Source organism: Oncorhynchus keta, chromosome 18, assembly GCF_023373465.1.
Source record: "Oncorhynchus keta strain PuntledgeMale-10-30-2019 chromosome 18, Oket_V2, whole genome shotgun sequence".
Taxonomy (NCBI): Eukaryota; Metazoa; Chordata; class Actinopteri; order Salmoniformes; family Salmonidae; genus Oncorhynchus; species Oncorhynchus keta.
Genome location: NC_068438.1, coordinates 33,388,392 through 33,460,480, shown reverse-complemented (window position 1 = coordinate 33,460,480; position 72,089 = coordinate 33,388,392). Strand labels below are relative to the sequence as shown.

Below are 72,089 nucleotides of genomic sequence, written 5' to 3'. Positions count from 1 at the left end.
CCACACACACCTCAGTAGCTATAAAACAGTCAGTCCCACACACACACACGCGCCTCAGTAGCTATGAAACAGCCAGTCCCACACACACATCAGTAGCTATGAAACAGCCAGTCCCACAGACACCTCAGTAGCTATGAAACAGCCAGTCCCACACACACACACACCTCAGTAGCTATGAAACAGCCAGTCCCACACACACACACACACACACACACACACACACCTCAGTAGCTATGAAACAGCCAGTCCCACACACACCTCAGTAGCTATGAAACAGCCAGTCACACACACACACACACACACCTCAGTAGCTATGAAACAGCCAGTCCCACACACACCTCAGTAGCTATGAAACAGCCAGTGCCACACACACACACCTCAGTAGCTATGAAACAGCCAGTCCCACACACACACACCTCAGTAGCTATGAAACAGCCAGTCCCACACACACCTCAGTAGCTATGAAACAGTCAGTCCCACACACACACACACACCTCAGTAGCTATGAAACAGCCAGTCCCACACACACACACCTCAGTAGCTATGAAACAGCCAGTCCCACACACACCTCAGTAGCTATGAAAAAGCCAGTCCCACACACACACACCTCAGTAGCTATGAAAAAGCCAGTCCCACACACACACACCTCAGTAGCTATGAAAAAGCCAGTCCCCCACACACACACCTCAGTAGCTATGAAAAAGCCAGTCCCCCACACACACACACACACCTCAGTAGCTATGAAAAAGCCAGTCCCACACACATACCTCAGTAGCTATGAAACAGTCAGTCCCACACACACACACACACACACACCTCAGTAGCTATGAAACAGTCAGTCCCACACACACACCTCAGTAGCTATGAAACAGTCAGTCCCACACACACACACACACACACACACACACACACACACACACACACACCTCAGTAGCTATGAAACAGTCAGTCCCACACACACACCTCAGTAGCTATAAAACAGTCAGTCCCACACACACACACACACACCTCAGTAGCTATAAAACAGTCAGTCCCACACACACACCTCAGTAGCTATGAAACAGCCAGTCCCACAGACACACACACCTCAGTAGCTATGAACCAGCCAGTCCCACAGACACCTCAGTAGCTATGAAACAGCCAGTCCCACAGACACCTCAGTAGCTATGAAACAGCCAGTCCCACAGACACCTCAGTAGCTATGAAACAGCCAGTCCCACAGACACCTCAGTAGCTATGAAACAGCCAGTCCCACACACACACACACAACTCAGTAGCCATGAAACAGCCAGTCCCCCACACACACCTCAGTAGCTATGAAACAGCCAGTCCCACACACACACCTCAGTAGCTATAAAACAGTCAGTCCCACACACACACACACACACGCCTCAGTAGCTATGAAACAGCCAGTCCCACACACACCTCAGTAGCTATGAAACAGCCAGTCCCACAGACACCTCAGTAGCTATGAAACAGTCAGTCCCACACACACCTCAGTAGCTATGAAACAGCCAGTCCCACAGACACCTCAGTAGCTATGAAACAGTCAGTCCCACACACACACACACACACACACACACACACACACCTCAGTAGCTATGAAACAGTCAGTCCCACACACACACACACACACACACACACACACACACACACACACACACACACACACACACACACCTCAGTAGCTATGAAACAGTCAGTCCCACACACACACACACCTCAGTAGCTATGAAACAGTCAGTCCCACACACACACACCTCAGTAGCTATGAAACAGCCAGTCCCACACACACCTCAGTAGCTATGAAACAGCCAGTCCCACAGACACCTCAGTAGCTATGAAACAGTCAGTCCCACACACACACACCTCAGTAGCTATGAAACAGTCAGTCCCACACACACACCTCAGTAGCTATGAAACAGTCAGTCCCACACACCTCAGTAGCTATGAAACAGTCAGTCCCACACACACACACCTCAGTAGCTATGAAACAGTCAGTCCCACACACACACACCTCAGTAGCTATGAAACAGTCAGTCCCCACACACACACACACACACACACACACACCTCAGTAGCTATGAAACAGCCAGTCCCACAGACACCTCAGTAGCTATGAAACAGTCAGTACCACACACACACACACACCTCAGTAGCTATGAAACAGTCAGTCCCACACACACACACACACACACACACACACACACCTCAGTAGCTATGAAACAGTCAGTCCCACACACACACACACCTCAGTAGCTATGAAACAGTCAGTCCCACACACACACACCTCAGTAGCTATGAAACAGTCAGTCCCACACACACACACCTCAGTAGCTATGAAACAGCCAGTCCCACACACACCTCAGTAGCTATGAAACAGCCAGTCCCACAGACACCTCAGTAGCTATGAAACAGTCAGTCCCACACACACACCTCAGTAGCTATGAAACAGTCAGTCCCACACACACACCTCAGTAGCTATGAAACAGTCAGTCCCACACACCTCAGTAGCTATGAAACAGTCAGTCCCACACACACACACCTCAGTAGCTATGAAACAGTCAGTCCCACACACACACACCTCAGTAGCTATGAAACAGTCAGTCCCCACACACACACACACACACACACACACCTCAGTAGCTATGAAACAGCCAGTCCCACAGACACCTCAGTAGCTATGAAACAGTCAGTACCACACACACACACCTCAGTAGCTATGAAACAGTCAGTCCCACACACACACATACACACACACACCTCAGTAGCTATGAAACCGTCAGTCCCACACACACACACACACACACCTCAGTAGCTATGAAACCGTCAGTCCCACACACACACCAGAGAAAACATTGGTTTCTCCTTTTGGATTGGGACGGAATGAGTCCCATGTGGTCCCATCTGGTCCGTCAAGTCTACACCAATACAAAGCACTTGTGTAAAAGTCAGGATGGAAATAAACTTTTCATAAACCCTTAAAACATTGGAAAGAACTATAAAAACAACTATTATTTTGCGTGGGTTGTATTAGCAACATCAATTATTACATACACATAATAATATCACAATGAGTTCTGGTTCCTCCAGAAATGTCCTGTTCCTCGGGCCTAAAGAGTCCAGCCCGGTAAAGGAGTTCAGGGAACTCAAGTGACCTTTGTCACGCAATGTTTGTCCGTTCATTCAAGTGTAGCGTACACCCAGTATTAAATCATACAAACATTTATTTTACCACAGAACTTTAAAGCGTATCAACTCTTACTAAGTCCTCAACTACAACTACATAAATCATCACAGTATACATCACATCAAAACAAATTAAATACCCTATACAAAAAGGTTGTAGTCAGTCAGTCAGTCAGTCAGACAATCCAATCCGCCAAAAGATCTCCAGCGGAGAAAGGCCACGAAGAAGTGTAGTCCACGGACGCAAAGAGTGGATCAGATCCTGGGTAAACTCTATTGGGCAACAAAACACACGTATAACGGCAACAAAACAAACGGAATAGAGACGCTTCGGAACTGAGCGTTGAACACATCCTCATTCACATCTCCATCACAACCTCCTTTTTGCGCAGCTGATGCTGGCTATTTAATTGGGAATTAAAGGGAAAGCGCCCTATTGGAAGGAGAAGCACTATTTAATTGGGAATTGAAGAGGAAGCGCAATATTGGAAGGAGAAGAACTGAGACGGTTCAGAAAAATTCAGGGCCGTCACAACACACACACCTCAGTAGCTAGGAAACAGCCGTCCAGTCCCACACACACGCACCTAAGTATCTAGGAAACAGCCAGTCCAGTCCCACACACAGGCATTAGTAGCTAGGAAACAGCCAGTCCAGTCCCACACACACACACAGGCATTAGTAGCTAGGAAACAGCCAGTCCAGTCCCACACACACACCTACCTTAGTAGCTAGGAAACAGCCAGTCCAGTCACACACACACACACACACCTCAATAACTAGGAAGCAGCCAGTCCAGTCACACACACACACACACACACACACACACACACACACACAGGAAACAGCCAGTCCAGTCCCACACACACCTCAGTAGCTAGGAAACAGACAGTCCAGTCCCACACACACACAACCTCAGTAGCTAGGAAACAGACAGTCCAGTCCCACACACATACCTCAGTAGCTATGAAACAGACAGTCCAGTCCCCCACACACCTCAGTAGCTAAAAAACAGCCAGTCCAGTCCCCCCCCACACACACACATATACGACAGTAGCTAGGAAACAGCCAGTCCAGTCCCACACACCTCAGTAGCTAGGAAACAGACAGTCCAGTCCCACACACACACCTCAGTAGCTATGACACAGACAGTCCAGTCCCCCACACACCTCAGTAGCTAGGAAACAGCCAGTCCAGTCCCACACACACCACAGTAGCTAGGAAACAGACATTCCAGTCCCACACACACCTCAGTAGCTAGGAAACAGACAGTCCAGTCCCACACACACCTCAGTAGCTAAAAAACAGCCAGTCCAGTCCCCCACACACATACGTCAGTAGCTAGGAAACAGCCAGTCCAGTCCCACACACACCACAGTAGCTAGGAAACAGACAGTCCAGTCCCACACACACACACCTCAGTAGCTATGAAACAGCCAGTCCAGTCCCCCACACCTCAGTAGCTAGGAAACAGCCAGTCCAGTCCTACACACACACAGACTTCAGTAGCTACTGTTGGGTTCTGAGAATATGAAATATACTTATTCATGTCACTGAGGGAGAGAGGGTAATGTATAACACAGTTACATTATGTCAGGATATGTTGTTATTAGCCATCAGGGATCCTATGGGAGGCATCATCTGGGAGGAGAAGAGACACTGGTACCAGTCACCATGAAAGCCTTGAGTTGGGGAGGAGTGAGCACTTTGGGGCAGAGGTCAGGTCAGATGAAGTGAGGAAGAACAGATATCACTGAGGTTCTGTCTAGCAACAGATATGCATTGGCTGTTCAGATGTGTAGGAGGAGACTCCGCAGAGGAGAAAAGGTTCAATATCAGTGCTTGTGTGAATATGTCGTTTTCTGTCCTGCTGTTCGATCCTTTGGGAAGAATAAAGTTGGTTTGAGCTTTCATCATGTCCATTGAGTTCTTACTCTGATAATTAGAACCTATCACAAAACAGCCAGTCCAGTCCCACACACACCTCAGTAGCTACGAAACAGACAGTCAAGTCCCACACATCTCAGTGGCTAGGAAACACAGCCATTCCAGTCCCTTACACCTCAGTAGCCATGGAACAGCCAGTCCAGTCCCACACAAGGGCACCCACAGCACTTGTTCAAAGCAATATGCAGAAAAAAACATCCACAATCCGGCACTAAAAGTGCAGCTGTCCCAGTACTGTTCAGAACATCCACAACAAACTCCTTACTAACCAACATGTAGGTCGCTTACACAAACATCAACCTAGCTTTCTAAACTCATCCAGCCATTACTGTACATCATTCCTGTAGATTCAAGATTGTTTTGAGAGCGTATGGGGAATGAAAAAGTTCAACAACAATTGTTATACAACTCCCATAATAAGTAAGAGCACTTGGACAGAGATAAGATAAGGTTTTCCCCAAAGGGAAAATCGTAACCAGCTTTGACTAGAGGTTGAGTAATGGTTTGACTTCATCTCAAAGGACTCAAATCCTTCAAGAATTAAAGATCAACGGTTACAGTTTTTGATGCTTACGTCATCTAAGAGTAGCACCTCTTCTCATCCTATTTTAGAATGGTCCCATATGTTTTATGAACAGTTTTACAACGTACTCTAGTTTAACTAGGGCACCTGACTCTCCTGACCTAACTGGTCATAAATAAAGCAATTTCCCTCACACCCTAAAAGCCTATCCCACAGGCTGGGCAAAGTCTACCAGGGACCAGGAAAGAGTCCTACAGAAATTAAGCGGTCTGTGTCTATTCCTGGAAACCTGCACCATGTACAGGTGTCACCTTTATTTGGGGTAATAAACAAAAATAGGGGGATGGTTGAAATAAAAAACAGCATACAATACTGCCGTAGAATGCACTAGTGTAGTCACACTGTTCATACAATACTGCCGTAGAATGCCCTAGTGTAGTCACACAGTTCATACAATACTGGCATAGAATGCCCTAGTGTAGTCACACAGTTCATGCAATACTGCCATAGAATGCCCTAGTGTAGTCACACAGTTCATGCAATACTGCCATAGAATGCCCTAGTGTAGTCACACTGTTCATACAATACTGCCATAGAATGCACTAGTGTAGTCACACTGTTCATACAATACTGCCATAGAATGCACTAGTGTAGTCACACTGTTCATACAATACTGCCATAGAATGCACTAGTGTAGTCACACTGTTCATACAATACTGCCATAGAATGCACTAGTGTAGTCACACTGTTCATACAATACTGCCATAGAATGCACTAGTGTAGTCACACTGTTCATACAATACTGCCATAGAATGCACTAGTGTAGTCACACTGTTCATACAATACTGCCATAGAATGCACTAGTGTAGTCACACTGTTCATACAATACTGCCATAGAATGCACTAGTGTAGTCACACTGTTCATACAATACTGCCATAGAATGCACTAGTGTAGTCACACTGTTCATACAATACTGCCATAGAATGCACTAGTGTAGTCACACTGTTCATACAATACTGCCATAGAATGCACTAGTGTAGTCACACTGTTCATACAATACTGCCATAGAATGCACTAGTGTAGTCACACTGTTCATACAATACTGCCATGGAATGCACTAGTGTAGTCACACTGTTCATACAATACTGCCATAGAATGCACTAGTGTAGTCACACTGTTCATACAATACTGCCATAGAATGCACTAGTGTAGTCACACTGTTCATACAATACTGCCATAGAATGCACTAGTGTAGTCACACTGTTCATACAATACTGCCATAGAATGCACTAGTGTAGTCACACTGTTCATACAATACTGCCATAGAATGCACTAGTGTAGTCACACTGTTCATACAATACTGCCATAGAATGCACTAGTGTAGTCACACTGTTCATACAATACTGCCATAGAATGCACTAGTGTAGTCACACTGTTCATACAATACTGCCATTGAATGCCCTAGTGTAGTCACACAGTTCATTGTCCATTGGCCTACACATCATGTATCTGAATACTTTGTTGTCAATAGCAATATATTATGGTATGTACTAAATGTTAACAACCCACTGGGCACAGACGTCAGTTCCACGTCTCGTTTTGATTTTCACTTGGCTGAGTTGTCAACTAATGTGAATTTAACTTGAATTTAATGTGAAATCAACAAAAAAAGGTCACCCTGTTATTGAATTTAACTTAATAGAAAATGAAATTCCCTTGTTGATGACTTTTTGCGAATACAAGCAGTTTTCCAAGTTGATTCAATGTCATCACATTGTAATTACGTGAAAACAACGTTGATTCAACCATTTTTTGCCCAGTGGGAAAGGTGTATTTCAGTGGTGGTAGCTCTCCTCTCCAGCCTCAGGCTATATGAAGCTTACAGGCTGGAGGTTAAAGGTGGGTGGCTAGAAGAACAGGCATCACACATATTTTAAAACATTGGAACCGATTCCTCTGGTTTCATTAGCTCTCAGGACCGGCCTACCATCAAGCCTGTGTTCTCTGTAGAACAACACAACCGCTCCTGTTATGTGGTCTATGGAACACCAAAGAATAACAACTATTTACATTTTTGACAACTTTAACTTCACCACATTCCTAAAGAAAATCATGCCATCTGGTTTGCTTAAAGTGATACTTCAGGATTTTGGAAATGCCCTTTATCTACTTCCCCAGAGTCAGATGAATTCGTGGATACAATTTTTGTATCTGTGTGCAGTTTGAGGGAAGTTGCTAACAAACGTCCCTTTTTCAGGGCCCTGTCTTTCAAAGATAATTCATAAAAATCCAAATAACTTCACAAATCTTCATTGTAAAGGGTTTAAACACTGTTTCCCATGCTTGTCCAATGAACCATGAACAATTAATGAACCTGCACCTGTGGAACAGTCATTAAGACACTAACAGCTTACAGACGGTAGGCAATTAAGGTCACAGTTATGAAAACCTAGGACACTAAAGAGGCCTTTGTACAGACTCCAAAAGAAATATGCCCAGGGTCCCTGCTCATCTGTGTGTACGTGCCTTAGGCAAGCTGCAAGGAGGCATGAGGACTGCGGATGTGGCCAGGGCAATACATTGCAATGCCCATACTGTGAGACATCTAAGACAGCACTAGAGGGAGACAGGACAGACAGCTGATTGGTCTGCCACTGCGAGGACACATGTAACATCTCCTGCACAGGATTGGTACATCCGAACATCACACCTGCGGGACAGGTAAAGGTTGGCAACAACAACTGCCCTAGTTACACCAGGAACGCACAATCCCTCCATCAGTGCTCAGACTGTCCGCAATAGGCTGAGAGAGGCTGGACTGAGGGCTTGTAGGCCTGTTGTAAGGCAGGTGTGACACCAGACATCACCGACAACAATGTCGCCTATGGGCACAAACCCATCGTCGCTGGACCAGACAGGACTGGCAAAAAGTGCTCTTCACTGACGAGTCGTGGTTTTGTCTCACCATGGGTGATGGTCGGACTCGCGTTTACACTGAGACCTGTACTCTGGAGTCGGATCGATTTGGAGGTGGAGGGTCCGTCATGGTCTGGGGGCGGTGGGTCACAGCGTCATCAGACTGAGCTCGTTGTCATTGCAGGCAATCTCAACACTGTGCATTACAAGAAAGACATCCTCCTCCCTCATGTAGTACCCTTCCTGCAGGCTCATCCTTACATGACCCTCCAGCATGACAATGCCACCAGCCATACTGCTTGTTCTGTGTGTGATTTCCTGCAAGATAGGATTGCCAGTGTTCTGCCATTGCCAGCGAAGAGCCCGGATCTCAATCCCATTGACCTGTTGGATCAGAGGGTGATGACATGCAAATGTCCGGGAACTTGCAGGTGCTTTGGTGGAAGAGTGGGGTAACATCTGACAGCAAGAACTGGCAAATCTGGTGCAGTCCATGAGAAGGAGATGCCCTGCAGTACTTAATGCAGCTGGTGGCCACACCAGATACCGACTGTTACCTTTGATTTTGACCAACACCTTTGTTCAGGGACACATTATTCCATTTCTGTTAGTCACATGTCTGTGGAACCTGTTCACTATTATGTCTCAGTTGTTGAATCTTGTTAGGTTCTTACAAATATTTACACATGTTAAGTTTGCTGAAAATGAACACAGTTGACAGTGAGAGAACATTCCTTTTTTTGCTGAGTTTAGCATTAGCATATTGACTGGAAGTCTAGGGTATCTATATATCGCAATGACTGGAAGTCTAGGGTATCTATATATCGCAATGACTGGAAGTCTAGGGTATCTATATATCGCAATGACTGGAAGTCTAGGGTATCTATATATCGCAATGACTGGAAGTCTAGGGTATCTATATATCGCAATGACTGGAAGTCTAGGGTATCTATATATCGCAATGACTGGAAGTCTAGGGTATCTATATATCGCAATGACTGGAAGTCTAGGGTATCTATATATCGCAATGACTGGAAGTCTAGGGTATCTATATATCGCAATGACTGGAAGTCTAGGGTATCTATATATCGCAATGACTGGAAGTCTAGGGTATCTATATATCGCAATGACTGGAAGTCTAGGGTATCTATATATCGCAATGACTGGAAGTCTAGGGTATCTATATATCGCAATGACTGGAAGTCTAGGGTATCTATATATCGCAATGACTGGAAGTCTAGGGTATCTATATATCGCAATGACTGGAAGTCTAGGGTATCTATATATCGCAATGACTGGAAGTCTATGGTATCTATATATCGCAATGACTGGAAGTCTATGGTATCTATATATCGCAATGACTGGAAGTCTATGGTATCTATATATCGCAATGACTGGTAGTCTATGGTATCTATATATCGCAATGACTGGTAGTCTATGGTATCTATATATCGCAATGACTGGTAGTCTATGGTATCTATATATCGCAATGACTGGAAGTCTATGGTATCTATATATCGCAATGACTGGTAGTCTATGGTATCTATATATCGCAATGACTGGTAGTCTATGGTATCTATATATCGCAATGACTGGAAGTCTATGGTATCTATATATCGCAATGACTGGAAGTCTAGGGTATCTATATATCGCAATGACTGGTAGTCTATGGTATCTATATATCGCAATGACTGGTAGTCTATGGTATCTATATATCGCAATGACTGGTAGTCTATGGTATCTATATATCGCAATGACTGGTAGTCTATGGTATCTATATATCGCAATGACTGGTAGTCTATGGTATCTATATATCGCAATGACTGGTAGTCTATGGTATCTATATATCGCAATGACTGGTAGTCTATGGTATCTATATATCGCAATGACTGGAAGTCTATGGTATCTATATATCGCAATGACTGGAAGTCTATGGTATCTATATATCGCAATGACTGGAAGTCTAGGGTATCTATATATCGCAATGACTGGTAGTCTATGGTATCTATATATCGCAATGACTGGTAGTCTATGGTATCTATATATCGCAATGACTGGTAGTCTATGGTAGCAATGACTGGTAGTCTATGGTATCTATATATCGCAATGACTGGTAGTCTATGGTATCTATATATCGCAATGACTGGTAGTCTATGGTATCTATATATCGCAATGACTGGTAGTCTATGGTATCTATATATCGCAATGACTGGAAGTCTATGGTATCTATATATCGCAATGACGGGAAGTGTATGTTATCTATATATCGCAATGACTGGAAGTGTATGGTAACTGCTAGCATGCTACTGTAGAAAATATCATAGACTTCCAGACATTGCTCTAACACCAGTTTGTATTGGCTCGCGAATACCTCTAACTTCCTTCATACTGGATGAAGAGACATACAAATGGTATCCAGGAGTTCATTTGACTCTGGGGAAGTAGAAACCGGTAGAAACCTTCATTGCCAGAATCTAAGTATTCCTTTAATATAAGGAATTTGAAATGATTGAACCTATTACTGTTGATGTTTCAGTATACACTACATGTACACAAAAGTATGTGGATACCCCTTCAAATTAGTGTATTCGGCTATTTAAGCCACACCGTTGCTGACTGGTGTATAAAATCGAGCAAACAGCCATGCAATCTCCATAGACAAACATGTGCAGTTGAATGGCCTTACTGAAGAGCTCAGTTACTTTCAACGTGGCACCGTCATATGATGCCACCTTTCCAACAAGTCAGTTCATCAAATGTATGCCCTGCTGGAGCTGCCCCAGTCCTGTTATTGTGAAGTGGAAACGTGTAGGAGCAACAACGGCTCTCCCGCGAAGTGGTAGGCCACACAAGCTCACAGAATGGTACTGCCGAGTGCTGAACCGCATAGTGCATAAAAATCATCTGTCCCCGGTTGCAACACTCACTACTGTTCCAAACTGACTCTGGAAGCAACGTAAGCACAAGAACTGTTCGTCGGGAGCTTCATGAAGTGGGTTTCCATAGCCGAGCAGCTGCACCCAAGCCTAAGATAACCATGCGCAATGTCAATCGGTGTTGAGGAAGTTGACTGGCCTGCACAGAGCCCTGACCTCAACCCCATCAAACACCTTTGTGATGAATTGGAATGCAGACTAAGAGTCAGGCTCAACATCAGTTGTGGCTGAATGGAGACAAGTCCCCACAGAAATGTTTCAACATCTAGGGGAAAGCCTTCACAGGTGAGTGGAGGCTGTTATAGCAGCAGAGGGGGGACCAACTCCATATTAATGCCCATGATTTTGGAATGAGATGTTCCATGAGCAGGTGTCCACATATTTTTGGTAATGTAGTGTATTTTAGCAATTCATTTCATTTTTGATACTTAAGTATATTTAAAACCAAACACTTTCAGACTCACTCAAGTAGTATTTTACTGGGTGGCTTTCACTTTATTTGAGTCATTTTCCATTAAGGCATCTTTCCTCAATGTATGAAAAGTTGATCATTTTTCCACCACTGCTAAAGAGATCCAGTTAACCAACCAGCTCAGCTTTAAACTCTAGAATTAGGGCCTTCCATGAAATTAGATGGAGACAAACTTCAGAACTTTCCTAAAACTGCAGTAGACAAAGATTATCAGCATTCCATGCTACCTAAATCCCAGGTATTTTCAAACTGAATTAGTTATTGTATTCTCAAACTTAATGACTCTCCACTGTAGCATACAAAAGATACAGACAGTTGGTGAAATTCTGAGCGGAAGGGAAGAGGGGTGTATTCTATTCTTACTTTCATGTTGTTCTGATGCGGCCAGCCTCTTCTTCCTCATGGAACGGTAGAAACGGGAGTTCCTGCGGATGGGGGCGATGACCCTGTCATCCTCCTCATCCTCCTCGTGATTTCTGGAGTGCCCCGGCGCTGCGGGCCGCTTCTCAGGGGGCTCCTGTGACTTTTGACCCCACTTGCCCCTGAACAGGGCCGTCATCGCCATGACAACGGGCTCCAAGCTCCGTTTGGAGTGTGTGTCCCACTCCTGTTCTCAGATCCGGGACTGTGGGGTTGTTCCTGTAGGGTTTGGCTTCAGGGCAGAGGAGAGCGTAGAATCCATCAAACGTTAGCCTGAATTAAGGAGCAAATCCATCCCTGTCAATCTCAAGTCCCGGTGAGGCAACACAACAACACAGCACACACTTCAGGGCTCATTCTCACATAGGTTAGCGACTGCATGGCACACTGAGGCCTGTAGCTCTCTCTCTCTCTCTCTCCCCTTCCCCTGCCTTTGGGGCAGGAGTGTTAGTTACCCATGGAGCCAATCAGAGTCAGCCCCCTCTCTCCTTAAGCTGAAATGATTCTGTGTATAACCCGCCCTATCTACTATTCTCACTCAGAGGTATTCAAAGTTTTACAACGGGGATCCCATTTCTTCTGGGGACTCCATTTTATTTTCTCGCAATAATTTCTTATAACCCCACCCCAAATACAATGACACAACTTTAAAATCAGGACATTTCGATTTTTAAAATCAACAAATAACTTTCAATTCATTACATTTTCATCTCTTATCAAAATGAAAAGAAACCAATCTAAATCTCTTTCTCAAAGATGTTATTATATTGTCCCATACAATGACCTGTACTCTTAATTTGTATTTTATTTTGGCAACACCACTGCAGACTTTGAATACCACTGCTGTGCTGTCTTTATTTGGCCTGCTGAAAGACATTCCAGAGGCTAGCCTGCATGTCTGACTGTCTGCCTGGCCTCACCTGCATGTCTGACTGTCTCTGCTCTGCTCTTCTGTGCTCTGGAGAACCAGAAAAGCCACTTACCTGTACCAGGGAACACTGATCCCTCCTTTAGGACTTTTTTTATATCCCTCCTCTAAAGATCTTTGATGTGTTCCCAAGTGGTGTATACCATGTATTCTCCTGTATAGGGGTTATTGGCGCACATCAGAGAACACACTAAAAGCCAGTACACCTGCCAGTTCTCCTGTCGGTCCTCCAGTGTGGTACAGAACTGTGTCTCCAGCTGACGTGTCGCTTGTTGTCCTGCTTGTCATGTGGCGGCCTCTCTAAACCCGCTCCCCACTACCTTCCTTATCTCCAGGCAGCTGACCAATAGAGTTCAAAGTTCGCTCTGTATTTCTCCACGCAGCAGCAGAAGATACTATTCCAGGGCTCCATTATGACATAATGCAGAGAAAGAGACTCAGCGAGGCCTCGTATGAGCAGAGTGCTCGCCTCGAACCATCAAACTCCCTCCCTCTAATCAGACCAGGCGGAAAGGGGCTGGGGGTCAAACACATTTACACAACATCCAAAAGATAGGGGAAGGAAGGCTGACAGAGTAACAACACAAGCTCTCTGAAGCTGCATGTCTTATACAGAACGCCACAGGAATCACTATCTGTTTCTGTCTTGATCCTCCAACCACAATAGTTGTGTCACTGAGAAAGATTCTAATTTCTAATAATAGATTAGAGGCACAATAAGGCACAGAGATCTTCTTGACGTCTCAATAATAACAGAAACAATCTCACGTCACATCAACAAAACAACAAAGGGGATGGATTTAAGAAGGCACAGTCACCACACCTTTCCAGACTCACCCTACTGACTCCTCTCCTCAGACGGGCGTGGGGTGTGTTTGTGTGAATCACACAGCTTTGTTGACTGGATCTACCCAACCAATCATATTGAGCTGTTCTGTGAGGTCAAAGGTTAGTGTTGGGTTGGACAGGGTTCGGGGTGTTTGGAAGGGATTTGGGGTTGAGGGAGGATCTACTTGAAGGCTCTTTTTTATTTTCCCAGAAGTACTGAGTTATGTAGTAGGATTTAGAAATGTGGAGCTAATGTTGTAAACCATGATTGACCACACACTTCTGAACAGTAGGTGGCGACATCCACCTTTAACATTGGTTTGCACACCGCCATTATATCAAACAAGAAGACTAAGATGAAGAAGAAGATTATAGTTGTCATGAGACCAACACACATACAGTATCTACATGAGTAATATTTGAATAGAGAGAAAGTGTGTAGGTACAGTAGAAAGAAGGAAAAGAGAGAGAGGCAAAGTGTAAAGGATGTTTACTTATAGTGACTATCAGTACTCTCATCCTCCTTTTGTCAACAGTATATCAAAAAGGTTGGTTTCTGAACTAACAGACAGTGAGAGGGAGAGCGAGATAGTGAGAGAGAGATGTGTAACCACATGGCTACAAACCACACGGCTAACAACATTGGACACATTATGGAACACAAAGCCTTCACTATTTCATCATAGAACATCCGAGGCCTGAGGTCATCTACCTTTGGCCTAAAGAGCAGGAATCTGGACTTCACCAAAGAAATCAGAAATACAGACATTGTCATCCTACAAAAAACATGGTATAGAGAAGAGGGATCCACTGGTTGCCCTCTAAGTTACAGAGAACTGGTAGTCCCATCGACCAAACTACCAGGTGTAAAACAGGGAAGGGACTCAAGAGGTATGCTAATTTGGTATAGAGCAGACCAAACTCACTCTGTTAAATTCATCAAAATAGGAACATTTGGCTAGAAATTCAAAAGGAAATGATCTCAACAGAGAAAAATGTCCTCCTGTGTACTCTCTATATCCCCCCACAAGAATCCCAATACTTTAATGAAGACAGCTTCTCCATCCTGGAGGGGGAAGACAATCATTTCCAGGCCCAGGGACATTTCCAGGCCCAGGTACATGTACTAGTCTGTGGTGACCTAAATGCCAAAACTGGACAAGAACCTGACACCCTCAGCACACAAGGGAACAAACACCTACCTGGAGGAAACAGAATTCCCTCCCCCATATGCTCCCCTAGGCACAACTACGACAACATAACCAACAAAAACTCCTGTAGGTCTGTCCCAAGCTGGGTATGTAAATACTCAGTGGTGGAAAAAGTACTAAATTGTCATACTTGTTGTCATACTTGTTGTAAACCATGATTGACCAGTGAAAGTCACCCAGTAAAATACTACTTGAGTAAAAGTCTTTGGTTTCAATATACTTAAGTATCAAAAGCAAATGGAATTGCTCAAATGTACTTAAGTTTCAAGAGTAAAAATAATTTCAAATTCCTTATATTAAGCGAAACATATGGCTGTAACGGTTGTCTTCCTCTAACGAGGAGGAGTAGTAGGAAGGATCGGAGGACCAAAATGCAGCGTGGTATGTATCCATAATATAATTTAATGAGACTGAATACAAAATAACAAGAGAATCAAAATGAAAACCGAAACAGTCCCAAATGGACTGGAGATTCCGGCAGCACCGGACACGCGGGAGACTCCGGCAGCTCCAGAGTGAAGGGCGATTCCGGCAGCTCCGGAGTGACGGGCGATTCCGGCAGCTCCAGAGTGACGGACTGCACTGGCAGCTCCTGACTGACCGGCGGCTCTGGCAGCTCCTGACCGAAACAGTCCCGAATGAACGGGAGATTCCGGCAGCACCGGTCAGTCAGGAGCTGCAGAGCCGCCGGTCAGTCAGGAGCTGCCGGAGTCTCCCGCCTGTCCGGTGCTGCCGGAATCTCCCGTCCATTCGGGACCTGTGGCTAGGGTCCCAAGTCCGAGGTCGGCGGCGAGGCCACGGAGGCAGGTTAAGAGGCGGACAAAGACTATGGTGGAGTGGGGTCCACGTCCCGCGCCTCCACCGCGGACAGACGCCCACCCAGACCCTCCCCTATAGGTTTTGCGGCCGAAGTTGTGGGTGAATTTTTTTCCGTTTCAGTGTTTGCACCATTCGGGACTGTTTCGGTTTTCATTTTGATTCTCTTGTTCTTTTGTATTTTGTATTCATTTTCCATGAAATCACATTATGGATACGTACCGCGCTGCATTTTGGTCCTCCGATCCTTCCTACTACTCCTCCTCAGAGGAGGAAGAAGAAACCCGTTACAATTGCACCATTTATTTTTTCGTCATTTTATTTACAGATAGCCAGGGGCACATTCCATCACTCAGACATAATTTACAAACAAAGTATTTGTGTTTAGTGAGTGTAAGGAATTTTATAATATCTGTAAATTATAGGAACACATGTAATTACAAAAGTACAATGCTTGATGTTTTGCTTTAAATTGAGATTAAGGATCAGTGGTAGACACATTGCATGTGCATGAAGAGGCAACTGTACAAAGTCATACAAAGCCCTTAACAGATGGATAAAGGGAACTAAGAGTTCCTGTTGATGCTATGTTCCAGTCTTACTTCTGCTAACACATGATAGCAATAAGAGGAAGAAGGATTGGGAAACTAACTGCCAATAACGCAATAAGCTGAACAGCCCAGCAGAGACATCAATCAAATGTATTTAGAAAACCCTTTTTACATCAGCCGTTTAAAACCGCAAACAGCAAGCAATGCAGATGTCGAAGCACGGTGGCTAGGAAAAACTCCCTAGCAAAGCATAAACCTGGAAGAAAATTAGAGAGGAACTAGGCTCTGAGGGGTGGCCAGTCCTCTTCTGGCTGTGCTGGATGGAGATTATAACAGTACATGGCCAAGATGTTCAAACGTTCATAGATGACCAGCAGGGTCAAATAATAATAATCACAGTGCTTGTAGAGGGTGCAACAAGTCAGCACCTCAGGAGTAAATGTCAGTTGGTTTTTCATAGCCAATCATTCAGAGTTAGAGACAGCAGGTGCGGTAGAGAGAGAATACAAAACAGCAGGTGGGGAACAAGGTAACACAACCGGTGAACAGGTCAGGGTTCCATAGCTGCAGGCAGAACAGTTGAAACTGGAGAAGCAGCAGGTGGACTGGGGACATCAGGTGGACTGGGGACAGCAAGGAGTCATCAGGCCAGGTAGTCCTGAGGCATAGTCCTAGGGCTCAGATCCTCAGAGAGAAGAGAGAAAAGAGAGAAAGAAAGAAAGAAAGAAAGAAAGAAAGAAAGAAAGAAAGAAAGAAAGAAAGAAAGAGAGTTAGAGGGAGCATACTTAAATTCACACAGGACAACGAATAAGACAGGAGAAATACTCCAGATATAACAGACTGACCCTAGCCCCCTGAGACATAAACTATTGCAGCATAAATACTGGAGGCTGAGACAGGAGGGGTCGGGAGACACTGTGGCCCCGTCCGACAATACCCCCGGACAGGGCCAAACAGGCAGGATATATCCCCACCCACTTTGCCAAAGCACAGCCCCCACACCACAAGAGGGATATCTTTAAACCACCAACTTACTACCCTGAGACAAGGCCAAGTATAGCCCACAAAGATCTTCTCCACGACACAAACTCGAGGGAGGCGCCGACCCAGACAGGAAGATCACGTCAGTGACTCAACCCATCCAAGTGACGCTCCCCTCCTAGAGACAGTATGGAAGAGCACCAGTAAGCCAGTGACTCAGCCCCCGTAATAGGGTTAGAGGCAGAAAATCTCAGTGGAGAGAGTGGAACCGGCCAGGCAGAGACAGCAAGGGCTGGTTCGTCGCACAAGTGTCATCTTCACACCCCTGGGCCAGACTCCACTCAATCATAGGACCTACTGAAGAGATTTGTATTTGTATTTGTATTTACTATGGATCCCCATTAGCTGTTGCCTTGGGAACAGCTACTCTTCCTGGGGTCCAGCAAAATTAAGGCCATTTATACAATTTCAGAAACATTACAATACATTCACAGATTTCACAACACACTGTGTGCCCTCAGGCCCCTACTCCACCACTACCACATATCTACAGTACAAATCCAAGACGTGAGTCTTCAATAAAGACTTAAAGGTCGAGACCGTGTCTGCGTCTCTCACATGGATAGGCAGACCATTCCATAAAAATGGAGCTCTATAGGAGAAAGCCCTGCCTCCAGCTGTTTGCTTCGAAATTCTAGGGACAATTAGGAGGCCTGCGTCTTGTAACCGTAGCGTACGTGTAGGTATGTACAGCAGGACCAAATCCGAAAGATAGGTAGGAGCAAGCCCATGTAATGCTTTGTAGGTTAGCAGTAAAACTTTGAAATCAGCTCTAGCCTTGACAGGAAGCCAGTGTAGAGAGGCTAGCACTGGAGTAATATGATCACATTTTTTGGTTCTAGTCAAGATTCTAGCAGCCGTGTTTAGCACTAACTGAAGTTTATTTAGTGCTTTATCTAGGTAGCCGGAAAGTAGAGCATTGCAGTCGTCTAACCTAGAAGTAACAAAAACATGGATTAATTTTTCTGCGTAATTTTTGGAGAGAAAGTTTCTGATACAAACACATCTTTGTATTAGCAACTGATAATTATGAACTTATATGGTGTTAAAGTTAAGGCACATCACCCTGGGCAGGTTGAACCACAGTAGGGGATAAAAAGGGAAAACACCATCTTTAGAACTGAGTGTCCTGCTTGCAAATTACTGTAAGTGTAAACACTTATCCTTATTAAACAAACTAACCTCTGATCAAATACGTTTCCTGTGGTCTCTTGTATGAACATATGGCATTAATGAATTACTGTACATGAGTCCACCAGATCAGATGCAGTAGGGATGACAAAAGATGTTCTCTTGATAAGTGTATGAATTGGACCATTTTCCTGTCCAAATGTAACGAGTACTTTTGGGTGTCAGGGAAAATGTATGGAGTAATAAGTACATTGTTTTCTTTAGGAATCTAGTGAAGTAAAAGTTAAATAGTAAAGTAAAGTACAGATACTAAAAACACGACTTAAGTAGTATTTTTACTTAAGTACTTTACACCACTGTAGTCAATGGCAGGCTTCGAAGGGACTCCTTAAGTACTTTACACCACTGTAAATAGTCAATGGTAGGCTTCGAAGGGACTCCTTAAGTACTTTACACCACTGTAAATAGTCAATGGTAGGCTTCGAAGGGACTCCTTAAGTACTTTACACCACTGTAGTCAATGGCAGGCTTCGAAGGGACTCCTTAAGTACTTTACACCACTGTAAATAGTCAATGGTAGGCTTCGAAGGGACTCCTTAAGTACTTTACACCACTGTAAATAGTCAATGGTAGGCTTCGAAGGGACTCCTTAAGTACTTTACACCACTGTAAATAGTCAATGGTAGGCTTCGAAGGGACTCCTTAAGTACTTTACACCACTGTAAATAGTCAATGGTAGGCTTCGAAGGGACTCCTTAAGTACTTTACACCACTGTAAATAGTCAATGGTAGGCTTCGAAGGGACTCCTTAAGTACTTTACACCACTGTAGTCAATGGCAGGCTTCGAAGGGACTCCTTAAGTACTTTACACCACTGTAAATAGTCAATGGTAGGCTTCGAAGGGACTCCTTAAGTACTTTACACCACTGTAAATAGTCAATGGTAGGCTTCTAAGGGACTCCTTAAGTACTTTACACCACTGTAAATAGTCAATGGTAGGCTTCGAAGGGACTCCTTAAGTACTTTACACCACTGTAAATAGTCAATGGTAGGCTTCGAGGGGAATCCTACTGTAGGTACACCTATAGCTCATCTCTTGGCATTAGTACTGTACACTACTTTATCACTAACCTCTACCCAGAGTCTCTCAGAGCATTCACAATCAGCCCACTGACACCCCTATCAGATCACAGCAAAGTCACAGTCTACTTGAACAGAGCAATACTCAATCATGAGGCATCAAAACCAAAGGAACTGAGTAATATTAAGAAATGCTATAGATAGAAGGAAAGTAGTGTGGAAACCTACCAAAAAACAATTAGGTAACAATAAATTCAATCCCTTTCAGACAACTTCCTGGACAAAACGTTTCACTGTAATAGTGAAGGTGTAAACTTAGCAGTAGAAAACCTAAACACTATATTTGTCCTCTCAAATCTAAAAATTTCAACCAGAAAACTTAAGAAAATCAACCACATTGACAAATGGTTTGATGAAGAATGTAAAAACCTAAGAAAGAAATTCAGAAAACCTATCCAACCAAAAACATAGAGACCCAGAAAACCTGAGCCTGTGTCTTCATTATGGTGAATCACTAAACCAATACAGAAATAAATACACAATGGGAAAAAACATCAGAAATCATCTCAATATAATTGAAGAATCTATAGACTCTAGTCACTTTTGGGAAAATTGGAAAACACTAAACAAACAACAACACGAAGAGTTATCTATCCAACACAGAGATTTATCCAATCTTTTTGGTCCTATAACAAACAGCTACAGTTCATACACTACACCATACACTACTGTTCAAAAGTTTGGGGTCACTTAGAAATGTCCTTGTTTTTGAAAGAAAAGCACATTTCGTGTCCATTAAAATAACATCAAATTGATCAGAAATACAGTGTAGACATTGTTAATGTTGTAAACGACTATTTTAGCTGGAAACGGCAGATTTTGAATGTAATATCTACATAGGCGTACAGAGGCCCATTATCAGCAACCATCACTCATGTGTTCCAATGGCACGTTGTGTTAGCGAATCCAAGTTTATAATTTTAAAAGACTAATTGATCCCTTTTGCAATTATGTTAGCACAGCTGAAAATTGATGTCCTGATTAAAGAAGCAATAAAACTTTCCTTCTTTAGACTTGTTGAGTATCTGGAGCATCAGCATTTGTGGGTTCGATTACAGACTCAAAATAGCAAGAAACAAAGCCTTTCTTCTGAAACTCATCATTCTATTCTTGATCTGAATGAAGGCTATTCCATGCGAGAAATTGCCAAGAAACTGAAGATCTCATACAACACTGTGTACTGCTTCCTTCACAGAACAGCGCAAACTGTCTCTAACCAGAATAGAAAGGGGATTGGGAGGCCCCGGTGCACAACTGAGCAAGAGGACAAGTACATTAGAGTGTCTAGTTTGAGAAACAGACGCCTCACAAGTCCTCAACTGGCAGCTTCATTAAATAGTACCCGCAAAACACCCGTCTCAACAACAACAGTGAAGATGTGACTCCGGGATGCTGGCCTTCTAGGCAGAGTTCCTCTGTCCAGTGTCTGTGTTCTTTTGCCCATTTTAATATTTTATTTCTTTGGCCAGTCTGAGATATGGCTTTTTCTTTGCAACTCTGCCTAGAAAGCCAGCATCTCGGGGTCGCCTCTTCACTGTTGACGTTGAGACGGGTGTTTTGCAGGTACTATTTAATGAAGCTGCCAGTTGAGGACATGTTCACCCGATATGGATGAAAATAACCTAAAATTAAAGCTGACATTTTAAAGCCAAAGTGCTGGAGTACAGACGCAAAACCACAAAATTGTCACTGTCCCAATACTTTTGGAACTCACAGTAGTTTATTAGGATCTCCATTAGCTATTGCACATGCAGCATCTACTCTTCTGGGGTTCACAAACAACTTAAAAATACATGACTGAGTACAGAACAGTTATAGATAAGAACAACATAAGATAATATTACATTAAAAAAAAATTAAACACCAAAAAAACCTATTAGGAGTAATACAGTGCATACGGAAAGTATTCAGACCCATTTACTTTTTCAACATTTTGTTACGTTACAGCCTTGTTCTTAAATCGATTAAATTGTTTTCCCCCCTCATCAATCTACACACAATACCCTATAACGACAAAGCAAAGACAGGTTTTTAGAAATGTTTGAAAATGTATTAAAAATTCAATATCAAATTTAAGTATTCAGACCCTTTACTCAATACTTTGTTGAAGCATCTTTGGCGGTGATTACAGCCTCAAGTCTTCTTGGGTATGACTCTGTATTTGGGGGGTTTCTCCCATTCTTCTCTGCAGATCCTCTCAAGCTCTGTCAGGTTGGATGGGGAGCGTTGCTGTACAGCTTCTTTCAGGTCTCTCCAGAGATGTTCGATCGGGTTCAAGTCTGAGCTCTGGCTGGACCACTCAAGGACATTCTGCGTTGTCTTGGCTGTGTGCTTAGGGTCGCTGTCCTGTTGGAAGGTGAACCTTTGCCCCAGTCTGAGGTCCTGAGCGCTCTGGATCAGGTTTTCATCAATGATCTCTCTATACTTTGCTCCGTTCATCTTTCCCTCGATACTGGCTAGTCTCCCAGTCCCTGCCCATGAAAAACATCCCCACAGCATGATGCTGCCACCACCATGCTTCCCCATAGGGATGGTGCCTGGTTTCCTACAGAAGTGATGCTTGGTACACAGGCCAAATAATTCAATCTTGTTATCATCAGACCAGAGGATCTTGTTTCTCATGGTCAGAGAGTCCTTTACGTACCTTTTGGCAAACTCCAAGTGGGCTGGAAGGTTCCCCCATCTCCACAGAGGAACTCTGGAGCTCTGTCAGAGTGACCATTGGGTTCCTTGTCACTTCCCTGACAAAGGCTCGTCTCCCCCGATTGCTCAGTTTGGCCGGGCGGCCAGCACTAGGAAGAGTCTTTGTGGTTCCCAACTTCTTCCATTTAGGAATGGTGGAAGCCACTGTGTTCTTGTTGACCTTCAATGCTGCAGATGTTTTTTGGTACCCTTCCCCAGATCTGTGCCTCGACACAATCCTGTGGAGGACCAAGACGGCCAAAATCAAACATAAATGAATACATATATAAAGAAATACATCTATAAATATATATGCACGTAAATGTAAAAATAAATTAATGTACACGTAAATCAATCAATAAATAACACAATTTGATAAAAATTATTACTTTTACATTTTGCCAAAATATGTATTTTCCTAATTATTATTTTCTCTATTTATTTATTTCCCTGTTCATTTATTTCCTTGTCCATGTATTCCTGTTTTTATTTATTTCCCTAATTTATTTATTATTGTCAACTATTATTTATTTACTTCTGTATTTCTTCGTCTCTATGCAAATGCTGAGGCGGGACTTTAACATTCGGGCATAGCAATCAAGCACAGAGAGTGCTGATAGGCTGTAGATCCTCCCTAGATAGGGAGAAAGAGGCTGGCTCTGTTTATGTCTACTAAGTGTCAGTGTCTGAGCTTCTTCGAGAGGCGGCGGATCTGCATGGAGGAATAGAGTACTGTAAGTATAATGAGACATACTCTGAAAGTATACATTCGATTTTTGCTGGGCGTCAGTTGAACATTATTTCACGTGTACGTTTCGCGCACATAGAAATCACATGTTCAGACCGTTAACGTTAACTTAGCAAGCAGACTGACCAAAGGAACACATGTTCACCAAAGGGAAGAAAGAGTGCAGACTGGCCAAAGCTAGCTCGAATCATTTGCTTTTCACTTCACTGTTGTAGCATTAGATAGCTAGCATGCATGGTTGATTGTCTAGCAGTCCACAAAGAAAATATTTGAATATTTCCCTAGGTAGATATCTCTGAAATGGTGCGGTCAAGTTTAGAGGTAAACATGGGTATCTTAGCAATATACTCCTCTGCAGTTTGAATTAAATTGTATAGCTACATATTTTATTCCGTTGATATGTAGGCCTAATGGTGCATGCTGATCATGTGTATTGTACAATTTCATTGTCAACAGCAAATTCATCTGGGACTTCATCTGGCGCTGCGTCTAGCCTTTCATCTGGCGCTGCGTCTAGCCTTTCATCTGGGGCTGCGTCTAGCCTTTCATCTGGCGCTGTGTCTAGCCTATCATCTGGGGCTGCGTCTAGCCTTTCATCTGGGGCTGCGTCTAGCCTTTCATCTGGCGCTGCGTCTAGCCTTTCATCTGGCGCTGCGTCTAGCCTATCATCTGGGGCTGCGTCTAGCCTTTCATCTGGCGCTGCGTCTAGCCTTTCATCTGGCGCTGCGTCTAGCCTTTCATCTGGGGCTGCGTCTAGCCTATCATCTGGGGCTGCGTCTAGCCTTTCATCTGGCGCTGCGTCTAGCCTTTCATCTGGCGCTGCGTCTAGCCTTTCATCTGGGGCTGCGTCTAGCCTTTCATCTGGCGCTGCGTCTAGCGTTTCATCTGGGGCTGCGTCTAGCGTTTCATCTGGGGCTGCGTCTAGCCTTTCATCTGGCGCTGCGTCTAGCCTTTCATCTGGCGCTGCGTCTAGCCTTTCATCTGGCGCTGCGTCTAGCCTTTCATCTGGGGCTGCGTCTAGCCTTTCATCTGGCGCTGCGTCTAGCCTTTCATCTGGGGCTGCGTCTAGCCTATCATCTGGGGCTGCGTCTAGCCTATCATCTGGGGCTGCGTCTAGCCTATCATCTGGGGCTGCGTCTAGCCTATCATCTGGGGCTGCGTCTAGCCTATCATCTGGGGCTGCGTCTAGCCTATCATCTGGGGCTGCGTCTAGCGTTTCATCTGGGGCTGCGTCTAGCCTATCATCTGGGGCTGCGTCTAGCCTTTCATCTGGGGCTGCGTCTAGCCTTTCATCTGGGGCTGCGTCTAGCCTTTCATCTGGGGCTGCGTCTAGCCTTTCATCTGGGGCTGCGTCTAGCCTTTCATCTGGCGCTGCGTCTAGCCTTTCATCTGGCGCTGCGTCTAGCCTTTCATCTGGCGCTGCGTCTAGCCTTTCATCTGGGGCTGCGTCTAACGTTTCGTCTGGCACTTCAAGGGGTTGAGTAGCCTACAACATGTTGATGGTGAGCTAGCTAATATACAAAGAATAATGTATTATAATTAATATTATAATATCATTTATAACCAAGTGCAAAGTAAGATTGTGCCTCCGATGACTGACGCTGTCTTGGGTGGAAATGCACAACTACTGTCCCAAGCAGGATTGGTAAAGAGCAGCTCTGGGGCGGCAGCGTAGCCTAGTGGTTAGAGCGTTGGACTAGTAACCGTAAAGTTGCGAGTTCAAACCCCCGAGCTGACAAGGTACAAATCTGTCGTTCTGCCCCTGAACAGGCAGTTAACCCACTGTTCCCAGGCCGTCATTGAAAATAAGAATATGTTCTTAACTGACTTGGTAAAAGGTAAAGATAAAAAAAAAAAAAAAATTAAAAAGAGCAGCTGAACTTGCCATCTGACAAAAGTTGTGCTGAAAAAGAATCATGGTCACACCACTTGATAGACAAAAGGGAGCCAGACGTTTAAAGTCAATCAACAGAGTGAAATATTTTGACAATTTGATTTATGGTGTGCATAGGCAATAAGTTTTAGAACATATAACTTTAATGTATAGAGAGTTTCTTGCATAGTTGAATTAAATTTACATACTGACCTTGGATCGACACCTGTACTCTGAGAAGCCTGATAACTATGGCTATTAAATATTAAATCCTACTCATGTGATTAATTAAAGCTAGTCTGGGCATGTAGTTATCAAGCTTCTCAGAGTATGGGTGCAGATCTAGGGTCAGTTTTTCTATCAAGCAAAGAATAAGGATATAATATAGACAGGGGAAATTTGATCATAGATCTTCACCATAGTGCAAGAAGCTGGACAGCTGGCCCAAATATCACACCTTTATGAAGGTCCTGTCAGTTAGAGATGTACACACTTTATTAGGTACATCTGCGTGTTAACGCAAATAGCCTGCTCCTTCGAACAGCGAATCATGTGGCTGCCTGCAACTCAGTCTATAGAGTAGAGAGCTTTAGTTGTTGTTCGACCAAACAGAACGGGCAAGATGCGTAATCTAAGCAACTGACCGTGGGTATGATTGTTGGTGCCACACATGGTGATTCCAGGATATCAGAAACAGCTGTCTTCCTGGGATTTCTATGCACTACAATCTCTATAGTTTACAGAGAATGGTGTGATAAACAAAACACATTCAGTGAGCGGCAGTTCTGTGGGCAAAAACACCTTCTTAATGAGAGAGGTCAGAGGAGAATGTCCAGACTCATTTTGTTGTTCAGAAATGTGGTGGGTACTCTCTTCGTTCCCTGGACTTTATCCTGCTAACTATTCTAAATGTCCAAACTGAATTTGGTAAAAGGGCTTTTATGTACTCTGCGCCATCGTCTTTGAACGCCTTACAAAATACTGTTAAACTGGAAGAACTTGTCCCAATTGGTATTTTTAAATCACAGATGAATGATATTGAGACTGATTCCCTGACATGTCAATGTTTTTCATTTTGTTATACTCTTGTGAATTCTTTGGTTTTTACTAGATTACTTGTAGTTTTTCATGTTTGTCTGTAATTTTTGTAATGACTTGGTGCTGACGCTCTTGAAAATAGATTTTAAATCTCAATGAGCCCTTCCTGGTTAAATAAAGGTGAACTTTTTATTTTATTTTTTAAATTAAGCTAACAGAAAGGCCACAAATGCTCAAATAACAGCTGTTTAAAATAGTGGTGTGCAGAAGGGCATCTCTTAAAGTACAACCCTGTGAATAATTCAGGCTGTTGTGGAGGCAGAAGGGTTTCTACCCAATATTAGATAGGTGTACCTAATAAAAAGTGTATATACTGATAAAAATCAGGTTTGCAAGTTATGTATATTTTTTTGTTTGTCATTATCTCACAGGTAATCAAGAAAGTTCACAAGTTCATTTTAACTTTGTTTCCAAAGTTGAGAGACGAGGGCGGGTTCGAGCTGCTGAAAACTCCTGGAACTACACAGAGCCATCATCTTATACCTGTCCCATGCCCCAATCGGGGCTACAGTTTGAGATATCTGAAAGACCTTTGTGTCGTGCTACTCTACATTCGCCCGCTGTAAAGGAAAGTCTAATTTCTCAGTTTATGCACTTTTAATGAACTTTAGAGCACTTACTAATCCAAAGTAGATATGTTGAGTGTTAAGCAATATTTACAACAGATAATAAAAAAAATCTATAGATGATAAGTGTCTTCTCTGGTTTTTGTATTTATTTATGTAATTTTCTCATCAATTAGGAACTGAATTATTCAGTTGTTGCTCAAAGTGGATCATGACACAATGCCTAAACTGTGAAGAACAACTTTACTTTGCACAAATAAGAAGGCACAGTGAAGCCTGCTCCAGGTAATGCTCTGAATGGGAAATTAATCATGGTGATGTTGGGAAAATATGATATTCTCCATTTATGGAAGGTGCACTCATCATTACAAATGATGGTATGGCCATGTTGCACATCAATAACAGAACAAATCAAATCAAATCAAATTTTATTTGTCACATACACATGGTTAGCAGATGTTAAATGCGAGTGTAGCGAAATGCTTGTGCTTCTAGTTCCGACAATGCAGTGATAACCAACAAGTAATCTAACTAACAATTCCAAAACTACTGTCTTATACACAGTGTAAGGGGATAAGGAACATGTACATAAGGATATATGAATGAGTGATGGTACAGAGCAGCATACAGTAGATGGTATCGAGTACAGTATATACATATGAGATGAGTGTGTAGACAAAGTAAACAAAGTGGCATAGTTAGTGGCTAGTGATACATGTGTTACAAGGATGCAGTCGATGATGTAGAGTACAGTATATACATATGCATATGAGATGAATAATGTAGGGTAAGTAACATTATATAAGGTAGCATTGTTTAAAGTGGCTAGTGATATATTTACATAATTCCCATCAATTCCCATTATTAAAATGGCTGGAGTTGGGTCAGTGTCAATGACAGTGTGTTGGCAGCAGCCACTCAATGTTAGTGGTGGCTGTTTAACAGTCTGATGGCCTTGAGATAGAAGCTGTTTTTCAGTCTCTCGGTCCCAGCTTTGATGCACCTGTACTGACCTCGCCTTCTGGATGATAGCGGGGTGAACAGGCAGTGGTTCGGGTGGTTGATGTCCTTGATGATCTTTATGGCCTTCCTGTAACAACGGGTGGTGTAGGTGTCCTGGAGGGCAGGTAGTTTGCCCCCGGTGATGCGTTGTGCAGTCCTCACTACCCTCTGGAGAGCCTTACAGTTGAGGGCGGAGCAGTTGCCGTACCAGGCGGTGATACAGCCCGCCAGGATGCTCTCGATTGTGCATCTGTAGAAGTTTGTGAGTGCTTTTGGTGACAAGCCAAATTTCTTCAGCCTCCTGAGGTTGAATAGGCGCTGCTGCGCCTTCTTCACGACGCTGTCAGTGTGAGTGGACCAATTCAGTTTGTCTGTGATGTGTATGCAGAGGAACTTAAAACTAGCTACCCTCTCCACTACTGTTCCATCGATGTGGATAGGGGGGTGTTCCCTCTGCTGTTTCCTGAAGTCCACAATCATCTCCTTAGTTTTGTTGACGTTGAGTGTGAGGTTATTTTCCTGACACCACACTCCGAGGGCCCTCACCTCCTCCCTGTAGGCCGTCTCGTCGTTGTTGGTAATCAAGCCTACCACTGTTGTGTCGTCCGCAAACTTGATGATTGAGTTGGAGGCGTGCGTGGCCACGCAGTCGTGGGTGAACAGGGAGTACAGGAGAGGGCTCAGAACGCACCCTTGTGGGGCCCCGTGTTGAGGATCAGCGGGGGAGATGTTGTTGCCTACCCTCACCACCTGGGGCGGCCCGTCAGGAAGTCCAGTACCCAGTTGCACAGGGCGGGGTCGAGACCCAGGGTCTCGAGCTTGATGACGAGCTTGGAGGGTACTATGGTGTTGAATGCCGAGCTGTAGTCGATGAACAGCATTCTCACATAGGTATTCCTCTTGTCCAGGTGGGTTAGGGCAGTGTGCAGTGCGGTTGAGATTGCATCGTCTGTGGACCTATTTGAGCGGTAAGCAAATTGGAGTGGGTCTAGGGTGTCAGGTAGGGTGGAGGTGATATGGTCCTTGACTAGTCTCTCAAAGCACTTCATGATGACGGAAGTGAGTGCTACGGGGCGGTAGTCGTTTAGCTCAGTTACCTTAGCTTTCTTGGGAACAGGAACAATGGTGGCCCTCTTGAAGCATGTGGGAACAGCAGACTGGTATAGGGATTGATTGAATATGTCCGTAAACACACCGGCCAGCTGGTCTGCGCATGCTCTGAGGGCGCGGCTGGGGATGCCGTCTGGGCCTGCAGCCTTGCGAGGGTTAACACGTTTAAATGTCTTACTCACCTCGGCTGCAGTGAAGGAGAGACCGCATGTTTCCGTTGCAGGCCGTGTCAGTGGCACTGTATTGTCCTCAAAGCGGGCAAAAAAGTTATTTAGTCTGCCTGGGAGCAAGACATCCTGGTCCGTGACTGGGCTGGATTTCATCTTGTAGTCCGTGATTGACTGTAGACCCTGCCACATGCCTCTTGTGTCTGAGCCATTGAATTGAGATTCCACTTTGTCTCTGTACTGACGCTTAGCTTGTTTAATAGCCTTGCGGAGGGAATAGCTGCACTGTTTGTATTCAGTCATGTTGCCAGACACCTTGCCCTGATTAAAAGCAGTGGTTCGCGCTTTCAGTTTCACGCGAATGCTGCCATCAATCCACGGTTTCTGGTTAGGGAATGTTTTTATCGTTGCTATGGGAACGACATCTTCGACGCACGTTCTAATGAACTCGCACACCGAATCAGCGTATTCGTCAATATTCCCATCTGACGCAATACGAAACATGTCCCAGTCCACGTGATGGAAGCAGTCTTGGAGTGTAGAGTCAGCTTGGTCTGACCAGCGTTGGACAGACCTCAGCGTGGGAGCCTCTTGTTTTAATTTCTGCCTGTAGGCAGGGATCAGCAAAATGGAGTCGTGGTCAGCTTTTCCGAAAGGGGGCGGGGCAGGGCCTTATATGCGTCGCGGAAGTTAGAGTAACAATGATCCAAGGTTTTACCACCCCTGGTTGCGCAATCGATATGCTGATAAAATTTAGGGAGTCTTGTTTTCAGATTGGCTTTGTTAAAATCCCCAGCTACAATGAATGCAGCCTCCGGATAAATGTTTTCCAGTTTGCAAAGAGTTAAATAAAGTTCGTTCAGAGCCATCGATGTGTCTGCTTGGGGGGATATATACGGCTGTGATTATAATCGAAGAGAATTCTCTTGGAAGATAATGCGGTCTACATTTGATTGTGAGGAATTCTAAATCAGGTGAACAGAAGGATTTGAGTTCCTGTATGTTTCCTTCATCACACCATGTCCCGTTAGTCATGAGGCATACGCCCCGCCACTCTTCTTACCAGAGAGATGTTTGTTTCTGTCCGCGCGATGCGTGGAGAAACCCGTTGGCTGCACCGCCCTGGATAGCGTCTTCCCAGTAAGCCATGTTTCCGTAAAGCAGAGAACGTTGCAGTCTCTGATGTCCCTCTGGAATGCCACCCTTGCTCGGATTTCATCAACCTTGTTGTCGAGAGACTGGACATTGGCAAGAAGAATACTGGGAAGTGGTGCGCGATGTGCCCTTTTTCGGAGTCTGACCAGAACACCGCCGCGTTTCCCTCTTTTTCGTAGTCGTTTCCTTGGGTCGCTGCATGCGATCCATTCCGTTGTCCTGTTTGTAAGGCAGAACACAGGATCCGCGTCGCGGAAAACATATTCTTGGTCGTACTGATGGTGAGTTGACGCTGATCTTATATTCAGTAGTTCTTCTCGACTGTATGTAATGAAACCTAAGATGACCTGGGGTACTAATGTAAAAAAACAAAAAACTGCATAGTTTCCTAGGAACGTGAAGCGAGGCGGCCATCTCAGTCGGCGCCGGAAGTACACTGAAGTAGTTTGATCATTTGTTAGTTTAGATGTGGAAAAGGTACAATTTAATTGAGCTGTTCTGGGTGTTAACTTCTTGGTTCATTGTTGCTGCACATTTCTTTATGATAAAGATGATAATTACAACACTTCACTATCAGGCTATCAGCTGTTGTAGAGGGGAGTTATGAAAATGTTCTTTTTAGATAACTGTTAGTATCTGATATACCTGATATACCTGACTCCTCGGCTCAACTCTTCAAGTCAATCACAGGTTGAAAAGGCAGGGGAGAATGATGGTGCAGCTGTCCCTAGAGCCGGTGGGACAAGTTCCTCCACCGGTCAGCATCCAGTTGTAGATTTGGCAATGGAGGTGTGTCTGGAGACAGGTTCAGATGAGGGTTTATATTCTGAAGGTTTACAGATCAGTTTTAAGGGATTGGTAATTTAGCACGTCTTAGGGATAGTTATTAATGTTAATGTGCAATTTTCAGGTGTAGTACTTTCTATATGATACATTTAGTTGTATTCAATCGTCTTTCTTTACAAACACTTACATAAAAACACTTACATTCAATGCACTATCACTCACCTCGTGAAAATGGTGTGGACATAATGATGCATACTGATTATTTTATATTTTTAATACCAACAGCAAGTTCATCTGGCACTTCAGCAGCAAGTGGTCCAGTACACACCGTTGATGGTAAGTACAATGTTCAGAAGAACCTATTATTTAGTACACTGTATCAACTGGCTCTGATGGGTAGAGTTTACACAAACATTTATTTACTTGTCGCACCTCATTGGACTGCTAATTCTTGCATGTTTTGGACATAGCAGGTGATTTAGTGAATCATTTAATTTGCAGTATAGACACTGTTTTGGGTATGCATCTATACCTCAGAAAAATGCAGTTAACATTCTATATTGCTGTTATGCTTGAGTTACAGAACCAAACCCGGTCAAGGCAGCTCAGCTGTTCACATACTGGACACTTCAGGCCAACAAGGGCAAAGACTACCTGACCTTGAGTTTGAGGGATTCCTTAGTGGAAAGGAACATATATGTATGTATGTATGCATGTATGCATGTATGCATGTATGTATGCATGTATGTATATGTGTGTGTGTATATATATATACTCCCATTATATATATTCCCAATGGCCTTGCAGGCGGATGCATTCTAGATAGATCCTATTGGAGGAGGAACCTGAAGCTGAGGGGCCAGTTCAACGGCCTACCCTCCATATATACTCCCATTATCCCTATTTAAAAGTCCTGTCTTAAAAGGTTTCCTCAAGGAAGTGCCTAGGCAGTCAACCAGCAGAAGAGAAATGTGCCTTTTAGAAGCTCCGAGTAGTTGGGTAATCCAAATTGATGGCCACAAACGGAGGAAAATAATTGCTGGTTGTAAATAAAATTAAAATAAAAATTGTGATATTAATGCACTGCCTCATTTCTATATTGGATAAAGGAATTAAGTACATGAGGACAAATATTGAGTTGGTATGTGTTCTGAGTCCCTCTCAAAGAAACCAGTGCTAATTGAGACTAACATCTCCTCTTTATAAATGGCAAACAATTTACTTTTGAAGCCAGGTGGAGTTTTCCAACTGTGGGAAACATACTTTATTGGGGAATATCTATGCCTGGCTGCACTACAAGGTGAACTGTAAGGCAAGTTACCCTCAAACTGTACAAGAGACTGAAAAAAAAAAAACAGGTTCATCTGATGTTTGAATATTTTTGATATATCTACAACATATCCACTCTATATGACTGCATTTACCCTGACATTTTTCCACCACACTGAGGGAGAAGGTGTCTCAACTGGCCAATCAACGTTAGGGGTGCCCTTGACAAACGAGGCCCATCGCTCCTCCAGTTTAACTTGACCTTCACCTGCCTGCAGCTTTGCTGGATCCATTTTGCGCTCGTTTTCTGCAATAAAAAAGCGCCTGATGTATATTAACCAACATTGGTGTTCATAAGGTCCAGAGTCTCAAAGGCTTGATAAAGACAAAATACCTCCACTGTTACACCAGGTGAGGGGTTTCTTTATTGCCGTGAACTGGGTCTGAGGAGCAGGACACCAGAGGCCGCAATGAAGTGAAAACAAATAGATTCTGAAAAAATTCAAAAGTGTACAGGGTTCAGTGCAGGGGGCTCCCAACTGCCTGTGTGCACTCTGGGCTTGTAAAATTCAACTGAACAGGTCAAATACTGTTTTGAGTAATTAACGCACAGGCCAGGGGAAATCTGGGTGGCCTAAATGCTAAAAATCAGCCAGAATCTTAAATGTAGCATGTCCATGGCTAAGGGGCCAGATCCAAGCCAAAGCAATGTTATAAATTCAAACAGGAATCTCCCTGCCTTGTTATGTCTCACTTCCTTAGAAAAACATTGGAATTTGTATTGTTTCTGCGTAATTACCGAGTTACCTCAGACAGCCTGTCTGTTGAATTTAACAAGATGTTTTAGGAAGGAATAAACAACAAATTATGACTGTGTGCACTCCGCAGTTAGGAAGTCTTCTCTGCCTTGTACTGTAAGATATGGAATTTATAGCTCTAAAGCTGTATAAATGTTCAAACTGTGTGGGACAGAGTGATATTTCTCAGCCCTCTGCCTTTTCTTATATTGAAATATGCTGCAAGGCCTTTGGCACAGTTCATTAATACAGTAAGATCCAGTATATCATGAATCCATTATTTGGGAACGTTGAGAATATGTGACTGCAGGTAATTCAGCACCCAGTAGACAGTGTTTCCTGTCACACACAGTGATGAACGTGTGAGCTGTGCCTCAAGACCTCCCCAGTGTTAGAATTCTGACAGTAGATGGGCAGTGAAGCCGTTTGACCCATTTCAAGGTGATAAGGGCTTTAGCTCAGGGAATCCTGACACTGAATAAACCTGATGTAGTGTATTGTAACAGAAGGCAGATTTGGGGTCGCTCCACTTGCACTTCCACTAACACCTTATAACAAACTTCCCTCGGAGTCCAAACATTTAAGGCAGAAAATGATACAGTCTAGTGTGAAGGGGTCAGAGAGTGAAAAGGGAGAGGCCCATTTACACATATTAGTGTGCCCTACCAAGGTGACTGGCTTCAGTTGGCCTTGATGGGGTTTGTAGCACCTGATCCTGCTTGAGGCCCCCGCTCACGTTCCATTCCTTGCTCCCCACGCTGTGATGTGATGTCCTCGTTCCGTGGCCTGGCTCAAATTGAAATCATAAGTTGCTCCAGAGGCCGTTGCCTCTGGGGGTCTGTGGAGAGTTGGCTGTGTCGGCAAGCCTTTCCACACTGTTGCAGTGTTCGCCCCAGATTATTACAGCATAGATAGCACTGAGGAATAGAAGGACTACAATGGTCATTACGCTGCGTGATATGGTGAGGGTGGTATTTTGAGTTTGCTTGTCTCAGGAGGGGCATGATTGATAGTTAGACATACATCACCAGAAATAAACGTTTTAATGTATTCTTTAAACAGTCGTGAAGAAGACATTCAGCTGAAGTTGAAGTGACACTTTTTGTTCTACTCTTTAGTTGAACTGCTCAGACGGTCTGTCTGCTCACTAGTGTAAAGACAGCAGCATGTCTTATTATTGACCGTTTCTCACCACAGTTTTACTGAGACAGTCAATGAGGACAGAGCAAACTACAAATTCAAATTAAAGAATAGAATTGAGCGGTTATTGAACACCCTTTCTAAAGGCTCCACAAGTAAGCATCAATAATGTTTCCTGGTGTACTTTGGGCTTAAATCTGATTTTTAAAGGCAAACTCAAAATTTGTGATGACAGTTTTTTCACAGAACAGCACTAAAGTAAAACACTTCGGCAAATGAATACACCCTAGACAAGTTGTCAGACAATCGATGGGTGATTTTACGTCCCATTCGCTCATTCTTTTGGGAGGTAAAATGCTTTGGAACTAAATCAGCCATATACAGGACATTTTACAGTGTACCATCTTGACTCACTGTTCAGCTTATAGTTTCTTATTACAGTGTTTTGCTTGTTGCATGATGAGTTTGAATGAGTGGAGCTCAATTGTTCAAATTGCCATCAATTTGTAAATAACCTTCTTTAGCTAAAGCCAACTCATTTTATATCAGAAATCACAGCTTGTTTGTATCATAATAGATGGCACTTGTCTTATCAGTCAATTGCATGTTATTTGCAGACAATTGCACCTTGCGAAGGGGACTCCCAGACTCTGACCTGCCCTCAGTGTGAATGACTCAGTGAGAACAGCTCAAACAGCATTTGCTGTTACATAGAAACTATCAGCATTTGAAATTCTCTTGGAGATAGTTTGACCAATCCAAATACTGAAATCAATTCAATTCTCAGACCCAGGCTTTTAAACATCTCCAATTATATCTGATAATATGGCAACTGTCTCACTATAGACATTTAAGACGTTGGAAAAAGAACCTTGCGCATCTGGCAATGTTTGCACTTCCATGTCAGTCAATGGCCGTGGAAGCTGAACCTCAGGGACTGTGACTCCTTCATGATGGTGACCATAAGGACCTCCCCCTTCAAGGCTGTATTCCAAGTCAGTCAATGGCCGTGGAAGCTGAACCTCAGGGACTGTGACTCCTTCATGATGGTGACCATAAGGACCTCCCCCGTCAAGGCTGTATTCCATGTCAGTCAATGGCCGTGGAAGCTGAACCTCAGGGACTGTGACTCCTTCATGATGGTGACCATAAGGACCTCCCCCTTCAAGGCTGTATTCCAAGTCAGTCAATGGCCGTGGAAGCTGAACCTCAGGGACTGTGACTCCTTCATGATGGTGACCATAAGGACCCCCCCTCGTCAAGGCTGTATTCCATGTCAACCTAATGTGAGATCAACAGTCAAATATGAGCATGTCTATTCTATGCAAATAATAAAGGAATGGGAATCACAATTGAACAAGGTCATTTGGGAACACAGTGTTTGTTTGCAGTGTCAAAAAGATACCACAAGTAGTTACAATTTATCTCTAATCATGTTAAATAAAATGTGGTGAAATAATGTTAACCAATTGTATTATTTGCATCATTGATTGCTGCTTACATTCATACTTATTCATATGTACAAATGTGTGTGTCATGCATTAGAAGTGTACTTGCTAACATTATTAACATTATTTAAAGTACAAACCTGGAAGGGGTCATGATATCCCTCATGTTGATTCTGAGTCCATAGTTGCAGTGATTCCACTCAGTGGAATCACTGTCCTTGAAGAACTGCAGGTACCTTTGGATTTGTGGAAGAAATCTCCAGTTCAGGGCATAGATGTGGATCTCTTCCTCTAGGTTGAGTAGACCCTCTCTCTCCAGGTTGCAGAAAGAAGTATAGAAGATGTCCAACACTCCCCCCAAAGACATCCCTCCACAGTCATTTATCCTGGATAAAGAGACAAAGCAGAAACATCCCTCCACAGTCATTTATCCTGGATAAAGAGACAAAGCAGAAACATCCCTCCACAGTCATTTATCCTGGATAAAGAGACAAAGCAAAGACATCCCTCCACAGTCATTTATCCTGGATAAAGAGACAAAGCAAAGACATCCCTCCACAGTCATTTATCCTGGATAAAGAGACAAAGCAGAAACATCCCTCCACAGTCATTTATCCTGGATAAAGAGACAAAGCAAAGACATCCCTCCACAGTCATTTATCCTGGATAAAGAGACAAAGCAAAGACATCCCTCCACAGTCATTTATCCTGGATAAAGAGACAAAGCAAAGACATCCCTCCACAGTCATTTATCCTGGATAAAGAGACAAAGCAAAGACATCCCTCCACAGTCATTTATCCTGGATAAAGAGACAAAGCAAAGACATCCCTCCACAGTCATTTATCCTGGATAAAGAGACAAAGCAGAAACATCCCTCCACAGTCATTTATCCTGGATAAAGAGACAAAGCAAAGACATCCCTCCACAGTCATTTATCCTGGATAAATAGACAAAGCAGAAAAGCATAAGAGTGTGAGAGAAAGAGTTGGGGGAGAGAGATATGTTGTTATTGTTATTCATAAAATCACCACAGTTGTCTACAGTCACAACTCTTTCTATGCAAAAAAGTTGTAAGAATGTTTACTAATCAGAGCAATTTAGCATGTGACCTAACACAAACCTAACAGAACCACAATATCATTCTGATAACTCATTTGCTTCTTAAACATGTTTATCTGCAAATTTAACGAAACATAATTGGCCATTTAAGCTAATAAGGTTGATTTGAAGAAGTATGAAAATATACACAATTATTACAAAAGTGATTATACCTCTGATTCTGTGTACTTCTACCAGTGAGATGGGAATTCCCTGTTTAGGCCTCTGGTGGACACCATGAAGTGTGCCACTTGAACATGTTCTCCTCCTTTGTCAGACCTAACGCGTGATGGCAGTCCACAGGTGTTGACTGCTTCAAGGAAGCTGTTCATCACTGTGGAGCCCCGGTTGTTGGTGGCGGCGCTGAGATACACGATTAGATGCCTAAAACCGTCAATGCCACCATGAACTACAAATCACCATCTGTAATAAAGAAATGGTATTGTTTCGTTTCCTGGAATAGTAAAGGTCCCATCTAACATGGTTAAAATCATCTTCACTCTTCAATCACTGGATGGCTTTACACGTTGCACAAGTGCAAAGTCTTCAAGACAGTAATGCAAATGGACATGATGAGTGATTAGTAATAAATATATAACAAATACATCCTGATCACTGTCCCAGCTTGTTGAATAGGCCTCTGGCATAAATGTTGCTCTGTGACGGTTAGTACAGCACTTAATGGAGCGCAGGCGCCACCCCAGTGGCATGAGTTCAACTGAGAATGGAGGGGATGGGTGACGTCCCCCAAGATGATGAGAGTTTGCTCGTAGAACGAGGCCTGGATACGGAGGGGCACACCAGTGACTTTGGAGCAGGTTTTAGCAATGGGTTAGAGACCTGTTTGGTTACCAAATTGCTGAACACTACATGGTCAACCTCTGTGTCAGTAGATGCAGCTAACTGGAACAAATTGTCAGCCAGAGACTCCACACAAAAAAGTAAGTAGTCAGATTCAGCACAAGCATTTTCAGCTAGGTTAGCCAAAACTCTCAAATCTCTGGCTGTCTCTTGCATTCGTGTAGCCATATTGCGTAGTGTCTGTGTCATAGAAACCATGTATGTGAAGTCAATCTTCGTACTCTGATACAGATCAACCAATGGGAGTAAGGTCATTCATTTATTTTTACATTTACCTGCATATATATTTATGGATTTATTTATGTATTCATATTTCTTTTAACTTTGGCCGTCTTGGTCCTCCATAGACTGGAAGATCACTCATTCAAAGTAGGAAAAGTGAGCCGGAAATTAAATGAGGATGTGGTTGTGATGTATGTTATGTCGTAAGGACATTTTTCTCTGCACTACAGTATCAGACAGACCTCTCAGGAAAAAGTCCACTTTCAGGCAAGAACCATAGTTTCCAGAGAGCTAGATTACATATTTAGTAGTTATATTTCAAACACACAGACAAACATTAATTTTAGTTGGCTCCTGGCAGTGTACTCAAGATATCCCCTGGCTGTTCCTGTGGCTCCCTCTAGTGCCTCTTTGTAAAGGATAACATTACATTTCACTGTTTCAGACTTTTCCAGACAGTCTCCCACTCATACTGTATGTGAATGTGTGCATTAGCAATGACAGTTATGATATGATAAAAAAACAAGATATACAATTGGAAAACTTTTTGTATACAGCTTGGTTTCTTCTAGAAAATACTAAAAGACAAACTCCAACCTGCGTAGGAAATGTATATATTTATGTCAATGGGAAACCCCTTCTGTTAACATACACATCTTACAGAGGCAGTGAAAAGGTTCACATGAAAAAACAACAGAGCATGCTAAACCACGTGAGCGTGGCCTAAGCAGAAACTGCTTCCACGGAAGGTGCTCAGACCACACAATACTTGATGACTGTCTTCCTTTAACTATTCAATCAAGTCAACGAAAGCGACACTAGACTAGAGCAGATGGGGGGGCGTTCAACTGTTTCACAGAGGAAGAAGTAGTGGCATGACAGGCTGTCTATTGTAGGTTAAAGTTTGTCTTACCAAACAAGTATTCAAAGCCAAAAGGTTTGGTTCTAGTTGAGGCGAGATAATTATCCCAACACGATTTCGGTGAGTGTTTTTTTTTCCCGTAGCCTACTGTAATACTTTTGGACAGGAGTTTTGCTCCCAGTTCGTCACTGCATGCTTTATAGAATTAAAAGCACATCGTAGATTTACATTCACCCACGGTTTCTGCTATGCTGTTGTGAGATGTCGTATAATCTTAAATCCTCTAGAGACATTTAAATGTCACTCTCCCTAAAACAATGCAAATACATTTTAAACACAGGCACTTTCTACAATGGGGAAAAATCACACTGTTCAGACCTTTTCAGTAGTGATTCCGTCTCTTTTCAGTGAGTTGGCTCGTTCAACTCAGCTCACCAAAGTCAAGTCAAGCAGATTGTGATAGTTATGATTGGTGTTAAAACAATTCTAATTAAATGTATAAATGAAATCATACTCTACCTTAACCACAATGTATTTTAAAATGCATTGGTTAGATATGAAAAATAATGCTATTAAACATTTGCATTTAAAGTATAACTTTTTAATGTATATAAACAAAGTGCATATAAATCTAACCATTCAAAACGAATACAATCTGAACAGCATAATAGAATACTGCACCATATCAACAACAACAAAAATAATGTGCAAAACTGCAGCATCCCACAAATTGAAATAAATGTAACAAAGAAGGATGCTATTAAACATTTGCATTTAAAGTATAACTTTTTAATGTATATAAACAAAGTGCATATAAATGTAACAATTCAAAACAAATACAATCTGAACAACATAATAATAGATTATTGCACCATATCAAACAAAAATAAATAACAATGTATAAAACTGCAGCATCTCACTTAAAACATTAAACTGGTCCCTCTTTATGCTCTCTTCTTTATTGCCATGTTATAACCAGCAGCACACAGCAATGCTGACCATATTTTGCTTTTATGAGAGATTTGCATTCAGAGATGCAAGCTGCCTCACTTTCGAGGGGCTGATGCGGTTTCTTCTCTCAGTAATTATTTGTCCCGTTTTCGAGAAGACTCTCTCAGAGGGAACGGATGTGGCCACTATGCAGAGTCTCCCTGTCATGACTTTAGTAAGCCGTGGGTAGACAGAGGCCTTGTTCTTCCACCAGGAGGGGCTCCTCCAAATAGGATCAGACCTCCATTATGACATCTGCTGAGGGATTCCTTCGTGCTGCATCCCCAGTTGCTCTCTCGTCAAACAGCTCCACACAGCAGGGTTTTGTGGCACGACTGCTGGTGCTTCTGCTCCATCTGATCCCTCTTCCTCCTGTTGCCCTGGTGCCTGAGCCAGCTGACTGCTGGGGCTGTTCCTCCCTCTTCCCCCTGTTGCCCTGGTGCCTGAACCAGCTGACTGCTGGGGCTGTCCCTCGCTCTTCTTCCTGTTGCCCTGGTGCCTGAGCCAGCTGACTGCTGGGGCTGTTCCTCCCTCTGCCTCCTGTCGCCCTGGTGCCTGAGCCAGCTGACTGCTGGGGCTACATTCTTATTTACGGCTCATATACATATATAATACTGGATTAAATAATGATGTAGTAATAACTGCTTACTGTACCTCTCTCCACTGATCTCTACCTGCTCAAATTGTTCCAGGACTCTGCACACCTCCTCCACCACCTCCCATTCCTCTTGGGTCAGAGCATCAACAGGTGCATTGACAATGTCCAGGGTAGAGATGATGGCATCCTTTGACTCAAGAAACCGCTTCAACATATAAAATGTTGAATTCCACCTTGTAGTGCAGTCTTGTTTAAGCCTCAGCTCAGGCATCCCCATCTGGCGTTGTGTAGACTTTAGTTTTTAACACCTCCTGAAGTATTCCACAGCTGCTTTCACTTTGTCCACAGTGGGCTTCATCACCTTCAGAGCATCTCTTACAATCAGGTTGATTGTGTGGGCAAGACATGGATGATGGGTCCATTTAAAAAATGTCATGGCTTTGGTTGTTAGCTGCATTGTTGCTGACACAACAGACCTCTTTTCCATCTACTGACATTCTTTGGTCACTCTCAACAGTTCCTCTGCCAAGTTCTCTGAGGTGTGTCTGTCGCTGAACTCAAAGTAGTCCAGAAGACAGCTAGACATGGAAAATCTTCAATGAAGTGACATGTAACTGACATGTAAGAAGTGGTTACCCTTGATGTCCAGCAGTCAGTGGTAGGGCAAACTGCAGTAGCTTTTTGGACTCTTCCCCGCACTGAAACCTGTGTGCTCTCGTACAGTTGTAGAATAAGTGATTTTAAAAGGGTTTTCTTGCTTGGAATTGTGTACATTGGATTTAGACTATTGCTATAGTTTCTAAAAACCTCTGTCCTCCACGATCGAAAATGGCTGGAATTTGGTGGCAATAATTTTAGAAAATGCCATATCAATTTGGCCTTTGCTACAGACATAGACTTTGGCATAAACTGGTCCATAGAAGACTGCGTAGCTGTGCGTCGCGGAGTAGGCCTACTTGACTGAGTGGATATATCTCCACGTGTGGAGGTGCTGGCTCCACCACTATCACTAGCAGGCCTATTAGTTTCTCGAAGCTCTGCTACAGCTAGCTTCTCTAAGCTCCACTACAGCTAGCTTTTCTAAGCTCTGCTACAGCTAGCTTCTCTAAGCTCTGCTACAGCTAGCTTCTCTAAGCTCTGCTACAGCTAGTTTCTCTAAGCTCCACTACAGCTAGCTTCTCTAAGCTCTGCTACAGCTAGCTTCTCTAAGCTCTGCTACAGCTAGTTTCTCTAAGCTCCACTACAGCTAGCTTCTCTAAGCTCTGCTACAGCTAGCTTCTCTAAGCTCTGCTACAGCTAGCTTCTCTAAGCTCCGCTACAGCTAGCTTCTCTAAGCTCTGCTACAGCTAGTTTCTCTAAGCTCCACTACAGCTAGCTTCTCTAAGCTCTGCTACAGCTAGCTTCTCTAAGCTCTGCTACAGCTAGTTTCTCTAAGCTCCACTACAGCTAGCTTCTCTAAGCTCTGCTACAGCTAGCTTCTCTAAGCTCTGCTACAGCTAGTTTCTCTAAGCTCCACTACAGCTAGCTTCTCTAAGCTCTGCTACAGCTAGCTTCTCTAAGCTCTGCTACAGCTAGTTTCTCTAAGCTCCACTACAGCTAGCTTCTCTAAGCTCTGCTACAGCTAGCTTCTCTAAGCTCTGCTACAGCTAGCTTCTCTAAGCTCTGCTACAGCTAGTTTCTCTAAGCTCCACTACAGCTAGCTTCTCTAAGCTCTGCTACAGCTAGCTTCTCTAAGCTCTGCTACAGCTAGCTTCTCTAAGCTCTGCTACAGCTAGTTTCTCTAAGCTCCACTACAGCTAGCTTCTCTAAGCTCTGCTACAGCTAGCTTCACAGTTGGGTGCACAGTTCGCATACGCCGGTGTAGGTTGTGTGTAGAACCGGCTTTATATGTATTTTGTTTTGGCAAATTCAACACTGTGCTCTAACATTGCCTACATTATTAAAATGCATCCAAATGCTGCTGTGCTTCCGACTCATTTTCCAGCTGTTGTTTTCACAGCTGTCCTTCTTCTCTCTCCTCGGCTGCTAAGTGTGTGACTGTGAGTGAGTTGGCTTGGCCCTCCCTCACGCATCTTTGGTTCATTGGTTGACACTTCGTGTCTGATTGACAGGAACAACAGGTGAGGCTGTTAGTCTGTGCAGACAGAACAAATCTGTGTGCGCTTGAGCATTTTATTTTTCTTTAATTCTTTGAATTAGTTAATTCTATTAATTTCAATCTTTAATTATTCATATCTGAATTTTTTTATTTTTTATAAATAGATTTGGCTCTTCTGATATGCGAGCCAGCTCCCAACGTTCACCTACAAGAGCCGGTTCTTAGAGCCAACCAGCCACGTCTTGCTTCCGGACAAGCTAAACACGTTCTTCGCCCGCTTTGAGGATAACACAGTGCCACCGACACGGCCCGCTACCAAGAACAGTGGACTCTCCTTCTCCATGGCCGAAGTGAGTAAGACATTTAAACGTGTTGACCCTCGCAAGGCTGCCAGCCTAGATGGCATCCCTAGCCCCGTCCTCAGAGCATGCGCAGACCAGCTGGCTGGAGTGTTTACAGACATAATAAATCTCTCCCTATCACAATCTGCTGTCCCCACTTGCTTCAAGATGTCCACCATTGTTCCCCGTACCCAAGAAAGCAAAGGTAACTGAACTAAATGAGTATTGCCCCGTAGCACTCAAGCCTGTCATCATGAAGTTCTTTGAGAGGTTAGTTAAGGATTATATCACCTCTACCTTACCTGCCACCCTAAACCCACTTCAATTTGCAATTTGCATCTGTGGACCCCAATAGGTTCACAGACGATGCAATCTCCATCACACTGCACACTGCCCTATCCCATCTGGACAAAAGGAATACCTATGTAAGAATGTTGTTCATTGACTGTAGCTCAGCATTCAACACCATAATACCCTCCAAGCTCATCATTAAGCTCGGGGCCCTGGGCCTGAACCCCGCCCTGTGCAACTGGGTCCTGGACATCCGAACAGTCCGCCCCCAGGTAGTGAAGGTAGGAAACAACACCTCCACTTCACTGATCTTCAACACTGGGGCCCAACAAGGGAAGCATGCTCAGCCCCGTCCTGTACTCACTGTTCACCCATGACTGTGTGGCCACGCACACCTCCAACTCAATCATCAAGTTTGCAGACGACACAACAGTAGTAGGCCCCAACAATGACGAAACAGCCTACAGGGAGGAGGTGAGGGACCTGGGAGAGTGGTGCCAGTAAAATAACCTCTCACTCAACATCAACAAAACAGAGGAACTGATCGTGAACTTCAGGAAACAGCATAGGGAGCAAGCCCCTATCCACATAAACTGGACCGCAGTGGAGAACGAGGAAAGCATCAAGTTCCTCTGCGTACACATAACTGATGATCTGAAATGGTCCACCCACACAGACAGTGTGATGGAGAAGACGCAACAGCGCCCTCAGGAGGCTGAAGAAATGTGTCTTGGCCCCTAAAACTTTTACAGATGCACAATTGAGAGCATCCTATCGGGCTGTATCACCGCCTGGTATGACAACTGCAGAGCTCTGAATAGGTCGGTGCAGTCTGCCCAACGCATTTACCGGGGGCAAACTACCTGCCCTCCAGGACACCTACAGCACCCAATGTCACAGCAAGGCCAAAAAGATCATTAAGGACCACCCAAGCCACTGCCTGTTCACCCCGCTATCATCCAGATTGCGAGGTCAGTACAGGTGCATCAAAGGACCGAGAGACTGAAAGACAGCTTCTATCTCAAGACATCAGACTGTTAAATAGCCATCACTAGCCGGCTTACACCCAGTTACATAACCCTGTACCTTAGAGGCTGCTACCCTATATACATGGACTTGTAATCACTGGCCACTTTAAGAATGGAACACTAGTTACTTTAATAATGTGTAAATAATGTTTACATACTGCTTTACTCATCTCGTATGTATATACTGTATTCTATTCTGCTGTATTTTAGTCAATGCCACTCCGACATAGCTCAATCTAATATTTATATATTTCTAAATGATTATATATATTTCTAAATGTATATATATTTCTAAATTCAATGATTTTACTTTTAGATTAGTGTGTATTTTTGCGAACTACTACTGCACTGTTGGAGCTAGGAACACAAGCATTTAGCATTTTACACCTGCAATAACATCTGCTAAATATGTGTATGTGATCAATATAATTTGATTGGATTTGTGTCATAAGTGAAAGTGCAATGACATTTATATGCGTATTCTATTTCCCTCTCTGTTTGCAGTAAAATGCCACTGTGTGAAAGGGACGTGTGCTATATACAATGGATTGTCTACGTCCCCACGTTCGTGGTGGGTTTACCCCTCAACCTGGCCACCCTGTGGCTCCTCCTCTTCAGGATCCGTCGATGGACTGAGTCCACAGTCTACCTCAGCAGTCTGATCATCAACGACATCCTTCTCATCTTTTCTCTGCCCTTCAAGATATACGCCTTCGGCCGCACCTGGGGCCTGAGCATGGGCTTCTGCACCTTCCTGGAGAGCCTGGTGTTTGTCAACATCTATGGGAGCATCGTACTGATCGTGTGCATCTCGGGCGACCGATATGTTTCTCTGCGGTTTCCATTCAACGGCAAGCGTCTACACTCGCCACGGAAGGCTGCCCTGGTATGCCTGGCTGTGTGGGTGACGGTATTCGCTTTCACCACACCCGTCTATGAGCTCCACAACAAAAACACCACTAGCCTGCACAACAACAACGAAACCAGGTGTTTCGAGGGATTCTCCAGGGAAACCTGGGGGAAGAAATGGATCATTGTCGCCATGGAGACGGTATTCACAATCAGCACTGTCACTATGTTGTTCTTCTCGGTGCGCGTGATGCAGATCCTGAGTGACATACGGCGTCGGAACCCGCTGGACAAGAAGGTGAGGGACAACAAGTCTGTGAAGATCGTCCTGAGCAACCTGGTGGCCTTTATGCTGTGCTTCATCCCGTACCACGTGGCCGCAGTCGTCTACTTCCTGGCCAAGAACGGCACAGAGAACCCAGATGTCATCAACCCCCTCAGAGACTTCGTTCACATCAGCACCTGTCTGGGCAGTGTCAACTGTCTGACGGACGGGGTCTGCTACTACTTCATCCTGAAGGAGAACCTGTTGACTGCCAGCCAGGAGAGGAGGAGGATGTCCACTAGAGGGAACAACGTGGCAAAGCCCGGGGAAATCGACCAGCATCTGATGGACAACATCATGGTCAAGGGACCCAGAGAGACAGGATCAGACAACCAGGTCACTGGAGATCGATAGGACTTGCTAGATAGATGTGGTTTATCGGAGTGGAGTGGAGATTAGGGTGGAGGCGATTTCCCTGTAGATGGATGGCTATTATCTCTATCTGGGAAACGGAAACTCAGATCACCACAACAGAGAGGAGACAAGTCTCATGAAAGATTCTCGAAGAATGAATGACTGGCGTTAGGTTCTAATTCTCAGAGTAAAAAACTCAAAGGACATTTATGAAAGCTTAACCAAGTTTATTCTGCCCAGAGGGTCAATACAGCTGCATTCAGATAAAAAAAAAATCACACAAACACTGATATTTAACTGTTCCTCATAGGCTGAGTCTCCTCCTACCCATCTGTACAAACATCATTCTTTACTGCTCGGCAAGACACTAGTGATACGGGCCATAAACTTGTATTTCTCCCTTAAGGTGACCTGACCTGACCTCAACGCCCCTCCATCACTAATCCACAGCTCTCTCCCCCTATCAATGCCTGCCACATGTAATCGCTTCTGATGGGTGTCACCTTGGGGTCATGATAGTGGCTGCACCAAATTATTGATGTATTACAATAATTGATTGTGCTTATGTTGTATGAATAGAAGGGGAAGGGCTATAAGAGGCTCCCCCACTACATTTATAGGGTCCTGGACCACAGATGAGCAATATATTCATTATAAGGTTTAATACTGTTCCACAGTTCTTTTCAAGTCTCTGCCTCTTATAAGAAACGGTCTGAGCAGATATGTGAGCCATTGCCGTCAAAACAGAGTGTCTGTGAGAAAGCACCTCAAGGCTAAAAGAGATACATAGACACAGACCCCTGCAAGCCACACGGGAATGGAAAATTACTGCTGGGCTATAGTTTTCTCCTGCAAGTTTGTATAACTGTATATGCATGGGCTGGGTCTCATCAGTAGAAGGTGTTGATGTAGGCAGTGACATTACTAGGGGTTGACTGCAAGCATATTAAAGCAACTTTGACCTTTTATATTTTGCAGAACTTACTCTGAAACATGCGTGCTGTGTTTCCGTTGTCAACTTCTGTCTGCAATTGCTTTAATAAAGGTTTGATTGATTTACTTAAAGAAGATATTGTCTGATTGCTGATTTTACCAATAAGCCAATGATTGACAAGGAACAAGGAACCTTTCCCAACACTTGCACACAACACATTCCAAGCTTAGTTGCACACACTATATACCTTCCTCCTGTAACCATTAACTTCTGGTGTAGACCCTCTAAACCTCAGCACTCCATCAGTGACATGAATAAGTATATTTCATATTCTCAGAATCAAACAGTCCCTCCTCTCGAACAATAGCTTCCTACTGTTCAACTTACTTAAACTTGGAAATGACTTATAAATGAACAAACAATGATAACAAAACATTCACCGTGAGGTTTACAAACTCAGAGACTTATGGCCTCTGATCTATGATCACAACAAACACAATCTTAATTTCCATCTCTCATCACACAACAAAATGACATTCCAGCTGAAGCTGTTGGCTTCCTCCCCTCCAGCTGGAGCTGCTTTTAGTTTCTCCACTTTCTCCTTCTAGTTCCTAAGAGAGTGATAGCATAAGACTTGGAAAGCAACAAACAGACACACAAAACATAACAGTATTAACCTCTTGAAACTCTGGGGGTGGTATTTCATTTTTGGATAAAAAACGTTCCTGTTTTAAACGGGATATTTTGTCACGACAAGATGCTCGACTATGCATATAATTGACAGCTTTGGATATAAAACACTCTAACGTTTCCAAAACTGCAAAGATATTGTCTGTGACTATAACAGAACTGATGTTACAGGCGAAACCCAGATACAAATCCAATCAGGAAGTTCCCCATATTTTGAAAGCGCTGCATGCCAATGACTCCTTATATGGCTGTGAATGGGCTACGAATGAGCTTACGCTTTCTACGTATTCCCCAAGGTGTCTACAGCATTGTGACGTATTTGTACGCATTTATGTTGAAGAATAGCCGTAAGGGACAACATTGAGCAAGTGGTCACATGATGGCTCCCGCAGAAAATCTTGCGTAAAGTACAGAGGTAGCCATTATTCCAATCGCTTCTAATGAGTAACCAATTGTCCCGGTGGATATATTATCGAATAGATATGTGAAAAACACCTTGAGGATTGATTCTAAACAACTTTTGCCATGTTTCTGTCGATATTATGGAGCTAATTTGGAAAAAAGTTTGCCGTTGTAGTGACCGCATTTTCCGGTCGATTTCTCAGCCAAACGTGAAGAACAAACAGAGCTATTTCGCCTACAAAAATAATATTTTTTGAAAAAAGGAACATTTGCTATGTAACTGGGAGTCTCGTGAGTGAAAACATCCGAAGTTCTTCGAAGGTAAATGATTTAATTTGATTGCTTTTCTTATTTTCGTAAAAATGTTGCCTGCTGCTAGGCTATGCTAGGCTATGATAAACTTACACAAATGGTTGTCTAGCGTTGGCTGTAAAGCATATTTTGAAAATCTGAGATGACAGTGTGATTTTATTTTTTTATTTTTTTATTTCACCTTTATTTAACCAGGTAGGCTAGTTGAGAACAAGTTCTCATTTGCAACTGCGACCTGGCCAAGATAAAGCATAGCAGTGTGAACAGACAACACAGAGTTACACATGGAGTAAACAATTAGCAAGTCAATAACACAGTAGAAAAAAATGGGCAGTCTATATACAATGTGTGCAAAAGGCATGAGGAGGTAGGCGAATAATACAATTTTGCAGATTAACACTGGAGTGATAAATGATCAGATGGGCATGTACAGGTAGAGATATTGGTGTGCAAAAGAGCAGAAAAGTAAATAAATAAAAACAGTATAAAAACAGTATGGGAATGAGGTAGGTGAAAAAGGGTGAGCTATTTACCTATAGACTATGTACAGCTGCAGCGATCGGTTAGCTGCTCGGATAGCTGATGTTTGAAGTTGGTGAGGGAGATAAAAGTCTCCAACTTCAGCGATTTTTGCAATTCGTTCCAGTCACAGGCAGCAGAGTACTGGAACGAAAGGCGGCCAAATGAGGTGTTGGCTTTAGGGATGATCAGTGAGATACACCTGCTGGAGCGCGTGCTACGGATGGGTGTTGCCATCGTGACCAGTGAGCTGAGATAAGGCGGAGCTTTACCTAGCATGGACTTGTAGATGACCTGGAGCCAGTGGGTCTGGCGACGAATAGTGTAGTGAGGGCCAGCCGACTAGAGCATACAAGTCGCAGTGGTGGGTGGTATAAGGTGCTTTAGTGACAAAACGGATGGCACTGTGATAGACTGCATCCAGTTTGCTGAGTAGAGTGTTGGAAGCCATTTTGTAGATGACATCGCCGAAGTCGAGGATCGGTAGGATAGTCAGTTTTACTAGGGTAAGCTTGGCAGCGTGAGTGAAGGAGGCTTTGTTGCGGAATAGAAAGCCGACTCTGGATTTGATTTTTGATTGGAGATGTTTGATGTGAGTCTGGAAGGAGAGTTTGCAGTCTAGCCAGACACCTAGGTACTTATAGATGTCCACATATTCAAGGTTGGAACCATCCAGGGTGGTGATGCTAGTCGGGCATGCGGGTGCAGGCAGCGATCGGTTGAAAAGCATGCATTTGGTTTTACTCGCGTTTAAGAGCAGTTGGAGGCCACGGAAGGAGTGCTGTATGGCATTGAAGCTCGTTTGGAGGTTTGATAGCACAGTGTCCAATGACGGGCCGAAAGTATATAGAATGGTGTCGTCTGCGTAGAGGTGGATCAGGGAATCGCCCGCAGCAAGAGCAACATCATTGATATATACAGAGAAAAGAGTCGGCCCGAGAATTGAACCCTGTGGCACCCCCATAGAGACTGCCAGAGGACCGGACAGCATGCCCTCTGATTTGACACACTGAACTCTGTCTGCAAAGTAATTGGTGAACCAGGCAAGGCAGTCATCCGAAAAACCGAGGCTGTTGAGTCTGCCGATAAGAATTTGGTGATTGACAGAGTCGAAAGCCTTGGCGAGGTCGATGAAGACGGCTGCACAGTACTGTCTTTTATCGATGGCGGTTATGATATCATTTAGTACCTTGAGTGTGGCTGAGGTGCACCCGTGACCGGCTCGGAAACCAGATTGCACAGCGGAGAAGGTACGGTGGGATTCGAGATGGTCAGTGACCTGTTTGTTGACTTGACTTTCGAAGACCTTAGATAGGCAGGGCAGGATGGATATAGGTCTATAGCAGTTTGGGTCCAGGGTGTCTCCCCCTTTGAAGAGGGGGATGACTGCGGCAGCTTTCCAATCCTTGGGGATCTCAGACGATATGAAAGAGAGGTTGAACAGGCTGGTAATAGGGGTTGCGACAATGGCGGCAGATAGTTTCAGAAATAGCGGGTCCAGATTGTCAAGCCCAGCTGATTTGTACGGGTCCAGGTTTTGCAGCTCTTTCAGAACATCTGCTATCTGGATTTGGGTAAAGGAGAACCTGGAGAGGCTTGGGTGAGGAACTACGGGGGGGCGGAGCTGTTGGCCGAGGTTGGAGTAGCCAGGCGGAAGGCATGGCCAGCCGTTGAGAAGTGCTTATTGAAGTTTTCGATAATCATGGATTTATCGGTGGAGACCGTGTTTCCTAGCCTCAGTGCAGTGGGCAGCTGGGAGGAGGTGCTCTTGTTCTCCATGGACTTCACAGTGTCCCAGAACTTTTTGGAGTTGGAGCTACAGGATGCAAACTTCTGCCTGAAGAAGCTGGCCTTAGCTTTCCTGACTGACTGCGTGTATTGGTTCCTGACTTCCCTGAACAGTTGCATATCACGGGGGCTATTCGATGCTATTGCAGTCCGCCACAGGATGTTTTTGTGCTGGTCGAGGGCAGTCAGGTCTGGAGTGAACCAAGGGCTGTATCTGTTCTTGGTTCTGCATTTTTTGAACGGAGCATGCTTATCCAAAATGGTGAGGAAGTTACTTTTAAAGAATGACCAGGCATCCTCAACTGACGGGATGAGGTCAATGTCCTTCCAGGATACACGGGCCAGGTCGATTAGAAAGGCCTGCTCACAGAAGTGTTTTAGGGAGCGTTTGACAGTGATGAGGGGTGGTCGTTTGACTGCGGCTCCGTGGCGGATACAGTCGATGAGGCAGTGATCGCTGAGATCCTGGTTGAAGACAGCGGAGGTATATTTGGAGGGCCAGTTGGTCAGGATGACCTCTATGAGGGTGCCCTTGTTTACAGAGTTAGGGTTGTACCTGGTGGGTTCCTTGATGATTTGCGTGAGATTGAGGGCATCTAGCTTAGATTGTAGGACTGCCGGGGTGTTAAGCATATCCCAGTTTAGGTCACCTAACAGAACAAACTCTGAAGCTAGATGGGGGCGATCAATTCACAAATGGTGTCCAGGGCACAGCTGGGAGCTGACGGGGTCGGTAGCAGGCGGCAACAGTGAGAGACTTGTTTCTGGAGAGAGTAATTTTCAAAATTAGTAGTTCAAACTGTTTGGGTATGGACCTGGAAAGTATGACATTACTTTGCAGGCTATCTCTGCAGTAGACTGCGACTCCGCCCCCTTTGGCAGTTCTATCTTGACGGAAGATGTTATAGTTGGGTATGGAAATCTCTGAATTTTTGGTGGCCTTCCTGAGCCAGGATTCAGACACGGCAAGGACATCAGGGTTAGCAGAGTGTGCTAAAGCAGTGAGTAAAACAAACTTAGGGAGGAGGCTTCTGATGTTGACATGCATAAAACCAAGACTTTTTCGATCACAGAAGTCAACAAATGAGGGTACCTGGGGACATGCAGGGCCTGGGTTTACCTCCACATCACCCGCGGAACAGAGAAGGAGTAGTATGAGGGTGCGGCTAAAGGCTATCAAAACTGGTCGCCTAGAGCGTTGGGGGCAGAGGATAAGAGGAGCAGGTTTCTGGGCATGGTAGAATATATTCAGGGCATAATGCGCAGACAGGGGTATGGTGGGGTGCGGGTACAGCGGAGGTAAGCCCAGGCACTGGGTGATGATGAGAGAGGTTGTATCTCTGGACATGCTGGTTGTAATGGGTGAGGTCACCGCATGTGTGGGGGGTGGGACAAAGGAGGTAACAGGGGTATGCAGAGTGGATCTAGGGGCTCCATTGTGAACTAAAACAATGATAACTAACCTGAACAACAGTATACAAGGCATATTGACATTTGGGAGAGACATACAGCGAGGCATACAGTAATCACAGGTGTTGAATTGGGAAAGCTAGCTAAAAACAGTAGGCGAGGCTAATCAGCTAGCACAACAAACAGCAGGTAAAATGGCGTTGACTAGGCAACTGGGCCGACAGATAAAACAAACAAGCAGAATGGAGTACCGTGATTAATGGACAGTCCAGCGTGCGTCAGCTATGTAGCCAAGAGATCAGTGTCCAGGGGGCAGCGGTGGATGGGCAGGGAAGCTGGGCTGGCGAGTGTTATCCAGGTTTTTTTTTTTAAACTAACAATGACTAAATAGCTTGTAGCTAGTTAGCTGGTTAGCGTCTGGAGGTTCTTGAGTGTGTCATAAAAATAAAATAAACATTAAAAGTGATAGCGATTCCGTATCACAGTGGGTGAGGCAGGTTTCCGGAAGGTATAAACAAAATAAAAATCAAAGAGAGATAGAAAGTAAATGGGTTCAGAGTGTTTGGGATGCGGTGAGTCAGATGGTTAGCAGGCCTGTGCTAACAAGCTAACAGTTCGTAGGCCCGGGCTAGACAAGCTAGCCGTTAGCAGGCCGAATTAGCAAGCAGGGAGATAGCGAGGGCTAGAGAGCTAACCTTTGGGGGACGTCGCGATGGGGTGAGTCTGTTTATTCCTCTTCTTGCGGTGACATCGACAGACCGGTCGTGGGCCCGGGTAATTGTAGCCCAGGAGTATGCTACAGGAGCTCTAGTACGCTGGGTGTGCTGGAGACACAGCGTTTCAGAAAGCTCGCGGGCCTTGGCCAGCAGATGGATCTTTGGCGATGTCGCAACGAAAAAGCCTGTTGAAACCACCTCGGACGATTATGTCGGCGGACCAGTCGTGATGGATCGGCGGGGCTCCGTGTCGGCAGTAAAGGGTCCAGGCCAATTGGCAAAAGAGGTATTGTTGGGCCTCTTCGGCTAGTCGGGAGATGGGCTTAGCTCAAGGCTAACTGTAGCTTGTTTTGGGACAGAGACGTTAGCCAGGAGTAGCCACTCGGATTGCAGCTAGCTAGTTGCGATGATCCGGTGTAAAGGTTCAGAGCTTGCGGTAGGAATCCGGAGATGTGGTAGAGAAAGAGCAGTCTGATATGCTCTGGGTTGATGTCGCTGGTGTCCTAGTTAGCTTAGAAGACCGCTAGCAATGGCTAACTGAGTACGAGCTAGTAGCTAGTTAGCTGGCTAGCTTCTGATGGTGGTTCCGGTTCTAAAGTAAAGTATAGAAAAAGCAGATCCGTACCACATTGGGTGATGCGGGTTGCAGGAGAGTATATTCAGCTCTAGTTTGAAAGTGAGATTAAAATATGTACGAAATATATACAGAAAAAAAACGAAGAAAACTATATTTACACTAGACAGGACGGGACAAGACAAAACACACGTCCGACTGCTACGCCATCTTGGAAATGATTAACAAAAGGCTAAGCTGTGTCTCAATATATTTCATTTGTGATTTTCATGAATAGGAAAATGTTCTAGGAAGATTTATGTCCGTTGCGTTATGGTAATTAGTGTCAGGCGATGATTACGCTCCCGGATTCGGGTTTGAGAGTCACAAGATTAACAATGTGGTAAGCTATGCATAATTATATATGCATGAAAACCCAATGTCTGAGACCATGACAATCCCCACTTTCTCTTCACCTGACTCTATGCCTCCAGGATACTTTTCTGCTGGATTTCACAAAAATGACACCCCTAAAAAGCCTCCTCATGCTTTTGCCCAGTCTTCCCTTTCCGGCCCCATTTTCTGAGAGGTATTCCCAAGCCATGTCATTTTCAATTTGTTCCCCATCTCCTCCATTGCCAACTGATAGACAAGTATGCATCCCTAATCAACGCTACATCCTCTTGAGGTAACTCAGCACTGTATATGCTTTCACATCAATGCCTTCAAAGTGTTGTTCAGAGTACAATTACCCCAACATCTATTCTCTTTCATATGATGCATTAACCAATAAAGTAGCTAACCCAACCCAACTATGATGTTTAAAGTAGACCAAACCCATCTGCATGTCTACAGTGGAATCTAGTCGCTCTCTCTCTCTTTAGCTCTGCTTCCTCTGTCATGGTGTCTTCAATCTCACCCATTATGCATCTGGACCTCACTTCACGTGAGAACTATGCACCCACCGAGGTGAGATATGACGATCTTTAACGCTGCAGGTGCTGTAAGAAGTACTGTATGTGAACCAGACCAACACTGTCCCAACACCCCCGCCTGGTCTATCTTGATGTACACTCAATCTCTGGAATTCAGCCCATGCTCTTGGTTATCTCCAGCTCCTCATGTTCTGCTTTCACCTGAGGATATACACACTGCAACACATGGGTCATTTCGTGACAACATAGACTCTCCTCCTATGTCAAGATCACTAATATGTGACATTTGAATAACAGCCTCCCCTGTACTCCCATCGGTCTCCCAGTTACCAGTGATCCGGGTCACAGCCCCAATGTAAGATTGCTTTCGTCCCTCTGCATCCAAAGAACACCATACCTACTGTGAAGCATGGGGGTGGAAACATCATGCGTTGGGGCTGTTTTTCTGCAAAGGAACCAGGACGACTGATCTGTGTAAAGGAAAGAATGAATGGGGCCATGTATCGTGAGATTTTGAGTGAAAACCTTCCATCAGCAAGGGCAATGAAGAATAAACGTGGCTGGGTCTTTCAGCATGACAATGATCCCAAACACACCGCCCGGGCAATGAAGGAGTGGCTTCGTAAGAAGCATTTCAAGGTCTTGGAGTGGCCTAGCCAGTCTCCAGATCTCAACCCCATAGAACATCTTTGGAGGGAGTTGAAAGTCTGTGTTGCCCAGCAACAGCCCCAAAACATCACTGCTCTAGAGGAGATCTGCATGGAGGAATGGGCCAAAATACCAGCAACAGTGTGTGAAAACCTTGTGAAGACTTACAGAAAACGTTTGACCTCTGTCATTGCCAACAAAGGGTATATAACAAAGTATTGAGATAAACTTTTGTTATTGACCAAATACGTATTTTCCACCATAATTTGCAAGTAAATTCATAAAAAATCCTACAATGTGATTTTCTGGATTTTTTTTCTAATTTTGTCCGTCATAGTTGAAGTGTACCTATAATGTAAATTACAGGCCTCTCTCATATTTTTAAGTGGGAGAACTTGCACAATTGGAGGCTGATGTTGGAGCGAACCATTGAGAAAAGCTCAGCATTGCATGTAGATAGGTTTGGCTGCTAGGCTGAAGTAGCAAGGACATGCACATTAAGAGAAGATGATATCCAGGCCATATGACACCCAGACCATACTCTATTTCTGTAGGAATACATTAACCAAGACCATACGTGCATTCATGACAGCTGAACGTGCTGTGGTCAGCAGGATACAGGAAGAAAGATGTAGGCAAGATAACTGATGACTAACACGTAAAACATAAGCATGCAGTACATACATTATTTTTAGAACATGGAAAGAGTTCTGCCATCGTTGTAACCAAAAGCAGATACTAAGGGGGAGTGGCTTTGTTTGCATATGTGATGTGCACAGGTGCTGTGTATGTATAAAAGCAGAGAATGTGTTAAGAAGCGGCGGCTATTCCGCGGACCAGCACGGCTTTTAATAACTTGTATTAAAGTCTACATTGAATTCAAAAGTTCTTCTGAGAGTATTATATTTCTATAGACAGTATTATATTTCTGAAACAATTATCTACGACACTGACTAAATACTTTTTTGCCCCGCTGTACATGTATTGTGTAACATGAAGTCCTATGAGTGTCATCTGATGAAGATGATTAATCTTTGGCTGGAAAAATGGCTGTGTTTTTCTGTGGCTATGTGGTGATCTAACATAATCGTTTGTGGTGCTTTTGCTGTAAAGCATATTTGAAATCGGACACTGTGGTGGCCAAAGGTTTTGAGAATGACACAATCGCCAGGACTGTCTCCTAAAGTTAATTCAGCTGCGGGATCGGAGCACCACCAGTACAGAGCTTGCTCAGGAATGGCAGCGGGCAGGTGTGAGAGCATTTGCATGCACAGTGAGGCAAAGACTTTTGGAGGATGGCCTGGTGTCAAGAAGGGCAGCAAAGAAGCCACTTCTCTCCAGGAACAACATCAGGGACAGACTGATATTCTGCAAAAGGTACAGGGATTGGACTGCTGAGGACAAGGTGAGCGCTACCATCAGGCCTGTGTCATGCCAACAGTAAAGCATCCCGAGACCATTCATGTATGGTTGCTTCTCAGCCAAGGGAGTGGGCTCACTCACAATTTTGCCTAAGAACACAGCCATGAATAAAGAATGGTACCAACACATCCTCCGAGAGCAACTTCTCCCAACCATCCAGGAACAGTTTGGTGACGAAGAATGCTTTTTCCAGCATGATGGAGAACCTTGCCATAAGGCAAAAGTGATAACTAAGTGGCTCGGGGAACAAAACATCAATATTTTGGGTCCATGGCCAGGAAACACCCCAGACCTTAATCCCATTGAGAACTTGTGGTCAATTGTCAAGAGGCGGGTGGATAAACAAAACCCCACAAATTCTGACAAACTCCAAGCATTGATTATGCAAGAATTGGCTGCCATCAGTCAGGATGTGGCCCAGAAGTTAACTGACAGCATGCCAGGGTGGATTACAGAGGTCTTGAAAAAGAAGGGTCAACACTGCAAATATTGACTCTTTGCATCAACTTAGTGTAATTGTCAATAAAAGCCTTTAACACTTATGAAATGCTTAGAATTATACTTCAGTATTCCATAGTAACATCTGACAAAAATATCTAAAGACACTGAAGCAGCAAACTTTGTGGCATTTAATATTTGTGTAATTCTCAAAACTTTTGGCCACGACTGTATATACCTTCCTCCTAAAACCATTAACTTCTGGTGTAGACCCTCTAAACCTCAGCACTCCATCAGTGACATGAATAAGTATATTTCATGTTCTCAGAAGCCAACACTGGCCAACATATTTTCAAATCAATCATCCAACCTTCAAGTTAATGTTCCGTTGTATTCTCACTCATCACACCTGTGACCTCATTCAAGTATTGCCCTTTAGGAGGCTGAGATCCATAGAGGTTCCACAGAATATCTCAGAGGGCATATCTAACTCTTAACTAATCTGATCAACAAAAGGCATGGGATTTACAACAATGAGTCTTGTAATTTATTCATACTGAATTGAAGCATATACATAATTATACATTGATCAGATATGGACTGCTCAGATGTAATCCACCCACTCTCAATCTAGCAGTGGGTTAAAGTACGTTAGTAAAATTACTTTAAAGTACTACTTACAGTAAGTCGTTTTTTGGGGTATCTGTACTTTACTATACTATTTATATTTTTGACTACTTTTACTTCACTGCATTCCTAAAGAAAATAAAATACTACCTATGATCTGGTGAACTCACAAACACAAATGTTTCGTTTCTAAATTATGTCTGAGTGTTGTGTGCCTCTGGAAATCCGTAAATTGAAAACACAAGAAAATGCTGCCGTCTGGTTTGCTTAATATAAGGAATTAAATGATTTACACTTTTACTTGTACTTTTACTTGTACTTAAGTATATTTGAGCAATTGCATGTACTTTTCATACTTAGGTATATTTAAAACCAACTACTTTTAGACTTTTACTCAAGTAGTATTTTACTGGGTGACTCATTTGAACTTGTTACTCAGAAAGAATTAATGTTATCAAGAGTCTTCAAACAGATTAGCAGATAGAATGGGAGGCCCTTGGTGAGAAGGAAAAAAGTACCCTCACTTCCTGTTTCAACACCTATTTCAACACTGTTATTTCAAAAACAGAGTTAAGAACAGCTCAACCTTCATACAGACCGCTCTGCTAGGAAGTGGAAACCAGAGCACTGAGTTGCTGGTTTGTCGTGGTTTCTGTCTCTTTTCAGTTCACACGCACAGACACACACAGCTGCGTCTGTCTTAAAAGGAGCAGAGATACAGTACAGCACCATGAACAACACCAACGATACCTTAGAGGACAGCACTCCGGAGCTGAGTTGTGTGAGTGCAGTGTATACAGTCTCTGCCGCGGTGTACGGCTGTGTGATGGTGCTGGGCCTGCCGCTCAACGCTGTGTCACTGTGGATTCTGCTACGCCGCCACGGCCTTAAATCCTCCAGCGCGGTCTTCATGAGCCACCTGGCTCTGTCAGACCTGCTGCTGGTGCTCTCCCTGCCCACCCGGGTCTTCTTCTACACCACAGGCAACTGGCCCCTGGGCATCCAGGCCTGCACGGCCACCACCATGCTGTTCCGCAACAACATCCGCTCCAGCGCCGTCTTCATCACATTCATTGGCCTGGACAGGCTGCTGGCTGTGGTCTACCCTCTAAGAACCCGCCACATCCGCACCACCACCAATGCCTGGAGGGCCTGTGTCTTCATCTGGGTCCTGATTGTGGCAGTCAACATCCCAGAGGCCCTCTACTTCATCAGTCAGATGAAGAGCTGTAATGCCACTGACAAATGCTTTGAGTTTACTCAAGAATGTGCCTTGAATGTGCAGATAGCTGGTTACGTGCAGTTTGGGCTGGTGTTCGCCATGCTGGGGGTCAATGTGGTCTCCACCACCATGGTGTCCTGGACGCTACACAGGCACCTCAGCGATGCTGCCATGGTCAACAATAAGATGAATGTCATGCTGATCTTCACCATCAACCTTCTGATGTTTATTGTCTTCTTCCTGCCCTCCTCCATCATGCTGATGCTAAAAATCAAGCAGGCTATCATGCCCATGTTCTGTCTGGCCAGCATCAACTGTTGTCTAGATCCACTGTTGTACTACTTCTCTTTAGATGCTTTCTGGAAGACGAAAGAGCGTTCTGACATAGAGGTTTCACTGGCCAGATCACATGAAAGTAGATTAGGGAGGACACAGTGAGAAACGACTACCGGTGAAGATAGTTTGAGGTAACTGCGTCAACATGTGTTCCTAAATATTACACAATTTATAGTTAAAATGTTCAATTCTATTTTACCAAAGGGCATTTGTTTTCTTGTTTTGTAACAGTTCATCTCTTCTTCTGTAAGTTGAATTGCACCCATCTGTACTTTTAAGATGTGCTCATATAATAGTTTTATTTAATAAACACTTTACAACCGTATCTTCGTGATTTTGATCGTTAATAAGACTGAAGTCATTGACATTTACTGAATGTAGGTTTTGTTCGACTACAGTCCCTTTTCCAAAAGTACTGACAATAACTAAGGCTTTCAATTCTGCTTTCATCCACATGTAGGGCCGGGTGCCCAACATCTCCCACTGTTGAGTGGTTCAAACATCAGACAGTCATGTGAATTTGTTGATAATTCATGAGGATCCTGGCTGAGGAGCCAGGCAAGCAGCAGCAACCAGCCAAAAGCTCAGAGCCCTGCCACATGGAGGGGCATCTGTGTCCACGATATATGACAGACAGACTATAAATAAGGATTCACTATGGAGTTTAGTACAGGAAAGCCAGTGTAATGATGGCATGCAAATAAATTGATCCTTTGAGCCATTGTCTTCCAACAGGTGGGGTCACTCCTTTGCAACGGTTATCCCTCAACCATCAGAAAAGGTATCTGCGAAAGGCCATATCTTACAAAAGACAATGCCTTTGGGCCTAAGAAAACTCTAATCAAGCAATATATGTTGACTGGATATAGGCTATGTGAAATATGTGGTCTAAAAGGCTCTACATCTTGTGCTGCCCTAAGGGGAGTGACATGTAGAAGTTAGCTGGGACCTACTAAGATCTCCTTTTCCTCATGTCCTCTTTTTCCATGTATAAAAACTAGGTCACACAGCTCAATTAACTGTCTGAAAATAACATACTTTCCCACTATGCCCAAACAGGTCAGTGCATGAGATTTGTTTACACTTTACCTTACTAAAAGACACCTCATATCATACCACAGCTGTCCACTTAAACCTACATACTGTAGGACAGTCTGGTTTCACATTTTCACCCACTGACACTTAAGGATATGATCCGTTACCTGCAGACAATGAAACAAGGCTGGTGGCACATACACAGAACCAAAGAGAACCGGGACAGCGAAATGTCCCAATGATGCCCACAATATAGTAACAACTATCACTTATTTAGAAAGAACAAAAGCACCCGGGTGTTTAACTATTTTATTCACAGAGAAGACTTCACCCGCAGACAAAATATACAGACCAGTCTAAGGTATAGATTAACAGATATAAGCTCCCTTACAGCAGTAAATACTTTAGTCCAGTCTCTGACTCTGGACCAAGGCTTTAAACATGCTCTTATAAAAGATTCTAACAGCGCAGTTTTTCCTTACAGAGAAAACACACATGCAGAGGGGGAAAATCAAGACAGAATTCTACAAGAATGACTCACAGAAGCATCGATAAAGAGTGCAAATTAAGTGGGAGAGGCTCAACCTCCCCAGAAAGAAAGACCAAATAATGAAGAGGTGATAAGAGGGGCATTAAAATGGTGGAAGCAACTTTCTTTGATGCTTTCATATGGAAAAGGGGGGAGCAACTTTCTTTTATGCTTTCACAGGGGCAAGGGCAGCTTGGATAGAAATAATCTGGTATAATATTACATATAACTGCACACAGTAAGTGAAGAGCAAGTATGTCATGTACATGATTCTAGACTTTACTTACAATGCAGGTGCAAACATGCAGACTAATAATGGCTAATTTGTCTACCTCACTTTGTAGGGACACTGGTCCTTAAACTGACATTCACATTTAAAAAAAAAAAAACTTTAGTCTGGTAGGGTGACTGAGCTAAAGAAGAAGACAGACCAGGTGAAAGAGAGAAGCAAGAGGGGTGCAGTGACAAACACTGAGACAAAGATCAAGAGAAAGCGATGCTGCACAACATTAGGTCGGGTGTTTGCTGAGGAACAGGATTTCTTGCCTTAGCACAGGGTCCTATTACAAAACTAACAGGGACGAACAGTAATTTCAAGAGCAGGGAAATCAATTACACTCACATTGACAACACATGGAAATGGTTGTCTTCCCAGACAACCGAGGCGTCACACAGTTCCCCCCCCGTCATAATAGGCTTAGGGGTTCTGCTACATGAAACTACTTCATCCAAGGTAAATCACAGAGAAAAACATGTATTATTGCAGCCAGGAAACACAAGGAAAACATCACTACTGACAATTACAAAAATTAACCGTGTTTTTTATATTTTAAAGAGACAGTAAAACATATCAACAAAGGAACAAAACCATAGTTAAAGTGCAGCTGAAACGTAATTCAAAATATCTACACAGGGATGCGCTACAGTGGCTAGAGAGGTGGCTGTGCCTTAGGGTGTCGTGCCCGACATTCATGACAGTTTACGCTCCATCACAGATGACCGTCTCAACCACAAACGTGTTCTCAAAGTGGCGGATGCGATGGCAGTTCGCCACTTCCCGTTTGTTGATGCCTACAAGTCAGACAGTGAAAGAATTTTATTAGACAAGAGAATACAGTGGCGTGCGAAAGTATTCACCCCCTTGGCATTTTTCCTATTTTGTTGACTTAACCTGGAATTAAAATGTCTTTTTTGGGGGTTTGTATCATTTGATTTACACAACATGCCTACCACTTTGAAGACGCAACGTTTTTTTTATTGTGAAACAAGAAATAACACAAAAAAAACTGTAAACATGAGCGTGCATAACTATTCACTAAAGGTCAACCGATTAATCGGATTGGCCGATTAATTAGGGCCGATTTCAGGTTTTGATTAAAAAACATTTTTTACACCTTTATTTAATCTTTATTTAACTTGGCAAGTCAGTTAAGAACACATTCTTATTTTCAATGAGGGCCTAGGAACGGTGGGTTAACTGCCTTGTTCAGGGGCAGAACGACAGATTTTTACCTTGTCAGCTCGGGGATTCAATCTTGCAACCTTACAGTTAACTAGTCCAACGCTCTAACCACCTGCCTCTCATTGCACTCCACGTGGAGCCTGCCTGTTACGCGAATGCAGTAAGCCAAGGTAAGCTGCTTGCTAGCATTAAACTTATAAAAAAACAATCAATCAATCACTAGTTAACTACACACGGTTGATGAGATTACAAATGTATCTAGCGTGTCCTGCGTTGCATATAATCTATGTGGTGCGTATTAGCGAAAAAGGACTGTCCTTGCTCCAATGTCTACCTAACCATAAACATCAATGCCTTTCTTAAAATCAATACATAGAAGTATATATTTTAAACCTGCATATTTAGCTAAAATAAATCCAGGTTAGCAGGCAATATTAACCAGGTGAAATTGTGTCACTTCTCTTGAGTTCCTTGCACACAGAGTCAGTGTATATGCAACAGTTTGGGCAGCCTAATTTGCCAGACTTTTACATTATTATGACATAACATAAAAGGTTGCGCAATGTAACAGCAATATTTAGACTTATGGATGCCACCCGTTAAGATAAAATATGGAAAGGTTCCATATTTCACTGAAAGAATAAACATCTTGTTTTCGAGATTATAGTTTCCGGATTCGACCATATTAATGACCTAAGGCTCTTATTTCTGTGTGTTATCATGTTATAACTAAGTCTAGGATTTGATAGAGCAGTCTGACTGAGTGATGGTAGGCACCAGCAGGCTCGTAAGCATTCATTCAAACAGCACTTTTGTGCGTTTTGCCAACAGCTCTTTGCTGTGCTTCAAGCATTGCGCTGTTTATGACTTCAAGCCCATCAACTCCCAAGATTAGGCTTGTGTAACCGATGTGAAATGGCTAGCTAGTTAGCGGGGTGAGCGCTAATAGCATTGCAAACGTCACTCGCTCTGAAACTTGGAGTAGTTATTCTCCTTGCTCTGCATGGGTAACGCTGCTTCGAGGGTGGCTGTTGTCGATGTGTTCCTGGATCGAGCCCAAGTAGGGGCGAGGAGAGAGACGGAAGCTATACTGTTACACTGGCAATACTAAAGTGCCTATAAGAACATCCAATAGTCAAAAAGGTACTGCATATGAAATACAAATGGTAGAGAGAGAAATAGTCCTATAATTCCTATAACTACAACCTAAAACTTCTTACCTGGGACTATTGAAGACTCATGTTAAATGGAACCACCAGCTTTCATATGTTCTCATGTTCTGAGCAAGGAACTTAAACGTTAGCTTTCTTATATGGCACATATTGCACTTTTACTTTCTTCTCCAACATTTTGTTTTTGCATTATTTAAATTATTTGTGGCTAAATAGATTTTATTGATGTATTATATTAAGTTAAAATAAGTTCATTCAGTATTGTAGTAATTGTCATTATTACTATTTTTATTATTATTATTTTATGTAAAACAAAAAACGACGTCTGCTTTTTTTGGTCCACCAATAATCGGTATGGGTGTTGAAAAATCATAAAATCGGTCGACCTCTACTATTCACCAACCAAGTCAATACTTTGTAGAGCCACCTTTTGCAGCAATTACAGCTGCAAGTCTCTTTGGGGTGTCTCTATAAGCTTGGCACATCTAGCCACTGGAATTTGTGCCCATTCTTCAAGGCAAAACTGCTCCATCTCCTTCAAGTTGGTGTACAGCAATCCAAGTCATATCACAGACTCTCAATTGGATTGAAGTCTGGGCTTTGACTAGGCCATTCCAATACATTTAAATGTTTCCCCTTAAACCACTCGAGTGTTGCTTTAGCAGTATGCTTCGGGTCATTGTCTTGCTGGAAGGTGAACCGCCGACCCAGCCTCAAATCTCTGGAAGAGTGAAAACAGGTTTCCCTCAAGAATTTCCCCGTATTTAGCGCCATTCATCATTCCTTCAAGTCTGACCAGTTTCCCAGTCCCTGCCGATGAAAAACATCCCCACAGCATGATGCTGCCACCAATATGCTTCACTGTGGGGATGGTGTTCTCATGGTGATGAGGTGTTGGATTTGCGCCAGACATAGGGTTTTCCTTGATGGTCAAAAAGCTCAATTTTAGTCTCATCTGACCAGAGATCCTTCTTCCATATGTTTGGGGAGTCTCCCACATGCCTCTTGGCGAACACCAAACATGGTTGCTTCTTTTTTTCTTTAAGCAATTACTTTTTTTATGCCTACTCTTCCCTTCCTTAAAGCCCAACTCTGTGGAGTGTATGGCTTAAAGTGGTCCTATGGACAGATACTCCAATCTCCACCATGGAGCTTTGGGGTTATCTTTTGTCTCTTTGTTGCCTCTCTGATTAATTCCCTCCTTGCCTGGTCTGTGAGATTTGATGGGCGGCCGTCTTGGCAGGTTTGTTGTGTTGCCATATTCTTCATTTTTTTATTTAAAGGATTTAAAAGGTGCTATGTGGGATGTTCAAAGTGTCTGATATTGTTTTATAACTCAATCCTTATCTGTACGTCTCCACAACTTTGTCCCTGACCTGTATGGAGAGCTCCTTGGTCTTCATGGTGGCGCTTGCTTGGTGGTGCCCCTTGCTTAGTGGTGTTGGAGACTCTGGGGCCGTTTGGAACAGGTGTATATATACTGACATCATGTGACACACAGACTTTAACTAATTATGTGACTTTTGAAGGTAATTGGTTGCACCAGATCTTACATGTTTTTAAACAAGTATTTTGTATTTTTTTCACTTCACCAATTTGGCCTATTTTGTGTATGTCCATTACATGAAATCTAAATAAAAATCCATTTAAATTTGTAATGCAACAAAATAGGAAAAATGCCAAGGGGGATGAATACTTTTGCAAGGCACTGTAGGTGGACCATTCAGACCCTGAGCGACTCCCACAACCCTATACAAGGCTCTGAACCTCCCCATCACCCTCCCCAACCTACGTCTGCGGGCGTGGCGCTTCAGGCGGTATGTGTCCTTGCCGTTACACAGGCGGTAGATGAAGGGCCCCAGCTGGCGCATGTTATGAACCTTCCCCGTCACAACCATCTCCTCCTGGATAATGTAGGTCTGGGGAAGGTACGTCCCCTTCTAAAAGACAGAGAGAGGGAGGTAACAGGGTTAGAATTCAGAAAGAGAAAAAGAGAAGGGACAGGAGAGAAAGAACCCAGACTTCAAAGAAATTGGAAATAAAGATATCGTCATCCTACAACAAACATGGTATAGAGGAAATGGACCCACTGGTTGCCCCCTAGGTTACAGAGAGTTGGTAGTCCCACCCACCAAACTACCAGGTGTGAAACAGGGAAGAGACTAAGTAAAATTAGTAAAAACAGGAACATTTTACATTTGGCTAGAAATTAATCTCAAAAGAGAAACATTTCATTGTGTGTGCTACCTATATCCCCCCAATCGATACCCCATACTTTAATGAAGACATGTTTGCCCATCCTAGAGGGGGAGATAAACCATTTCCAGACCCAGGGACATGTACTAGTCTGTGGTAACCTAAATGACAGAACTGGACAAGAACCTGACACCCTCAACACACAGGGGGACAAACACCTACCTGGAGGTGACAGCATTCCCTCCCAAATATGCCCCCCTACACACAACTATGACAAAACAGGTCACAACTCCTGTCAGCTCTGTCACACACTGGGTCTGTACATAGTCAATGGTAGGCTTCAAGGAGACTCCTATGGTAGGTACACAGATAACTCATCCCTTGGCAGTAGTACTGTAAATTACTTTATCACTGACCTCAACCCAATCTCTCAGAGCATTCACAGTCAGCCCACTGACACCTCTACCAGATCACAGCAAGATCAGTCTACTGAACAGAGCAATACTCAATCATGAGGCATCAAAGCCAAAGGAACTGCACAATATTAAGAAATGCTATAGATGGAAGGAAAGTGGTATAGAAACCTACTAAAAAAACAACGAATTCAATCACTTTCAGACAACTTCCTGGACAAAACATTTCACTGTAATAGTGAAGGTGTAAACTTACCAGTGGAAAACCTAAACAGTATATTTGACCTCTCAGCTTTCCTATCAAATCTAACAATTTCAAGAGGACAGCCTAAGAACATTAACAACAATGACAAATATTTGATGAACAATGTATAAACCTAAGAATGAGATTCAGAAACCTATCCAACCAAAAACAGAGACCCAGAAAACCTGAGCCTACGCCTTCACTATGGTGAATCACTAAAACAATATTGAAATACACAACGGAAAAAGAAGGAACAGCACGTCAGAAATCAGCTAAATGTAACTGAAGAATCTATTGACCGTTCCAACTTCCCCAGTAGTGGTTACACTTAAACAACACGAAAAGTTATCTATCCAAAACGGAGATGGATAAACCACTACTCCAATCGTTTTTCAAATCACATTTTTGTCAACATGCGTTTTGTCAACATGCGTTGAGTCGCTCTGGATAAGAGCGTCTGCTAAATGACTTAAATGTAATGTAAATGAATACAACAGGTATAGATAGATAGACCTTACCAGAGCAGTGTGCTTTTCTAGTTAAAGCTAGCTAATATTGTACCTGGTTGGTTAGCTCCCAGCACGGTGGCATTGTTGGCACTTTGTTCATTGTTGTTTAACTAGATAACATTAACTGTCTGGGTCGTTAGCTAACGTTATGTGTGTGATCTCAAACAAATGTGCGCAAAGGCAACATTCAAACGAGGCTACAACGAAAACTAAATGGGGCGGTAGCGACTGTGTTGACGTCAAAATCAGGGGTGTGAACTAGGTTTCTATTCAAGCGTTGATCGACATGGTAATGGCTCTATAGTATTGGAGAAAAGTTGAAAAAAACTGACCCTCCTTTACATCTTGACGTGTCATGTCGTAACGTACAGCACGCATAGAGCAACTATTTCTGTCTTACAATCGCTCTCCACCAGGTGTAGCACTTCTATCATCCTTTAAAAACAAGAAATGGACATTGACGAGGGTAAGGGGGGTACCTAGTCATTTTTTCATAATCTTTGCATGTGATCATCATTCTCAAAGCCGCTGTTAACTTCTAAGGTCACTTTAGCACCGCCCAAAAACCCAATTCAACACAAACCTTCAAATAGGTATGTAATATCTTTATATAAACTCTTTATAGTGTTTTATTTACATTTTAGAGGCGATAAGGTGATAAGTTGGACAGATCGAGTGAAAAAAAAGCAATTTTCCCACACATCTCTCCTTCTCACTATCACACATTAGTTTTGCTTCCACACCTGCCATTTTTAAAAAGACCCGACGGGCTCATTGTCTGCTTGAATTATGCAGAAACGGGCAGCGTTTAGGTCATGTAATTGATTCTGTTGGAAAGGGGAGAAATTGTGCTTTACACTGGTATTGACATTACAGTTGATCTGGAAGTATTACACTTTTGGGGCGCTAAAAAAAAGGGCAATTGTACGGACCAAGGCGATGTACGAGTTTACGTTATATGTCTTAAGCTAATGGTAGTTGGTTGGCTAACTAGCAGACATTATTATTAATTTCCCAAAGCTGTTTGCTTTCCAAGTTAGAGCCTAATGTTAGCTAGCTAGCATTGCACCTGGTTGGTTAGCTCCCATCAATGTGGCATTGTTGGCAATTTGTTCATTGTCGTTTAACTAGCTATCATTAGAGATGGGTGGGGCTAAAGCTAAAGAGGGTGTGAACGATGCTGAATGGTTTTAGACAAAGAGCTCTTCACTAGATACCAAAACATTCAAAGGCCATTTTCTCAAAAGTGAGTTGACAAGTTAATCAACTTTCAAAGCAGAATTACTTTCCCATTGTTCCTCAAATGCAGTCTATGATATACTATTTTGTAGATCTGAGTCTCTACTTTTATCCAATGTAGGAAACACCATTCCACATTTTGCTACATAAGACCGAATCCAGGTGGTGAGTCACATATATACAGGGCCTTCGGAAAGTATTCAGAACCCTTGATGTTTTCCCCATTTTGTTACAGCCTTGTTCAAACATTGCTTTGAAAAAAGTGCCACCATTCTACACACAATACACCATAATGACAAAGCAAACAGGTTTTTAGAAATGTTTGCTAATTTATAAAAAATAAAACTGAAATATCACATTTACATAAGCATTGAGTCTTCTTGGGTATGAGTTTCTCCCATTCTTCTCTGCAGATCCTCTCAAGCACTGTCAGGTTGGATAGTGTCGCTGCACTCCAGAAATGTTCGAACGGGTTCAAGTCTGGGCTCTGGCTGGGCCAATCAAGGACATTCAGAGACTTGTCCCGAAGCCACTTCTGCTTTGTCTTGACAGTGTGCTTAGGGTTGTTGTCCTGTTAGAAGGTGAACCTGCTACCACCATCATGCCATAGGGATGGTGCCAGGTTTCCTCCAGACATGACGCTCGGCATTCAGGTCAGAGGTCAATCTTGGTTTCATCCGACCACAGAATCTTGTTTCTCGTGGTCAGAGAGTCCTTTAGGTGCCTTTTGGTAAACTACAAGCAGGTTGTCATGTGCCTTTTACTGAAGAGTGGCTTCAGTCTGGCCACTCTACCATAAAGGCTTGATTTGTGGAGTGCTGCAGAGATGGTTGTCCTTCTGGAAGGTTCTCCCATCTCCACAAAGGAACTGCAGAGCTCTGTCAGAATGACCATCGGGTTCTTGGTCACCTCCCTGACCAAGGCCCTTCTCCCCGGATTGTTCAGTTTGGCCAGACAGAGTCTTGGTGGTTCCAATCTTCTCATTAAGAATGATGGAGGCCACTGTGTTCTTGGAGACCTTCAATGCTGCAGAAATGTTTTGGTACCCTTCCCCAGATCCTCGGCACAATCCTGTCTCGGAGCACTACAGACAATTCCTTCAACCTCATGGCTAGGTTTTTGCTCTGACATGCACTGTCAACTGTGAGACCTTACAACAAAAGAAAATAAACTTTTCACATTGTCATTATGGAGCATTTTAGAATAAGGCTGTAACGTAACAAAATGTTGAAAAAGTCAAGGGGTCTGAATACTTTCCGAAGGCACTGTATATCAACGAATTGGCGAGGCCACTAGAACAGTCTGCAGCCCACGGCCTCACCCTACTAGAATCTGAAGTCAAATGTCTACTGTTTGCTGATGATCTGGTACTTCTGTCCAACCCAGGAGGGCCTACAGCAGCAACTAGATCTTCTGCACAGATTCTGTCAGACCTGGGCCTGACAGTAAATCTCAGTAAGACAAAAAATTGTGTTCCAAAAAAGGTCCAGTTCATAGGACCACAAATTCAAATTCCATCTAGACACTGTTGCCATAGAGCACACAAAGAAACTATACACACCTCTACCTACCTCACCACAGGTAACTTCCACAAAGCTGTGAATAATCTGAGAGACAAGGCAAGAAGGGCCCTCAAAAGGAGCATACAATTCGACATACCAAGTAGGATCTGACTAAAAAAATACTTGATTCAGTTATAGAACCCATTGCCCTTTATGGTTGTGAGGTCTGGGGTCCACTCACCAACAAAGAATTCACAAAATGAGAAACACCAAATGGACACTCCACATGCAGAATTCTGCAAAAATATCCTCCGTGTACAACATAGAACACCAAATAATGCATGCAGAGCAGAATTAGGCCAATACCCACTAATGATCAAAATCCAGAAAAGAGACGTTATATTCTTCAACCACCTAAAACAAAGCGATTCCCAAACCTTCCATAACAAAGCCATCACCTACAGAGAGATGAACCTGGAGAAGAGTCCCCTAAGCAAGCTGGTCCTGGGGCTCTGTTCACAAACACAAACAGAACCCACAGAGCCCCAGGACAGCAACACAATTAGACCCAACCAAATCATGAGAAAACAAAAAGATAATTACTTGAAAGATTTAGCAAAAAAAACAGAGCAAGCTAGAATGTTCTTTGGCCCTAAACAGAGAGTACACAGTGGCAGAATACCTGACCACTGTGACTGACCCAAAATAAGGAAAGCTTTGACTATGTACAGACTCGGTGAGCATAGCCTTGCTAGTCCGAGATGGCAAGGCAGTTCAGACGTCTTTTGTCCTCGTCTTGTCGTGCCCTGTATATATATATATATATTTACAACTTTTTTCACGTACATTTTATTTTATTTTCCATCAACTCATCTTCAAAACACTCTCCTGCAACCCGCCTCACCAATTTATATTTATAAATAAGTATTATTTACCTCAAATCTGCAATCCTCCAAGAAGCTAGCCAGAAACTAGCCAGGAGCTAGCCAGAAGCTATCCCAGAAGCTAGTTAGCTTCTTTACTGGCAAATCGTTAGTATTCAGCTAACCACGGTTTGTGGTCATCAGCTATCCTTTAGCTCGAAAATCTATCGCCAGTTTTGTACGGCGCGGCTCGGAACAGAACATACCGGACCAATTTTTCTCTCGCATGTCCCTGGATTTCAACTGCTCTCTGGACATTCATACCCGGATCTCACAGCTAGCTAGCTGCTATCCGTGTGACTATCTGCTTTCGCCGATTTCGGAGCAAACATCAATTACTCCGGAGCTAGCCAGCTCCGTCAATCACTCCTGAGCTCCGTCAATCACTCCCGGGCTGCAGTCACCTATCCGGACCCGTTTTACTGCCTACGCGGAGCCCCACCGGGCCTTCACAACTGGACTGCCGACGTTATCTACCCGAAGGAGATCCGGCTGGCTCCTCCGTCGCGACGTTACCTGAACGCCCATCTGCGGCCTGCTAACCGTTAGCTGTCTTACCGGCTGCTCTCAGAATAGACAATCGGACAATTTATTTATTTTTATTATTATTATTATGTTTCTTCTTGGGCCTCTATAACTATAGTTTTTATTTTTTTGTTGTGTGATTTGGATTAATCCCCTCTACCACACGGAACCCCACTAATCTACTGACGGAACGCAAGAGGTGGCTAACAACAGACCTCCATCCTATGCTAGCTTGCTACAGATGTCCTGGCTAGCTGTCTAAATCGCCGTGACCCCCAACCAACCTCTCCACTCACTGGACCCTTTTGATCACTCGACTAAGGATGCCTCTCCTTAATGTCAATATGTCTTGTCCATTGCTGTTCTGGTTAGTGTTTATTGGCTTATTTCACTGTAGAGCCTCTAGTCCTGCTAACTATACCTTATCCAACTTATTAGTTCCACCACCCACACATGACTTCTCCTGGTTTCAATTATGTTTCTAGAGACAATATCTCTCTCTTCATCACTCAATACCTAGGTTTACCTCCACTGTATTCACATCCTACCATACCTTTGTCTGTACATTTTACCTTGATGCTATTTTATCGCCCCCAGAAACCTCATTTTACTCTCTGTTCCAGACGAACAATTCTTATTGCTTTTAGCCGCACCCTTATTCTTCTCCTCCTATGTTACTCTGGCGATGTAGAGGTGAATCCAGGCCCTGCAGTGCCTAGCTCCACTCCTATTCCCCAGGCGCTCTCTTTTGATGACTTCTGTAACCGTAATAGCCTTGGTTTCATGCATGTTAACATTAGAAGCCTCCTCCCTAAGTTTGTTCTATTCACTGCTTTAGCACACTCTGCCAACCCGGATGTTCTAGCTGTGTCTGAATCCTGGCTTAGGAAGACCACCAAAAATTCAGAAATTTTAATTCCAAACTACAACATTTTCAGACAAGATAGAACTGCCAAAGGGGGCGGTGTTGCAATCTACTGCAAAGATAGCCTGCAGAGTTCTGTCCTACTATCCAGGTCTGTACCCAAACAATTTGAACTTCTACTTTTAAAAATCCACCTCTCTAAAAACAAGTCTCTCACCATTGCCGCCTGCTATAGACCACCCTCTGCCCCCAGCTGTGCTCTGGACACCATATGTGAACTGATTGCCCCTAAACTGGAACATGCTTAACACCCCAGCCATCCTACAATCTAAACTTGATGCCCTCAATCTCACACAAATTATCAATGAACCTACCAGGTACCTCCCCAAAGCCTTAAACACGGGCACCCTCATAGATATCATCCTAACCAACTTCCCCTCTAAATACACCTCTGCTGTCTTCAAACAAGATCTCAGCGATCACTGCCTCATTGCCTGCATCCGTAATGGGTCAGCGGTCAAACGACCTCCACTCATCACTGTAAAACGCTCCCTGAAACACTTCAGCGAGCAGGCCTTTCTAATCGACCTGGCCGGGGTATCCTGGAAGGATATTGATCTCATCCCGTCAGTAGAGGATGCCTGGATATTTTTAAAAAATGCCTTCCTAACCATCTTAAATAAACATGCCCCATTCAAGAAATTTAGAACCAG

General features: G+C 43.7%; 3 protein-coding genes across 14 annotated transcripts in view; 2 read left to right on the top strand and 1 right to left on the bottom strand.

Annotated features, from left to right (window-relative positions):
- Positions 1–23,329: 23,329 nt before the first annotated feature.
- gpr55a (G protein-coupled receptor 55a) lies at positions 23,330–46,878 on the top strand. Of its 12 annotated transcripts, XM_052467973.1 has the most exons (6): positions 23,330–23,467; positions 26,824–27,303; positions 31,524–31,574; positions 42,524–42,644; positions 42,787–42,972; positions 44,787–46,878. In XM_052467973.1, the coding sequence occupies exon 6, from the start codon at positions 44,791–44,793 to the stop codon at positions 45,808–45,810; it is 1,020 nt and encodes a 339-aa protein (XP_052323933.1). In that variant the 5' UTR covers positions 23,330–23,467; positions 26,824–27,303; positions 31,524–31,574; positions 42,524–42,644; positions 42,787–42,972; positions 44,787–44,790; the 3' UTR covers positions 45,811–46,878. The 12 variants fall into 12 exon arrangements, 5 of the variants coding, with proteins under 5 accessions (XP_052323933.1, XP_035613939.1, XP_035613938.1 ...); XR_004823175.2 differs by lacking the exons at positions 42,524–42,644; positions 42,787–42,972; positions 44,787–46,878 and adding exons at positions 31,822–31,937; positions 32,046–35,885; XR_008068226.1 differs by lacking the exons at positions 42,524–42,644; positions 42,787–42,972; positions 44,787–46,878 and adding an exon at positions 31,822–35,885.
- Positions 46,879–57,796: 10,918 nt separating this feature from the next.
- On the top strand, positions 57,797–59,087 carry lpar5b (lysophosphatidic acid receptor 5b). Its single transcript, XM_035758037.1, has one exon. The coding sequence runs from the start codon at positions 57,935–57,937 to the stop codon at positions 58,862–58,864; it is 930 nt and encodes a 309-aa protein (XP_035613930.1). The 5' UTR covers positions 57,797–57,934; the 3' UTR covers positions 58,865–59,087.
- A 1,005-nt stretch (positions 59,088–60,092) lies between these two features.
- LOC118372232 (integral membrane protein 2C-like) overlaps positions 60,093–72,089 on the bottom strand; it is an 18,200-nt gene continuing 6,203 nt past the window's right edge. The window contains exons 5-6 of the mRNA XM_035758042.1: positions 64,753–64,900; positions 60,093–61,397 (exon numbers count right to left, since the gene is read on the bottom strand). Of these exons, the coding sequence (XP_035613935.1) occupies positions 61,306–61,397; positions 64,753–64,900 (240 nt within the window). The 3' untranslated portion in view covers positions 60,093–61,305. The remainder of the gene's footprint in view (positions 61,398–64,752; positions 64,901–72,089) is intronic.

Coding starts and splice junctions, on each gene's coding strand:
- gpr55a (XM_052467973.1), top strand. CDS start 44,791: ATGCCACTGTGTGAAAGGGACGTGTGCTATATACAATGGATTGTCTAC.
- lpar5b (XM_035758037.1), top strand. CDS start 57,935: ATGAACAACACCAACGATACCTTAGAGGACAGCACTCCGGAGCTGAGT.